Source organism: Meles meles, chromosome 1 (assembly GCF_922984935.1).
Source record: "Meles meles chromosome 1, mMelMel3.1 paternal haplotype, whole genome shotgun sequence".
NCBI classification, from domain to species: domain Eukaryota; kingdom Metazoa; phylum Chordata; class Mammalia; order Carnivora; family Mustelidae; genus Meles; species Meles meles.
Window position 1 is genome coordinate 210,870,536 of NC_060066.1, and position 70,486 is coordinate 210,941,021.

The 70,486-nt window shown below is 48.8% G+C and overlaps 2 protein-coding genes across 3 annotated transcripts in view; one reads left to right on the forward strand and one right to left on the reverse strand.

Moving 5' to 3' along the window:
- Positions 1-8,836: 8,836 nt before the first annotated feature.
- CA6 (carbonic anhydrase 6) lies at positions 8,837-45,004 on the reverse strand. Its single transcript, XM_046020861.1, has 10 exons — positions 44,993-45,004; positions 33,309-33,338; positions 28,362-28,500; positions 26,051-26,230; positions 20,627-20,775; positions 19,861-19,953; positions 16,220-16,289; positions 12,557-12,714; positions 11,346-11,469; positions 8,837-9,271 (listed from the first exon to the last, which is right to left on the reverse strand). Exons 3-10 carry the CDS (start codon positions 28,438-28,440, stop codon positions 9,165-9,167), a joined length of 960 nt encoding a protein of 319 aa, XP_045876817.1. The 5' UTR covers positions 28,441-28,500; positions 33,309-33,338; positions 44,993-45,004; the 3' UTR covers positions 8,837-9,164.
- Positions 45,005-67,522: 22,518 nt separating this feature from the next.
- ENO1 (enolase 1) overlaps positions 67,523-70,486 on the forward strand; it is a 14,395-nt gene continuing 11,431 nt past the window's right edge. Inside the window, exons 1-2 of one of the 2 annotated variants that reach the window (XM_046016157.1) lie at positions 67,526-67,654; positions 68,100-68,141. The gene's annotated coding sequence lies outside the window, so the exon portion shown is untranslated. Of the gene's footprint in view, positions 67,655-68,099; positions 68,142-70,486 lie in introns of both variants that reach the window. The other variant, XM_046016165.1, reaches the window with a different exon arrangement.

Genomic DNA, 70,486 nt, shown 5'->3' on the forward strand with positions numbered 1-70,486 from the left:
GTCTCTTAGCGGTTGTGCATTTGGTGGGGGGGGGGGTTGGTGTGATCTTGGAAATCAAGAGTCCTGAAGTCTAGTCCCCGCTTGGCCACAGACACCATGTCCTGGAAGCAAGCCCTTGAATTTCCTGGGATTTCTCCCCAGGTCCCTTGCACAGAACAGCATTCCCTCCGTCAGCCACCCCATGGAGGCAGCACAGCCCTGGAGAGCAGAGTGCTGGATGGCGCTTAGCCTATGCCTTCCCGGCGCTTCCAGCAGGCGTTCAATAAATGCTTGTTGACGGGGTTGCATTCCTGGCCAGGTGCCCAGGGACTCCGCGCTGTAACAGCCCCAGCCCCTCCCTGGGCGGTCTCGGCAGCATTGTGGTTCCGAGGTTGGGGTTCAGACTGAGTCACTGCACATGCCCCTGTCTCGTGCCTCGTGTGAGAGTGACCAATAGTTCTTTGTACTTTGCTTGGTTAACACAGCAATCTTCATGCCTAAGCCCAGGTGCTGAAGGACGTGACTCTGCAGATTAGGATGCCTAGGTCAAGGTTCTCAGAAGGAGGGGCGTGAGCCGAGATCTCAGGGTTCTAAGTACTTGAGTAACAATCTGCCCGATGTTGTGAACTTGAATGAAGAAAACAGGCAGCATAGTGTAATGATTCCGTAACAGGTTTTTTTGTTATTCAGGCCGTGCTGGTCTCAGCTTCACCAAGAGTGACCAAGCTGTTCTCCAAGGCCAGGCTTGGTCGCCATTCCTTTGCCTGAAGCCCGCAGTCCCAGAACTTGGGATCTCAGTGATGGTCTCATCACTGCCCTCATTTTACAGATAAGGACCCTCAGCCCAGAAAGGGCAGTGGAATCAACTTTGTCCCTGTGGGATCTGGACACCCCTGAGCGTCCCTGAGGCTAACATGGCTCGTGGGCATCAGGAAGGGCTGGAGGAGAGGCCTCCAGGCTGGCTGATGGCACGGCTAGCTGGGTTCAGACTCCAGTGGGCTGTCCCCCCAGGTGTGGGGCCAGGTGTCTCCCAGGCAGGCCCTCACTGCCTACTTGGTGGCTAGTCCACTAGAAAACCAGATCGCATGTCAATTAATTGCCCAGCCAGTTCTGTGCGAACTTGGGGAGGGGGTGCGTATTCGTGGAACTCTCAGAGCTCACTCGGGGTTGGGTCTTGTTTTAGCCTCCCCCCAGCTCTGCCCGTTCAAAAGACCGTGGATTTCAATACTGAAACGGACTTTGGATTCCTGGCCGGGATCCCTGTTCACCATTCTTGCTGTTGTCATCAAGCCTCTGCTTGAATACCTTCATTGACGAGCAGTTCACCACCTCCAAACACAGTGCAGTCCATTCCAGCATGGGCTCTGGAGCCAGACAGCATGGCTTTGAATCCTGGCTCGGCCACTCAGGAAAGTTACTTCTCTGCCTCATTTTCCAATCTGAAAAATTGGGACAATAGTAGTATTTGTATCTACCTCGTAACATTGTTGAGAAGACTCAACCTGCCATCTCAGGCACCTTCGGTCCCAGAGTCTGCCCCCAGGCCATGTCCTGGTGCAAAGGGAGCCCCACGAATGAATAACGCCTTCGCCACAGTTCCCATCATCCAGGCGGGAGCCAGAGCGAAAGCATTTTCTTGGACGATGCAGTGTCTGTACCTACAGAGACGGTAACCCAGCCCTGTCTTGGGGTGACTGGGGAAGGAAGGATCTGAGTGCTTTCTGAGAGGGATGGGTCAGCACCATGGGCCAATGTGGGAAACAGGCATGAACAGGGATCAGGGCTCCTGTCAATTTACCCGACTTGGCAATTAGCCTGTTTGCTTCCTGTGAGGGGACAGAATGTGACCAACCCAGGACCCACTTGTGCGCCTGTTGTCCCTCATCCTGTTCTCAGTATAGAAAGGCTCCAAACACCTATGACTCCTAGACACATCCTTGTAATCATCCTTTTTACCCCCCAGTAATAATTTTTTAAAAAACCCAACTTATAAATTTGCCATATTCCTCTCGTCCACCTCCTTCTTTGCTGAAATATTTAAGGGTAAATTACAGACATCATAGCATTTCATCCTGAAATATATTATGGATCTATAAAAAATAAAGCCTTGTTGGGGCACGTGGTGGCTCAGTCAGTTGAACATAGGACTCTTGATTTCGGCTCAGGTTATGATCTCAGGATCGTAGGATCAAGTCCCACGTCGGGCTCTGCACTGAGCACAAGAGTCTGCTTGAGATTCTCTCTCCCTCTGCCTATACCCCTCCCCCTCCAAATAAACAAATAAATTTTAAAAAAAAATAAAGCCTCGTTTGTATACAATACCTCTATTTCACACATCAAACTTCAAAAGAACTTCTTTTTTTTTTTAAGATTTTATTTATTTATTTGATAGACAGAGATTGTAACTAGTCAGAGAGGCAGGCAGGGAGAGAGAGGAGGAATCAGGCTCCCCGCTGAGCAGAGAGCCCGATGTGGGGCTCGATCCCAGGACCCTGAGATCATGACCTGAGCGGAAGGCAGAGGCTTTAACCCACTGAGCCACCCAGCCGCCCTTCAAAAGAACTTCTTATTGTCACCTAATACTCCCGGTCATGAGTGAATATCTTCACATTTATGCCCCAAATATTTTTGTGTTTTTTTTTCCTGTCAGGCACCTGAAGTTGTTGGCAAACTTTTGGTTTACTTTTTTCTTCCCTTTTGTTTTTATTTTTGTATTCTTTTAACATGCACATCATGTGCATTAGAACCCAAAAGCCAGCGGAGGGCCAATTTGTGTTGAATGCCCACATTCAATGCTTCCCCCAACATCTGAGACCTGGACCGTCAGGTTTCCTTGCCATTTCCTGTTATCAGGTGGGCTTCTTTCCCGTCCTCCCTCATGCTGAACATCTTCTGTCCAAGGTCCCACTTTGGATAGGAGTCGCCATTCCAGGTCTCCCCCTTGGCTGCCAAGCTGAGAGGAAGGAATCCCGGAGCTGCTGGGACCCACCCTGGGGAGAAGGCTTACGTGAGAACAAGACCAGCAGAGGGCAGAGCAGAGCTGAGGGACGAGGAGCTCTGGCTGATGATGTGGTGTGAGCACAGGGATCAGCAGCACTTGAAGCCAGATCTCACCCGAGTCTTCCAGTTGGTAAACCAGTAGACTTCTTTTGTTGCTAAAACCTGTTTAATCTGGATTTATTATCTCTGAAAACAAAGAGTCTCATATAAAATAGTTCCCTGAAGAGCAAAGCAAGTCAGAGCAATACTTCACTGCCAGCGAGAGATTGGACCTACTCTATGAGCCTGCCCTATAGTGTTTGCGTTTTCAAAGAGAAGCTTGTTGACTATAGAGGATTTTTTTAAAAAGGTTTTATTTTTTTTTTTTTTTGAGAGAATGACTGCGTGAGAGAGCATGAGCTGGCGGAGGGGGAGACACAGAGGGAGAAGTAGACTCCCCGCTTAGTAGGGAGTCCAACGTGAGGCTTGATCCTGGGACTCCCAGCTGGGACCCGAGATGAAGGCACATGCTTAACCACCGACTAAGCCACCCATCCGACCCTAAAAGATTTTTTGTTAAACTCACAATCCTGAGATCAAGATCTGAGCTGAAATCCAGGGCCAGGCACCCCAATCATAAAGGATTTTTAATTTCTGATGGTGAACTTCTAACAAGAGCCCTACAAGGTCCGTCCAGATGGGAAATGGAGTAGATCAATTGCTGGCCTAGGTTCTAGATCTTTCCTTGCTGTTTCATACCCAAGACATCTGGAGAAAGTTGCCTAACGTGCCTGCACCTCTGTTCCTTGTTCTTAAATGTGCATCATACAGGTGCCATGACCATCTCAGGGGTGGGGAGAGCATGTCCCGAAGGATGAGGGGAGCTCACCAGCTAGACTGGGTTGGGCGCACAGAGTGAGCAGAACATATGGTGCCCTTGTTCTTGTGCCTCCGAGGCCCCTTCCATGAATATGGGTCCTTTTATTCTTGACAAGGGCTAGTGGCCCCATCTGGTGTGCTTTCTTTCCTGGCCCAGGGCTCTGTTTGTCCATCTCTGTCTGCTTCTAGGATGGGTGTGCTTCAGGGCTGCCTGGCAGGCTCAGTTAGTAGAGTAGGGCATGCGGCTCTTGACCTCAGGGCTGTGGATTTGAGCCCCAGGTTGGATGTAGAGATCACTTGACAATAAAATCTTAAAAAAAAGAAAAAGGTAGAAGGATGTGCATCAGCGGGCTCTTCGCATGTCTGCACCGAACCAGAGGCTGACATTTGAGTGGCCCGCTGTGGACTGGTGGGGATCCCCCTCCCCTCAGCTTCTGCCCACAGGCGTGTCTGTTATGCTGTCAGGCGGGGGCGGGGCCACTCTGGAGTAGGGGCCAATGAGGCATCGACACGAATTCAGAAGATGCTCAGGTCCCAACACCCAGAAACTCAGCCCAGGGGTTCTCCTTTAGTGAGGCTTCTGGGCTGCACCCAATGCATCCCCTTCTTCTTGCTGACTTGTGTCCTAGGCCAGTCCCAGGGGTCCGAAGGGTCAGTGAGAAAGTGACTGGAGCACAGGACTTGGAGTTGAGTTCACACTTGTTCACTAAGAGGCTGTGTGTCCGAGCACAGTCTCTGGTCCCAGTGTCCAAATAAGGCCCACCAGCTCCCCTGGTTTCTTCTGAGGTGCAAACAAAATAAAAGGAGTGTTGTGTCCTCGTCGGGGAGTGTGTGCTTGTGAGGAGCAGAAATGCAATAAAATCGGCTCCATGGAGGCCTTGTGGGGAATTTCTGTGGGAGCCAAGGGCAGGAGTCCAGCCGTCCCCAGCAGCTCATTGTCCACAACCCTCAGCCACACTGACCCTCCCTCTCTCTGCACAGCAGCTGTCCCTGGGAAGACCTGGTGTCTGCAACCCCACAGTCCACTTCAGGGAGGCCCGGGGCTACCCATGCTGGCTCCTTCTGAATGGCTTGGGCCCTCAGATGTCAGCGGGTCTCGACAGGGGCATCTGAATGGCCGGCCTGTCCCTTGCGGCTGGGGGGAGGCTGGCCCCTGGTGACAAGAGGGTGGATCGGAGGGGTTGGGCCTCTAAGAGGTGTGAAGGTGCTTTGCTCTTCAGAAAGCAGGTGGCGGGGGCAAGAGGGACCACAGCCCAGGGCAACCCCACGCCCGCCTTCCTGGGTGAGAAAGAACAGTTCAGGGACACGCACTGTGGTGGTTGTGGCCGATAGGCCTGGAACTTACCCCAAGACCTTTATGGGTTCCGAGTACCTCAGTTTACCAATGTGAAAAATGGGAGGGAAGATCTCCAAGGGGCCCTGCCATCCTTGCAGTAGCCACTGGGGGGGCAGCACCTCCTCTGCAAACACCCCTACTGGCTCAGCCCTCAGGTCCATCTTCTTCAAAACCTTGGCTTTCGTCAGTTTTCACAAAATGGCACCAACACAGAAGGCCTTGTGGAAAGTTCTGGCACTGGTGAGAGAAACACCCGCTGAGAGCACCCTGGAACAGTTAACAGACCGTGTCTGAGGGATACTGTGTTGCTCACAGCCAGTCTCGAGCACCTTGAATGCCCAGAACCCTGTACTGGGACATTGGGATCCAGGGCCACCAAGGTGGTCTTCCTGCTTCTGCTCCCAGACAGACCCTGTCTCGCCCCAAGGGGGAGGCCGCCGTGACTTTCTTCCACCGAACACGTGAGGCTGGTTTGGAGGCTGTTGGAGGGGCAAATTCTCTGTTGTCCCTGGGATAGGAGGTGTCCTTTGGAGCCTGGGCCGCAGCCAGGAAAACACTTAGGGGGAACAAAATTGACCCCAGCAACTTATTTATAAGGACACTCTGAGGGAAATAACATCTGCCTGAAATTAATATCGCCTGAAGCCTTTTAAGTTTTTTTCTTGGGTGTTTTTGTTTGTTTTCCTTTTTCAGCTAAATTCAGCCAGATTCCTAGTCGGTGTTGCTTGTAATGGGAACAGCTGGAATCCCAAATGAACAGTGAGCAGTAACACAACTAGACAATAATATTTATCGTTCTCAGAGAAGTCGTAACAATGTCAGTGGATGATTGAAAACGTTCGTTTTCAACCCTTCGATACATTCAGATCAGAATATAAGTGACTATGGAAAAGTGGAAGAATTGGTTGTGCCAGAAGGTTCCAGAATTTTCCTTCTTTCTTTTGTTGTGCCGCATTTTTTTCTCATCACAGAGGCGACGCTTGTCCATGAGGTGGGAAAATGTCATGCTCCGACCCACCCAGAAAGACTCTATTATTGTAATCCTTGGTGTGGAAACTTCCGGATCTCTTTGTACGTGCGCGTGCGCACACACATACACGCACGAATATCCTGCCAGCCTGGTCTTCAGATGAATTCTTTAGGGTTAGACACTTACAAAATTCCCAACTTCTTGCTACGTCAAAGTTGAGCCAGCCTGATGAGCTGAAATGTACTGAAGTGTTCAAAAACTTTAATAGAAAATAATAATAATAATAATAATAAATTATTTAATAAAAACTTTGATAGAAGAATTTTTACCTGCGAGTGTTGCAGAGTGGACAAACCCCTTCCAGGGTCACTTCCTGGTGCCTTTATCTCTCCGTCTCATTTCTGCTGCTTCCAAGGGGTCTCCATCAGGCCCAAGCTTCCACTCCCCCAGGAGCCCCTGGAAGGCTCTGGACAGTGAGGAGGCCAAAGGTCCCAGCTGGGCTGGTGGCAGGTTGGCCAGACCGGGTGGCTGTGGGTCCCTCCCCAGAAAATCACTTCCTGCCACCCCGCCTGCCCGGGCCTCCCCGCCTTTTCCAGCTCCCACCTTTCCCGCTGCTGCGCCTGTCCCTCCAACATGCTCGCTTGGTGGTACAAGGAGTCCCTGCCTCCGGCCACCCACTGCAACTCCCAGGAGCATGGCACCTTAAGGTTAAAGCCTCTGCCTTCGGCTCAGGTCATGATCTCAGGGTCCTGGGATCGAGTCCCGTGTCGGGCTCTCTGCTTAGCAGGGAGCCTGCTTCTCCGTCTCTCTCTGCCTGCCTCTCTGCCTACTTGTGATCTCTCTCTGTCAAATAAATAAAATCTTTTAAAAAACTAAAATAAATAAAATAAAATTAATAAAAAATAAAATTAATAAAATAACTTAGAAAAAATTCTTCTCTGTGTATGCTACCAATTCAATGTATAACTATTCGATCATTTTACTATGTTTTCATATCTTAAGTTAAGTTTTCCAGGTTTAAAAAGATCTTTAAAATTTAGTTTTGTTTTATAATGATTAAAACGGAAGGTTCCAAACTTAAAACTACCGAACAGGATGTCCTCAGAGAAGCCCAACTTCCAGCCCATCCCCCACTCTTCTCCTGCCTCCCCTTTCAGATAACCTTTAATTAATTTTCGGTTCCTTCTCTCCTCGTTTTGGAGCACAAACAGGCACGTGGAAGCCTGTTTACCCCTTTCCTCCCTTGTTTAACGTAAACCCCTGGGCTGTGCTGCTCACTGTCTCCACTCCCGTCCATCGCCGACCCTCGATTCCCGTGGAAAAGACAACTCTCACCACAGCGGAATTCATTTCCTCGCAGCTCATCCTGCAATAGGTGCCCATCATCACCCCCAGGAGAAGATCCAAAATACCTTGGTGGTACAGAGGCGTTGGCCTGTCTAATCTCCCGGCCACGACCCCTGTCCCTGCTGGCTGGAGGTGCCCCAAACCTGCCCGCCGGGCTCCCCAGGTGAAGTCCTTCAACACAGGCTGAGCACCAGCCGCTCTGTGGAGGCCGCAAACTGTGGTTCTCCCGGGAGACGGTGATGGCTTAGGTCAATGTCTGTCCTGCTCACGGGGCTTGAGTGCCCACGGTAGAAACCACATCCCTCCTGCCTCATCTCTGCGCCCCCGGCCTCAGCCCCATGCCTGGCACGCGGCAGCTGCTTTAGGAAGCTTGGATAAATGAAAGGGAAGATTTCTTTCTTTTTTAAAAGATTTTATTTACTTATTTATTTATTTGAGAGACGGAATGCACACAAGCAGGGCGGAGGGAAGAGGAAGAAGCAGGCTCCCTACTGAGCAGGAGCCCGATGTGGGACTTGATCCCAGGGACCCTGAGATCATGACCCGAGCTGAAAGCAGACGCTTAATGACTGAGCCACCCAGGTGTCCCGCAAGGGAAGACTTCTGTAGCTAAAACAGCTTGGATACCAAAGACCTGGCTTCAGATCCTGGCTCAACCGTCTTCTACCCTGGAAACGGCAGGCACATCACCCGGCTGTCCCCCATCTTGGCTTCCGTTTCAATAAAGTGGGGGAAATGCAGCTTCGCTGAGGACGGCCCCAAGCGGTGAATGAAGTCAGAGGTGACGGATGACCGCGTGGGGGAACAAAGCAAGTAAAGAGCAGACAAAGGAACTAGGAAGAACATGGGGGCGGGGCTGGGCCGGAGATGGGGGAACCGAAGAGGAGTGGCGAGAAAGGGCCTCTGTCAGAAACGTGCATCCGTGTACTCAAACCACAACAATCATCGCAGTGAGCGATTGTGACAGTAAGCCGCACAACGGGACCTTGACAAGGCCAAGTGACAAGGCCCAGCCACCATCTGACCCACGAGGATGAGATGTGAAGGGAGGTCCTCTCTCCTCTCCTCCCTCTCCTCCCCATCTCTCCTGCAAGCCAGCGCTCCTACTCGTCTGGCCTTCCTTGGCTCACCCAGCCAGGCCAGGGCTCCAGACCTCGCCACCAACAAGTTCCCAAGGTAAGACTCTCTTTCCTTCTTCCTAAACTTGGTCCTGGAGCCCTTCCCACCTCGATCTCTGTCCCATCACCGGTGTCCCTGGGAGGGAGGGCAAAGAAGGCATATTTGAAGTGGTACAAAGGAACAAAAAAGAGAAATTTTCATATGACCAATTCCCAAAGACATTTTATTTCACCTAAATCCCACAGGGCAGTCCGGGCTGCTTTGTAATTTACACAGATCAACATGCATGATTCGATAGGAAGATACTTAGGACTCCATTTCATTCCAATCAATTCCCATTGGTGTGGTCTAACAAACGCCTTCTCATACCCTTAAACCACCTCATTTCCGCTCAGGGACGGTGGTTTCCGTCTTACTCAGAAACGGAACAGGAGCCTCGGGGGGTTGCAATCCCGGCACCGGATTTCTTGGAGGAGCCGGGGGGAGCCGGGCAGGGCGTGGGCTCAGAGGAGGGCCCTCTTGTCCTGCACACCTTCCGCTTCAAGTTCGCCATCTCTAGTATTTGTCTTTCTTGTTCCTCTTTTCAATAAGTTTTCTCAAGTGTTCGAGCTTATTGTCGAGCTTGTTCATGTAAAGCTGGAACTCGGGACCTAGATTATACGCTATGAAAAGAAGAGTTCATGCGGCAAGGTCAGAAGTTCGGTGGTCCTTGTGGGACAGCCAGACACCATTCCCCACACCTGTACTAGAGGGGGGATTTTAGGTTCCTTAGAATGCCCTCCATGTCCTGTCCCGCCAGCTTCAAGCACCTTCCCGCTGTCTGAATTTAGGCATGGAAGCTGCCTTAATCCAAGGGCTGACAAGTCAGCGGTGGTTCTGCCCCTGGACCTTGGTTTCTCATGCGATGCTCAGTAGCCCTTACCTTAAGGGGACATGCATGTTTTCTAATAAATGAATTGCAAGACATCTATATTTGGCCATTATCTTGCTTTTGTAATCTTGCTTCTTTGCCAGGTCATTCCTTATTGCTGGGGTGACCATATTAACCCATCGGGGGTGGGATTCACTGGAACTAGGAGGCATCAGGCCTGGCCGGAAACCAGTGCTGCTCCCTAGAAGTCTGGGTCTGAGGGCAGGGGGAGCAAAATGGTGCCCAGTTCTCTTAGCAGCAGAGGGAGGCTATCGTTCCGGTTCCCTGGCTGCAAGTGGGGGAAGAGGCCTTCTTATCATCTCCTGGGAGCTGAAGTAATAACCCTAATCGGCGAGTCTCAGAAGGGTGGGCACAGAGGACACCCAGGCGAACTGCAGCGTGCGGCATCTGGGTGGGAGAAGCGGATATCTAGACCTTCTGTGTTCCCTCCTGAGGGTGAATTGGAGCGACACTCCCCCCTCGTGGAAAGAGCATTTGGGGTGTGGCATAGAGGAAACTCTGCGCTCTGTACCTGTCTATTGCAAGAGCCATGGGACATTTCATCAGGGAAAATGGGGACATGGCAGGATTAGAACAAGGAGGCAGATCAGAGGGTCTGTGTCCCTTCAGCCAGGCTGCTAGCATTTGGACCTGGTTAAGAGGATGTCGTCCTTTGGGAAAGGAATTGGTACTGTTAATATGGTATAGAGTGTAATACGGGGAAGTGATCATTATGACAGGTGTCCTTTTTCCTCTGTTGGTATTGTTGGAGGAGCAAACAAATGCGAGAGAAAACAATCAATGAACCAGGAAGGAAGGATGGGGAGAGAATCACAAATGGGCCTTTGTTGATGGGGAGGGGGGGAGCGTGTCTGGAGATTTAAAGGTTTTGAAAGATATGTATAATCAGTTGGGGTCATACTGAGTGGGCAATATTGATTGGAGTCAATTCTATCGTATTCGAGGATGTAAAGGTCTCAGGAATGGTTAGCGGAAACAGACTGTAAAGACAATGAATTCAGGGAATGTGTATAGCTCACCATAATTTTACAGAGAAATGGGCAAAATAAAGATGGGGAAATTGCAGAATATTTGCATTCTTGCAATCACATTAATAAGGTGAGCCAAGGGGCGCCTGGGTGGCTCAGTGGGTTAAAGCCTCTGCCTTCGGCTCAGGTCATGATCCCAGAGTCCTGGGATCGAGCCCCACATCGGGCTCTCTGCTCCGCAGGGAGCCTGCTTCCTCCTCTCTCTCTGCCTGCCTCTCTGCCTACTTGTGATCTCTGCCTGTCAAATAAATAAATAAAATCTTTTAAAATAAAAAAATAAGGTGAGCCAAGAAGCCTGACCCAGTGGGTTAGAGGGTCCCAGGGAGGCTGGACTGGTCATGCCTACTTCCAGCACCCTGGTGTCTGGGGCATGATCCCCAAGAAAATGTAGTAAACAATACGTGCTCTAGTTAACCCCACCTTGAGGGGATGTGTGGGAGTTGGGGATGGGCTTGCCTGCACTCTTATGGAGCGTCAGGATGTTAAGCATCTTGCTCTCCTACGGGGCGTCTCTGGCCAAGACCAAGCAGGTGATAAATCATGTAACTGTCCATCCTCGTGGTCTCTTCTGTTCTATTCACTGGCATCACTGCCTGGACTGGGAAGATGAGCCGCCTCCTTTGCCCACACATCCCCTGTACAGACTGGCCCATCCGAGCCTCCTGCCCTTTAGATGACTGTCGCTCCCCTACTATTGCCAGAAGAGATGCATGCACCCGGAGAAGGAAGAAAACAGGACTCAAAGAATCGCAAAGGATATATAAGAGTTGATCTTACGTAGGTGGGGGAAATTCAGGAGGTTGGTTTCCACCACTCTGTTGTTCAGGGGCTGGGTCCTCCGGTAGTCATTGTGGAGGGTGTTGTTGTGGTGATCCACTATGGAATTCTCTAGCTTCCAAATCTGCAGGCCACAGGAAGTGAATTATGGAGGGGATGAGGTACTGGGTGGTTTAAAGGAGAGTAGTTTATTGGGTTTATTTCTATAACCCCTATTAAGTGAGTATGAGAAGATATCAAGTTCTGCTACATGGCAACAGAGCATCCACCCAACCATCCATCCACCAACCCATCCATCCACTCACCCATCCAACCATCCATCCACTCATCCATCCATGTATCTACCCATCCACCCACCCACCCATCCACCCACACACCCATCCACTCATCCATCCATCCATCCATCCATCCACTCATCCATCCACTCATCCATCCATCCATTCACCCAGCCACCCATCCATCCATCCATTCATTCTTCCAACCATCTCTTTTCATTGTTTTCTGTGTGGTCACCAGTAGAAAGGAGAAAAAGAAGCAAACAGATTTGTGGGTGGGCATCTTTGAACAGGGTTCTTTCCACCTTTTCCTGCATTGGGGAAATGAACATTTGAAGGAAAAGATCTACTTGTTCCCGAGGAAGAACATGACCCAGAAGGAAATGCCAGCTTTTCCTCTGCAACCTCAGGTACGTTTGTCCTTTCCCTAAGGTAACAAATATTTCCTGTGCACCCATGCTATGCTGGGGAACCAAAGGTGGCTGACAGAGCTCTTCTCCTCAAAGGATTGCAGGCCTGCTAGCGTATTAAAGAGCTAACGATGTCAGTATGTCCTTGCATAAAGCCATTTATGAAGTTAGAATGTAAGCTCCCCGAGGACAGGGGTTCTGTCCATCAAGGGCCTAGAACGCTACCTGGAGGGAGCATCTGCTCAGCAAATGTTTGCCGTCGCAATGCAGCCCTTCTTCTCTGACCCAGGTCAGGTCCCAGTCCTTTGGCTGCATCCAAGGTCCCAGGGTTCCCTGGATTCCCTGATGCCTCAACTTGCCCTCTCTGTCCGAGCACTAGTAAGGTCACCCAGGCCAGGAGGGGTGAGGCACAGCAGCCCCGGGGCAAGAAAATACCCGGGTGCTGGCATTAAGGTGAGATGTAGGGAAGCGCTCTCGTCAGCCAGGCAGTCAGAAGGAGATCTGGGGAGGCAGTGCGGGGCCTTACCTGTGCTCTGGAGAGCGGCACGTGATGGACCAGCACAAACCAGTGGACGTTCTCAGTGCAGGGAGGAGTGGTGAGCGACCCCTTGTAGCTGTAGTAGTGCTGGGTGTCCTCGGGGAGCATGTCCAGAATGTCAAGGTCACTCAGAACAGTGCTTTGTCCTAACAGAGGGGACAAAGGATAAAGGAATGTTAGGGGCCACTGGTGCCCCATGGGGGGACAGCTCAGGCTCAGACCGCCCCACGTTTGAGTCTCCTGAGTCACCAGAACACAGAGGTTGATCGTTCGAAGCATTTCCCCAGTCTGCTCCTTCCTAGAAGGGGGTAAGAGCAAAGACTTTGGGGAGAGACCCACTCAGATACCTCATCCTGGCTGTCGCCTCAAAGGAGACAAGGGAATGTTCAATAGGATTCCTATGAGGATAAGGGGGAGGGGTGTGCTTATAAAGTCTGGTCATTGAACTTGAGCTTAGAAAGTCCTCGTGAGCCTGTCATCATGCCTGTTGGGCAGAAGATATACTTTATGATAAATGAGAGAAGAGAATTATGACTGCTAGGGGCTTCTGGATAAGAAATCTCAAAAAAGAACAAAATGCCTTGGTTTGGGCTCACTTAGAAATGGGTGGATAGAGAGACACCTGGGTGGCTCAGTCGGTTAAGGATCTGCCTTTGTCTCAGGTCATGATCCCGGGGTCCTGGGATGGAGCCCGCGTCAGGCTCCCTGCTCAGCAGGGAGTCTGCTTCTCCTTCTGCCCTTCCCCCTTCTTGTGCTCTCTCTTTCTCAAATGAAAAAATCTAAAAGAAGGAAAGAAAGACAGAAAGAAAAGGAAGAAAGGAGGGAAGGAAGGAAGAAATGGCTGGATGGAGATGAGAAAGGCAGACTCAGAACCAAGTCGGGGTTCAGGCACCTGGTCCTGAGCATTTCTCGCCATGCCTCCGAGGAACCAGGCTCAGCCCCTGGGGGTGGGGGCTCGCGTGGGGAAGCGGGGCCGTGGGGAGAGGTGTTTCCACAGCGTGTCCGGAGACTCCCAGCTCCAGTACCCATCACTGCATCTCAAGAACCCTCTTCCGCTCACGTCATGACTCTGAGCTCCTGAGCTCAGCACGACGCCAACGAAGAAACACAGAGTTGAGGTGAATTTTTTCGCTTTCCCAAAAATGCACTTTGCATTCTTTTTTTTTTTTCACTTTGCATTCTTTTAATGGCAAGGAGGTTACAGTTTTTACGTAGACATAAACAGACTCGCTAAACCAAGGCGTCAGAGTCTGGTAGTGGATAATCCCATGAATAGGCTAAAAAAAATTCTAAATTTTAGTGTTATTGGAAGAGCTTCCAGATACAACCTTCTAAAGGGCTCTCGCACATAGGTTTAGTTTCATCCCTGTAATAGTTAAGTGAGTCAAGAATTCCAGGACCACGGTGCAGCCACTAGGGAAAGCGATGTGAGGGCAGCTTTAAGAATTAAACCTAGAATTACCATATGATCCAGCAATCCTGCTTCTCAGCTTACACACAAGAGGACTGAAAGCAGGAAGGTGAAAACAGTAAGACCCGCTGACAGTTTGGATGTGAGGGGTAATGGAAAGCAGAAAATCGAGAATGATTCTGGGAGGGGCTCCTGGCTGGCTCACTTTGTGGAACACGAAACTCTTGATCTCAGGGTCACGAGTTCAAACCCCACGCTGGGGGTGGAGGCTACTTTAAAAGAATTTTTTTAAGTTAAAAAAAAAAACAGCAATTCTGGGGTATGGGGCTTCAACAGTGGGATGGCTTATGATGCTCTTTGCTGAGATGAGGAAGTCGGTTTAGGGACGAGCCTGGGGGATGGGTGGTAGGGAAGCTTCAGGCCATATTAAATTTTAGATCCGCAGGGCAGTATCAAGCAAGCTGTTGGATAGAGGAATCCAGAGTTGAGAGGGAGGCCAGTGCGGCGAGCAGTATTGATCAGAAGCATCATTTATTGAATTGGAAAAGGAAATGGGTTGATCAGTTCGTAGAAACAGGTCTAAGGTCCATGCATTCAAGGAAATGTCTCAGACCACAGGCCTGTGGTTTCTCTTGCTGGCCTTGCTAAGAGTCCACAAAATAGCCTGCTGGTTCATGTTCTGCTTTGCCTCCCCTGCCCCATGATCCTGTCACTGCATGGAGGACCTCAGGTTTTAGGAGTCCACAGCCCAGAGAGGGCAATGGAGGCCATGGGACGGAATGAGGCCCCTGGAGAAGGCAGAGCCCGCGCCCCCCACCATGAGAGCAGAAGCAGAAAGAGAACGGAACTGGGGGTGAGCCCGAGTGTGGGCAGAACGAGAGCTGGATGGGATGGATCGTTGTTTCCAGGCCAATCGAGAGAAAAGAGATGTGGCCAGGAGATCTAACAGAGGTGACCTTAAAGGGACGGTGGCTGCCAGGGTCAGACGAGGGTGAGTGAGAAAACGGAACGGGACCACGAGGCAACACATTCCAGGACGTGTCGAATGGGATGGAAGAGGGGAGGTTGACGAGGGCCGGGCTGGGTCGAAAGAGACTCGCGGGGTCTTAGAGCACAGATCCGTGTGCCCAGTGGGGCGGCGGGTGGACAGTAAGAAATGGGGGCTTCGGGCAGCAGAGAGGCGAGCAGGGGGAGGGACCCCAAGAGGGAGGGCCAGTGCGCATGTGGGGAGGGCAGGGACTCTCACCCACTGCGACAGAGGAGGGGACGCGGAGCTAGGCCGGGGCAGATGGGTTCAGACGAGTGAGGGTCTGACCGCCTTCTAGATAAAGCGGGAACAAGGCATCGATCCGCTCAAGGGGGGAGCTGGGGTGGGGGCAGAGGGGCCTCGAGGGAGGGGAGAAAAGTGAGGTAAGCGTTCTGCAGCGGGGAGAAGCAAAGGCCCAGATGAGTGTTTGAGGATTCCAGGCCATGTTAATACATGCTCGTATTTGTAGCTATGAATAAAGTAACAGCAGTTGGGGGTGCCTGGGTGATGTGGTTGATTAAGTGCCTGCCTTCAGCTCAGGTCATGTTCCCAGGGTCCCGGATCGAGCCCCAAGTCATCAGGCTCCACGCTCAGAGGGGGGTCTGCTTCTCCCCCCCCACCCCCACTCATGCACTGGGGAGAACAGAAGGCCCACGGGTCGGAGGTCAAGGGACCCCCTGGATGGGCGGGACCTGAAGTCAGGGAGCTGCAGGCTGGGAGTGGTGGCCAAAGTCAGAAGCACAAGCCCAGGGTGTCAAAGCTGATGTGGTGTGGCTCAGGTCACAGGCCGAGGGGTCGGTGGCCACTCGGACATAAATCCTGCCTTCTGGAGGCAGAGGAAAGGGAGACCAGCCCTGTCCAGGCACAATGATGGGAGGGTTTTCCTCAGCCTGAAGCTAAGGAGGACATCTCTCTCTCCCTCTCTCTCTCTGTCTCTCTAGTGCCCAGAGTCACCACTACTCGCTGGAGCCAGAGGAGAAGCGAAGATATCCCCTGTCCGTGGTCCCCTGGCTTCCAACCGTGGGAATCAACGGATGGGGTTTGTGAACAGGTTTCTCAAGGGTGTTTGCAGCCTGAGCCGACAGCAGGAGCCGCTGGCAAGAGAGCCCTGGCCCCCCCGGCAGGGCCTGTGTGCGCCCTTCTCTGCCGATGTCCCCCTCTAGGCCCCCCGTTCCCACCACATGCTCCTGCCGCCGCCGTGGGCTTTCCTCACCTGGATGCCGGATGTTGTTCAGGTGGGCAATGAAGTTGCTGTAGTAAGTGTTTTCACCGTGATCGTTGACCTGGAGGAGAAGCAGAGCCGTGCATCAAGTGGAAAAGGGGACCTCCGTCTGGTAGTCCAGCGCTTTGGTGTCCCTGCTGACTGGGCAGAGCCCGGGGGCAGGGAGGAGGCAGCCGGTCAGAGCCCCAGCTGTGTGGGGAGAGACCATCTGGTCATTCTTAGCCACGGACTGCCTGGGCTCACTGGTCTCTTCCAGGGACACAGGACGGAAGCATTGGGACAGCTTCCAGGGAAAGAGCCTTCTCAGGGGTGACCAGTGAGGCCCTCAGGGCATGGCCCAAAGTCACTGTCACCATACCCCCCAGGGACTCTGTTTAGGTGGGGTTCGCCTCAGGCCAGCTCCCTGTGATGAGGGGGGCTTGGTCCCATGTGCCTGGTTCCTCATCCTTGGAACTCCTGCCTGAGCCGGGGACAGACTTCTGTCCAAGCCAAAACTGCTCCAATTCTGCCCCCTGCCAGGTCACCACTGTTTTGTGTGAGCGTTGACTCTTCAGAAGCCAGAAAAATTGCTTTTGGTGAAAAAGGTGAATTTCAATGGTTCTTTTCAGCCAGTGGCGTTGGTCTAATTCTTCTTCCGCTGTGTATGAATTCCGATTTCTTGGATCTATGACTGCCACTCGCTATTTGTCTTGCTAGGTCCCTCGTGGATTTTTGTTCCTCTGTTCCACCTTTTGTGGGAAACAAATAACTTTCATGCACCACTTAACCACTTCTAAGCATTACTGGTTGCTCTAGTGATTACAGCTATTCCCCCTTATCTGAAGGGGTTGCATTCCAGGAGCCCCAGTGGATGCCTAAAACCATGGGCAGCACCAAACCCTGTAAATACTACATGTTTTCCTATACACGCCTTTGGTAAAGTTCAGTGTATGAATTAGACGCAGTAAGAGACCAACAACAATAGGGGCGCCTGGGTGGCTCAATGGATTAAAGCCTCTGCCTTCGGCTCAGGTCATGATCCCAGGGTCCTGGGATTGAGCCCTGCATCAGGCTTTCTGCTCAGCGGGGAGCCTGCTTCCCCCTCTCTCTCTGCCTGCCTCTCTGCCTACTTGTGATCTCTGTCTGTCAAATATATAAAGTCTTTTTAAAAAAAATCAGTTTAAGAGACCAACAACAATAAATTAATAATCACATAGAACAATGATAACAACATACTGAATTAAAAGTTACGTGAACGTGGTCTCTCCCATAATCTCTTATACTTCACTCATTCTTCTTGGGATGATGCATTTGATCAAATGCCTGCGTGATAAGGTCAAGGGGGTGAATGACGCAGGCGCTGTGACCTAGCATTAGGCTCCTGGAGTAAATATCACTAGAAGGAACATCTCTTTCTGGGCTGCACGTGACCACGGGTAACTAAGACCTGGGAAAGTGAAACCAGGGATAAGGGGGGACTACTGTTCAATACACAACTTATCATAGCCTACCTCAGGTTAGTACTAACTTAATTCCTGTAAAATATGGTGACTTTGTTCCAAGCTAGCTCTATTTCTTTCTATTTTCCTCACTTTTGTCATTGACATTACATCTACCTACATCGTAAACCCAACAAGAAGTGGTGTAATGATTGCTTTCAACAATCTTATGGGTTTTTTAAAAGAAACCTTTTAAAGACAAGACAAGAACATTTGTAGACGGTCTTTTATAGTCACCATTTCCAGTATTCTTCATTTCTTTCTGCGGATTTGAGTTACTGTTTGATGTCATTGCCTCTCAGCCAGAAGGGTTTTTGGTAATATTTCTTGTAAGACAGATCTGTTAGCAATTATCTCAGTTTTTCTGTATCTGGGAATGCCTTTGTTTCGCCTCATTGTTGAAGGGTGTTAGTTGGATTAGGATTCCTGATTGACATTCCATGGCCTTCTGATGACTTGTTTCTAATGAGAAGTTGGCTGTTAGTTGTACGTCAGTATCCTATTTATAAAAAGTCCTTTTTGTCTTATTGATTTCAACAGTTTGACTCTGATCAGACAAGGGCTTTGTTCAGTTTCCCAGTTTGTAAGTTATTTTTTTCCATCAAATTTGGGGGAATATGGGACCATTGTTTCTTCCATTTTTTTTTTCTATCACTTTCTTTCTCCTCTCCCAGATTCCCACTATCTATATGCTGGGCTGTGTGATCTTGTTCCCATGAATCTCTAAGGCTTTGTTCATTTTTCTTCAGTCTTTTTCCTTTGTTCCTCAGATTGAATAAATTCTTCCATTTCTCTCCAAATGTACTGACTCCTTCTGCTGTCTCATCTCTGCTTTGAGACCATGTCGTGAATTTTTCATTTTATTTATTATGTTTTTCAACACTAAACTTTCCACTTGTGCATTTTTGTCATTTCTGTTTCCCTTTTTTGAGTCATTGTCATTATACTTTCCTTTAATTCTTTGAACACAATTTCTTTCAAGTCCTTGAACAAGTTTATGATAGTTGTTGGGAAAGTCCTATCCGCTAAGTCCCTGAGTCCACTCAGAGTCATTACCTGTTGGCTGCAGTTTTTTCTCTTAAATATGGGTCATATTTTCCTATTTCTTTGCATGTCCAACTTTTTTTTTCGAAAACTGGACATTTAAGTAATATAGGATGTAAATATGAATTCTGATTTTTAAAAAACTCTTTGTTTGTGTATCTATTTAGGAATTTCTTCGGCTTCCTATGCAAGATGGGTCTCCCCAGCCACACACAGCAGCTGATGTCTCTGCTCTGTTCTTAAATCTTATTCCTAGGGCCCTCCAGGAACCACCTCTATGGTCAGCATAGCTTTGTGGTCAGTCAGTGATTTTAGCAGAAGTTGTTGTTCATGCCCCTCAAGCCCATCGCGTTTGCACCCTCTGCTGCTGGGTCCGGGTGAGCCGAGAAGCACATCCAGAGGTCAGCCAGTTAGCGGGTCAGCTGCAACTTTCACTTTCTACTGCTTTTACTGATAGATCCTGGGGCATGGGCTTTCGGCTCACACTCCAAATCAAGTGTGTCATCCACCCCCAGGCAGTGAGACTGCTGGGTCTCCTGTCCAGCCTGCCCCAGGAAAATGACCTTGCTGACCAAGCTAGACATCGGGGATAGGAAGAGCCCCACTGTTCTAACTCAAAATTCTACCCACTTTTCACAAACAAATGCCTTGATTTGTAGTTTGACTTTGGTCCAGTTCCAGATCAGAGATACGGTTGGTTTTGGCCATTTTATCCAACTTAGCACTTGTTGGGGGAGACTGAATTCATGACCATTTCTTGCCACCTAGCCGCAGGTCCCGCCCTCCAGACCTTCTGAGAAAAGCGGAAAGGCAGGTGTTGATTTCCCTGGCAGGTGGCCAGCTTCCCCTTCCCCTCCAGCCCGTTTATGTTTGGCCAACCATGCTGTGATCCCAGCTCCTTTAAATCAGTTGTCCCACTCACCCAAGGTCCCCGAGATTGGGGACACAGAGGGAACACAGTGCCCGTGAGCAAGGGCTTCACTGAGTCGGAGTGGTTTTAAGAACGGTGTGCTCAGTGACAGACGAGGAGAGATGGGAAGGGAGACCCTTTGTCTACACCTGATGCTTTGGACGCCAGTCTCTGAGGTCTCGTGTGTCACTTCAGCCTACCTCAACGAGGGCTGCCAGCACGGCCAAGCCGTCTGGCTCACTCTGCGCTCTGTCGTAGCTCTCGTATTTAGAATTGTAGTGAACAATGTGAATCTGTGGGAACAAGAAAGGGGAAGTCACGGGCGGTCTCTACAGACTTCATGAGCTTCGGGTGTTCAGGGAAGAACGAAGAGAAAGATGTTCTCTACCCAGAGCCTCAGCCTGTCCCTCCTAAACAACTCTGACCTCCTTCCCTCTGGGTCTGAGATCTATCAAGACCAGAAAGTTCTCCAATGGAAAGAGCATAAGTGGGACTCTGGGGGGCAATTCAAGGGCATTTCCCTGACCCCACCCTCCAGGCAGATGAGAGGGCAGTGTCCGGAGGGCTCGTCTGGGGTCACTGGGTTCTCCTGTGGTCTCCCAGGAGTGGGCATGAGTTACCTTGCTCTGGAGGACACTGTAAACCAGGGTCATCTTAAGGACAGATCTATGCAAAAGGGAGAACCCTGAAAATCGAACACACAGACATTCAGCTGAAACCAAGAGGGCTTGCCCCATTCTGTGGGCGGTAAACTCCTGCCTTGCGCTGCGCTTTCTGTGAGAGCAGGGACCCTGCTTGAACCCCTGACACGTAGTAGAGATCACTAAATTGTTGTGAACGAATGAAAAAAAAATCAACCTAGAGTGACTGGACGGTCACCATGCAGTCTCTTTGGCTGTTTTCATAAGGAAAGTGACTGTGGGGTTGGAAAGAGGAAGGAGGACCTGGCTGGGGTCCCCAGCGTACCTCCGCCACAGATCGGATGCCGTCGATGGTGTGCTCGGAGCCGCTGATCTCTGAGGACGCTCCACCCCAGTGGAAATGCATCTGCTTGGCTATGTACTGGGTGCCGTCTGCGGCCGTCATGTGCATGGTCGGGGGCAGGCTGATCTGCACTGGGAGAGAAGATGAGGGAGGGCTGCCGCAGGTGCACACAGGCACGGAGGGGTCGGGTGTACCAGCGAGGCGGCTCCCCCGCTCCCCTGCGCACTCATGGGAAGACGAGACCACGCTGGCTTAGGGTGCCCTGAGCAGGGTCGCCCACGGGGAGGAGGTGACCGGCACACAGGGCAGGATGGGAGAGCCCGGCTGGGCAGGCGCCCACGTCAGGGCCCACACCCTCCTACCCAGACTCGGGGGTCAGGGACAGGACCACCAGGGGAGGCAGTGGCAAGGCCCGCTTGTCAGCCCTAGGGAAGGAGGATGCCCTAGAAAATATGGCCAGTGGGTGTGGAAACCAGAATGCCGCTCTCTGCTTCTGACCAGTTTTGTGATTTGCCCACAGCATAGAAATAGGAAGGGGGGTTGGGGGACCTCTTGGGACTAGTGTGATGACTTTTATTCCCAGAGCACTGTTTGCGAGGCCAAGTTGAGGTGTTAAATATCGTCATCCTGGGTAGCCTTTTAGGAATAGCTCAACTGAGCTCCTTGCTCAGTGGGGAGCTTCTTCTCCCTCTGCCCCTCCCCTGGCTTGTGCGCGCTCTCTCTCTCTCTCAAACAAATGAATAAATAAATGAATGAACAAATAAATAAATGAAGGAGCAGCTGACTCCATTCCATAAAACCCCTGTAAGCTTCGGTGCTCTTATGGACAAGGAGGCCAACCCGGGGAGGGGGAAAGCCTTGTTCAGAGGCACAAGATCATACGGTGGGTGGGGGAGGGCAGACCTGGCCAAGAATGGGTCGTGGCAGGGACAGGATGTCACCATTACAGGCTTCCACTTCTCTTTGGAAGACAAGAGACCACATTGTGCAGCAAGTCAGGAAACACACGGACCCCTGGCCTGGGGTTTAACTTGTTCTGATCAGTGGATGCGTTCAAGTGTTAAGTTCTTGCCGACAGGAAACGGGCCACTCTTTCCACTTCCTCCTCCTGCCCGGTGCCCTACAGATTGGCCCCAGGGAGGTCCCTCTGGTCACTAGCTGCTGTTGTTTGCTTCACCGGCTCCGGCCTCAGAGACCTGACAACATTCTGGAATGAGCCAGGGAAAAGGGAGGCTCCAGAGGGCGAGGGAAGAGAGTGACGAAGGAAAAGATCTCTGAGGATACACATAATTAAGTCTGGGGCAAGGACAAGCAACATCTAATCTGTTAGCCGGGTCTCTCTATTGAAAGTCATCGAAGAGGGGCGCCTGGGTGTCTCAGTCATTAGGCGTCTGCCTTTGGCTGGAGTCATGATTGCAGGGCCCTGGGGTCGAGCCCGCATCAGGCTCCCTGCTCAGTGATGAGTCGTTTCTCCCTCTGCTCCTCCACCTGCTGTGCTCTCTCCCCCTCTCTCTCTTTCTCAAATAAATAAGTAAAATCTTAAAAAAAAATAAATAAAAATTCTATCTTGTAAAAGACACTATGAGGAGACTTAGAAGATAAGCTTCAGCCTAGGAAAAGATATTTGCAAAAGACACATCTGATGAAGGACTCCTAGCCAAAATATATAAAGAGCCTTTAACACTCAACAATAAGAAAACAACGAACCTGATTAAAAAATGGGCCGGAAACCTTAGCAAACACCTCACCAAAGACACACAGGTGGCAAATAAGCAGGGAGACTCCACGTTGCAGGTCGTTGGGGAAATACAAATGAACAACGTGAATACACCGTGCACTTATCAGAACGGCCCAAATCCAGAACACTGACGGCAGCAAATACTGGGAGGATGTGGAGGGCGGGAACTCACTCAGGGCTGGTGGGGGTGCGACATGGTGCGGTCACTGTGGAAGACAAAGCTACACACAGCCATACCACCACGTTCCTTGGTCCTTACGCAATGGTAAAACCAAACTCTGCACATGGATGTCTATGACAGCTTTCTTCGTAATTGCGGAGTGATGAACTTGAAAGTAGCCAAGATGCCCATTCAGTAGGTGAATGGATAAACTGTGGTCTATCCAGACACTGGAATATTATTCAATGCTAAAAAGAAATGAGCTATTGGGTGCCTGGGCGGCTCAGTGGGTTAAGCATCTGCCTTCAGCTCAGGTTATGATCCCAGGGTCCTGGGATCGAGACCTGCATCAGGCTCTCTGCTCAGCAGGGAGCCTGCTTCCCCCTCTCTCTCTGCCTGTCTCTCTGCCTACTTGTGATCTCTCTCTCTCTCTGTTAAATAAGTAAATAAAAAAATCTTAAAGAAAAAAAGAAATCAGCTATCAAGCCATGAAGAGACATGGAGGAACCTTAAATGCGTTACTAAGTGAAAGAAGCCAATCTGAGAAGGCCGTCTACTGTGTGATTCCAACTCTGTGACATTCTGGAAAAGTCAAAACTACGGAGACAATCGAAGGGTCTGTGGCTGCTGGGGTAGAGGGGGAGATGAACAGGCAGAGCACAGGGGATAATTAGGGCGGTGAAAACACTGTGTATGATTCTGCAACAATGAATACTGTCGTTCTACGTTGGCTCAAACCCATAGAATGTGTAAGACAAGAAGGACCCCTAAGGCAAACTCTGGACCAAATTATGCTATGTCGAGGTAGAGTCATCCTTGATTAAAAAAAAATAAAAGTATTTTTGTGGGGGACCTGTGTAGCTCAGTTGGTTAAGCAACTGACTCTTGATTTCGGCTCTGGTCATGATCTTGGGGTCATGGGATGGAGCCCCGTGTGAGGGCTCTGTGCTCAGCTCTGAGTCTGCTTGAGATTCTTTCTCCCTCTCCCTCTGCCCCTCCCTCTGCTTACTCTCTAAATAAATAAATAAATAAATAAATAAATAAAATCTTTTTAAAAAATACCATTCTGGTTAGTAATATGGATAATGGGGGGACATGTCTATGGGGGCAGAGGGTATATAAGAAGTCTCTGCATTTTCCTCTTAATTTTGCTATGCACCTAAGACTGCTCAAAAAAAAAATGAAGTCAATTAAAAATACACATATATAAATACATATATATGTACATATATATGTATATGTGTGTGTGTGTATATATATATATACATATATATATTAGGTTCCAAGATCTAAAAGGGATAAATGTTTAATCAAAGTCAAAAGTAATAAAATCAAAAGTGATCAATGTTTAATTATATCACGTCAACTTTCTTATTAAACGTCCAGATTTGAAAATGTTACCAGATTTGAAAATTGGCTGAGTGCAATGTTGTTGTTGCCTTTTTCCTTCAGGAGAATTCTTGAAGCTTGGAGCTTGCTGGCAAGGTGAAGCCAGTTGTAAAGAATTCTAAAAATCTTTCAAAATACTTGACATCAAAAAATGTAAGTAATGGGAGCTGCTTACAGGCTTTTCCACAGGTTTGACATGATGTAGGGCAGAGTGGGGACCCTACAGGCTTCCAGCCTCCAGAAAGCCCAGTACAGCCCATAGGAGGAAGGTCCAGGGACTTCTCCAAACTGGAAGGAGGGAGCCGCTGGGACCCCCCCCCCCCCCCGGGAAGCTAGGACCTTCCTAACACATCCCCTCTCCTGGGTCCTCAGCACAAAGTCCTACCCGGCAGGCGTGCAACGGAAACGGTACATGTTACCAGTGGGGGTTTTCAATCATTCGATACTTCTGGCTGCCTGTCCCGGTGGGGTCAACCCAGCTTCCCCCCTACCTCCCGTTGCTACCCATAGCCCCTCTTCATCGAGGGCAAAGACTGGAAGAAGGGCAATTTTAGCTATTGACAATGTATTTAATTATTACTGTTTTAACAAAGAAAAGGAGTCCTTAAGAAAAAGCCTGAGGTCAAATTCTTAGACTTCAAATACTGAAAACTGCGGGTCTAATTATCCTCTCTTGGAAGAACCACTAGACTTAAGTTTCCCCTAATCTGGCCCAGCCATCACTGTAATTATTAATGTTCATGTTGGTGTGAACCAAAATAAATGTTTATTGAACGAAAAAGAAAACGGGGGAAGGGGTTTCCAACCTGCCAACTTGCTGGAGGCTTCAGAGAGAAACTTCAGAAATGGGAGCTTGACATTAAAGATAAAATCCGGCTTTCATGAATTATTCGTGGAGTTCAGGGATCCAGGCCACGTGTGCGGGAGGGCTTTTAGAGCTCTTCCCTCTCCTGGGTCTACCAGCCCCGTCAAGGACAACTGCTTTTATCTTCTCAATTGCGCCAATAGGAGATCTCAATCCTGTGACCCCATACACCTATGTGGGTGGACAGTAAGTCGGCCTAGCCCAGGAGGAAGTGGGGAGGGGGGTGTCCGAGGAGGACAGAGTCCCAGGAGGAAGTGGGGAGGGGGGTGTCCGAGGAGGACAGGGTCCCAGGAGGAAGTGGGGAGGGGGGTGTCCGAGGAGGACAGGGTCGAGTAATCAGACATCCAGGGACAGGGAGGGGCCTGGGTCCTGCTCAGCCGCCAGAGACCGGGTGACCGTAAGTCCTTCGGCCTCCCAATGTTCTCACCTCCAGCCTAAACAATGACCTCTGCCAGGGGCGGGGGGTATCATGAGGCTCAGAGGAGAGGCGCCCGCTTGGAAAATCAAAAGTATGTTCAGTAAACACAAAGCAAGAGTTTTCCAGTTGTCCAGTCCAGGCTTCTGAACTGGGGGCGGGGGGTCTACAAGACCCAAGTCAGCTTTTCCTGTCTGACCTCTACCTCCTCCCTAGAAGAGCACCCACTCAAGACCCCAAAAGTCTCTTTTTAAAACCTTTGAAGGACGCCTGGGTGGCTCAGTTGATTAAGCGTCTGCCTTTGGCTCAGGTCACGATCCCAGAGTCTTAGGATCCTCAGGGAGCCTGCTTCTCCCTCTCCCACTCCCCCTGCTTGTGTTCTCGCTCTCTCTGATAAATAAAGAAATCTATCTTCTAGAAAAATAAATAAAACCTTTGAGAAATCCTGGGCCCTCCTGTTAGGCATTTTGAGCCAATCAGACTCAATGCAGAAAATATGGAAAAATCAGAGGAGGGCACAGATCCCTGAGGGCACAGATCCCTGAGGGCAGGCGGGTCTGCGGCCTCAGCGGCACAGACTCCGTGGGCTGGATCTCCCGGGGCGGGGTCGGAGTGAGCTGGGGGAGAGATCAGCCTGCAGAAGGAAGGATCCAGCCAGAGTTGAAGCCAAAGACTGAGCACCATCCATCACACCACCCCGTGCACAGCTTGGCGTGGGGACCACCACCCTCCTGTGGCCTGCGGCACCCAGCCTGCGCTCTGCATCTCCCGCGGGCCGCTCTGGCATCTGGCACTGGGGCTGAGAGCCGGGGGACAGCGTCCTGCCACCTGCTCCTTACCTGTGTGGCCGTTGTTGATCATGAGGAACTCGCCCGCCTGGACCCCGTAGCCTTTCAGGTTCAGAGCCTTCAGGGAGGGGTTGTACTGAACTTTTCTCCTCTGCAGGTTGATGGGGGACTGTCTCCTCCCGCCGCAGGTGGGGTACTCCCTTGACCAATGCCGTTCATCCAGTGTCCCCTCTGTGACAGGAGAGAGCCAAGGGGGTCAGAGTTGGAGGGGCTCAGCTCAGCGCAGGGCCTGCCCAGCGGGAGGCCAGAGGTCTACCTTCCAGAAAGCAGAGCCTGACCCCTAGAAGTCAGATCTGCCCTGTGGAACCTGGTGTCTCCGGCGCTTGACCCGGATTCCAAACGCCCTCTGTTGTCACTGGCACCAAGGACAGTTGGTGTTCGGAAAACAATAAAGGTCTTTAAGATATAGCTTTTTAATATATTTTTATGTTTATATTTTATAGATATGTTTATATTAAATATATTGTATATATTATATAAAATCTATAAAATCTATATTTAATATATATAGCATATGTTATATGATTCATATTTTATACAATATATATTTTATGCAATATATATTTTTATATTTTTTAGTATTTATATTTATGTAGCTTGGTTTTCCCCTGGAATGGGGATAAATGCATTAGAAGGCTGCTCGGGGCTTGGTGTTACTGAATTACTCTCAGGGGTCCTGTCCCCATTTCCTTCTAATGGCACAGTTTTCCTCCCCCTCCCCCAACAATCATGCACTGCCCTCCCCCCCGCAGGACCTCCCCCACCTGTTTACTTGCTCCAGCCCCTTGCACTGGGTCTCAGTAGGGTAGAGACCCCCAGGTTGCCTACGCCTATGGATTCAGGACGAGAAGGTAAAGCATCAAGTTCAAAGATGACCAAAGTGATTCGTTGAAAAAAATCAAAGTAAGGAAACGTCGCATTTTTAAAGTGGGTGATAATTCTAGGGAGGAAAGGAAGAAAGCTAGTCGCTATAATGGGCCCACACCTTTGCAGTCGGGAATCCAAGCTCTCCCCCCGGTTAGGGGGTAGCTGTACGGCAAGTGCCTGGCTTGCTTTAAGGAAGGTGTTTGTGCTGGGGCCCCTCACAGCTGCTTGGTTTTGCAATCAACAGAAAAGTCAATTTTTCATTCATCTGCTCTTCTTGATTTAATCCTACAAACCAGCATTTAAACGATTCTTTCCCAGAGGTGGGATGCCAGGATCAAGGCCAGTGGCCCCAAGCACAGCCCCTGCATGGATCAAGAGGCTTTAGCCCGTGTCCCTAGCGGTAGCTGTGTTGCAGGTTTCTCCACGTTTCCTAAAAGGCCTTTGAAGTAGCCTCCGCAAGTGTTGCTGGGCCCCTGACGGCTTTCAGGAAGGCCTGCGGTCTCACAGGCCGGGCTGAGCCTGGGAAGGACAAGACCTGCCTGTTGGAATTCTCTCTCTGGCTTACCCTTCTGAACCACCCTTAATACCAACGAGCCGCACGAAGCAGAACCCCAGGGCCTCCACGGCTCTGGCCACATGTGGCCTCCTCTGCTCCAGAGCGGAGCCATAGGCCACAGCTGATCTCCCTGCCCTCTGACGCCCGACTCTCTGAGCCACCCATGATGTCCCTAATTCTGCTGCCCTTGATGCAACAGGACATGCATCCACCATGAATATATGCTTCCCTTGGGGTCCAAAGCTGGGGGGGTTGTGCCATGGGGAAAGTAAGCCGGTCAGCAGCCCTGAGAGTCCTCCAGAGCCCGATCCCTGGGTACAGTGTAGGGAAAGGGGGGCAGGGGCGGGAGCTCTCTTCACCACCCCGTGGGAGGGGGTGACTCGGGTCCAGATGTGCAGATCCGGACCTTAGCAAGGTCATGGCTACTGGGAGGCGGCAGCCCCGGGGACCGTGCAAAGGTGCTGGGTTCTCGGCAAGTCAGGATGTTCTGGGTAAACTTCAGACCATGAACTCTCCAAGAAGAAAGCTCCACAAACCCGCACACCCTCTGTGAGACGGCAGGGAGCCTGTTCTAGCAACTTCCTCCTCCACGGCCGAGCTGGAGAGAGCAGAGGGCTTCGAAGTCAGAGGCGGCAGCGAGCTCTCCAACCAGGAGCATGGCCAGGAAAGGTTCTAAGGCAAAAACACCTGCCGGGGAATCTTGCCCCCCCTCCCCCACCAGGACCTGGTTGTCCAGGAAACGAGAGCAAACTCCCCTTGTCCCAATCAGGGGTCTGAGTTCCGTTCCCTCTCCGCTCTCCGTAGGCGGGCAGGGCAGCTCCCGTAGGGGTGAGGGAGACGAGGAAAGGCACAAACCCGGCAAGGGGGCGGGGCGCTTACCTGAGTAGGTCCACTCAGACCCGCGCTGGGCCTGGGCCCCCAGGAGGAGCAGGGCCAGCAGGCCTACCAGAGCCGCCATGGTGCCACGGGTCTGGAATCGCGCTGGTCCTGGGGCGCTCTTCTTTTAAAAGCTCAGAAACTGTAAATAACAATTTACCCGGTCTCGCTGACTGACCCACCCTCCGCTGCGCCCACTAAAACAATAACACCTTCCCACAATGGTCCTTGTGACTCTGGTGACGGGCCAGGTGACGCGCGCTCGCCCAGGCCCGCCGGTGACATCGCCACGTGTCCTGAGCCCACGCTTGGGGTTGTTCCATGTCCTAACTTAAGAAAACTCCCTTGAAGGACCACACAGTGCACCCTTTGTGGATGAGTGGCCACAGGACGAGGGAAAGGCCCAAGGCACAGAGAGGCAGGATGGGAAGGATTTCCCGGGACAATGACATTTCCTGTGCCCTTGATCCTGGCAAGCGGGGACTCTGGGAATGGGTGAGGACCGTCCCGGGGGGGCCTGGAAGCCCTAGTCAGATTCGGCTTGGCATCTCCTGCCCATCTCAGCAGTGCCCAGGGGCTGCCCCTGCAGACCTGGGCTGCCTCGGCCAGCTGTCCTGGGAAATGGCCTGCCTGCGCCCCACCCCCCGGGCTTGGGCATGGGCCAGAGAGTTCCACCTGGAGGCCCTTGCTCTTGGCCTCACTCTTGAATGGCCTGTGGACCCTGGAGCCCCAGCTCGGGACCCACATCCCAGGGCGTCCCTCGGGGCCATGGAGCCCGTGTGGGCACCCTGTTTCTCCAGGGGAAGCCTTTGTTCTGACAGCTGCCATGGGCCCGGTCACACCCAGACGGGTTGGATGGGCGGCGTGCCTAATCCTTCCATGTCTCCTTGGGTAAACAGTCCTTGAAACCCGCTGAGGGAGAAACTTTTGAGTTTATACCTGCTGACAGGTCAGCATTTCCCATGCTCTTCCGAGAGGGCAAAGGCACAGGGCAGGCAGCATCCCCCAGGGCTTGTGGGTCTCTGCCCGGACACAGAGGACACCCTGTTCTGGAGAGCAGCGCTACCCTGTCCCCCACCCCGAGCTCATCACACGCCCCCTCCCTGGAGCCCGGAGGATGCTGGACCCACCCCGCGCCAGTGCGAAAGGATTCTGGCCAAGAGCGAGGGTTCTTCCGATCCCCGCTCTGCCACTGACGAGCTGTGTGGGACCCCAAGCAAGTTACTCACCCCCTCTATGCCTCAGTTTCCCCACCTTGAATAAGCGTTCAGGAGAGGACCTCCCTCCTTGTGTGCGGCCCCTGGCAGCGCCCCCTACCCAGATCCCTCGCTTCAGGAAGAAAGGAAGCCAGCCTGTTAGTGAGGGGCTGGAGGGGAACATGAAGAGCTCATTCCCCTGCTGGAACTCTCCTACACGCTTTCAGAGATGAGAAGCTTCCTCCCTGGTCTTTGCAAAGGGAGTCACGTCCTGCCTGCAGGGCTCCAGCCCTGGGTGAGACCCCACTTCTCCCGAGGACAGCAAGGACGCCAGGGACCTTCCCCGAGGCCAGGGACCCCTGCCATCCAGCAGGCAGGGAAACACGAACCAGGCGTCTAAGCGTTTTTCTTGGGAATCTGAGGTGGGACTCGGGGAAAGAGGGAGCGCAGAGGGAGCCTGAAAGTCACCGCTGGCTGGTGGCTGGTGGTGCAGAGCCCGAGCAGGGGAGGCAGGAGGGAAAAGGAGGCTGAGTGAGGGGTAGGGGCAGCCCACAGAGAGAGGGAGGGAGTGGGGGCCCGGGGCAGTGTGAGGAGACAGGACCCGTCCTCACAGTAAGGAGGGCTCTGGGAGCAGGTGTCCACGTCGCTGCCGGGGAATTGGAGGGTGTCGGTTACTCCCCATGACTCCATTTCCCACGGGTTCCCCTGTCCTGCACTCAGAGCTCTGGGGACGCCCAGGGAGCCCCGGCCCTTTTGTTACCCCACGGAGGCCTCCAGTAAGCACATGTGAGTCTGTCCTTTTAGCAACCTCACCAAGCAGCCATCCTTCTCCGGATCCTTGGCTCAGGCATAACCGGGGCAGGCTGGGAATCTGTGCCGCTGGCTAGCGTGGACAACAGGCGATTAGAGTGAGTAATTGGGTTAATCGAGTGATCGGACCAGCCGGGACCCACCTGCCAATGAGGGCATCTTACTAGAGAAAGAGGGTCCCTCCCTCTTCTCGGTGGCAGACTCCAATGACACCGTCAACACAGTCAAGCAGGGTCCCTGTCATTGCCTACGCTCTAACTCACTGTCTTCTTCTTTTATTTTTTTTAAGACATTTTTTCTCTTTAGATTTTATTTATTTATTTGGCAGACAGAGATCACAAGTAGGCAGAGAGGCAGGCAGAGAGAGGGGGAAGCAGGCTCCCTGCCGAGCAGAGATCCTGATGTGGGGCTCGATCCCAGGACCCTGGGATCATGACCTGAGCAAAAGGCAGAGGCTTTAACCCACTGAGCCACCCAGGCGCCCCTAACTCACTGTCTTCTTCAACCACAGAATTTTCCATTCACTTTGAACACGAGTTTCCTCCTTGTATTTGCGAAGCATGCTGCTTGTTTTGGTTCGGGTTTTTGTTTCATTTTAACTTGTTTTTTTAGGGTGTCACATTCGGCTCTGCACTCGCTTCTGCCGTCATGAGACCACATCTCCGGCTCATCAAGGCTGTGTCTAATTCTAAACTCCTGTTTTTCTAGCCCTATGGCATGAGGGACTGGCTGAGATGAGCTGACAAGTGTGCCATTTTCAAAGTAATACCATGTCAAAAATGAGAAGGGAGCTTTGTTCTTCCTCAGGGCCACCACAGCGCCGTGACGGAGGCCCATGGAGGCAAAGGAAAGAAAGAGGCAAGGATGTGGGATCAGCCCAGGTAAACAGGGAAGCACCAGCAGCCCAGGTGAGCTGGGAGGGGTGGTCAACCCAGGTGAGCAGGGAGGAGAGGCCAACCCAGGTGAGCTGGGAGGGGTGGTCAGCCCAGATGAGCAGGTAGGAGAGGTCAAGTCAGCCCAGGTGAGCCAATGCTCAGGTTTGCATAAGACTAGCCTAGAAGAATGGGTCTGTCTACCCAAGAATATGCACATTCTGGTTATAGTAATACAGACGGGCCACCATTTCGTTTCATTCAGGAGAGCTAGCTCAGGAATCCTAAAGAATGAGTCCTGCTCAACAAGTGAACTTTCTAGCTGGTTAAAGGCTCCGTTCTACATAAGTACCAACACACAGGCTCTTTTGGATTAAAATTTCTCAAATGTATCACACTCATGCCTGTTTTCTTTCTTTCTTTAATATTTTATTTATTTATTTGACAGAGAGAGAGGTCACAAGTAGGCAGAGAGGCAGGCAGAGAGAGAGGGAGAAACAGGCTCCCCACCAAGCAGAGAGTCCGATGCGGGGCTCGATCCCAGGACCCTGAGATCATGACCTGAGCCGAAGGCAGAGGCTTAACCCACTGAGCCCCCAGGTGCCCCTCATGCCTGTTTTCTCAAACAGATTAAGCTAAACATAATTAGACTTTTCCTAATGACTGAGGTTCACGGAGGGGAAAATCAATTATCATGCACCGTCATCTATTAAATGTCCCCTGGGCCTATAACTATATAAGACTGTTCTCCCCACGAAACAACCCCTGTTACATTTTTTGATTTCTTAGATGTTGAGGGGGGGGAATTGGCTAGCTTAGTTATTAAAGCAATATACGCTGATGTTCCTGAGAGGTATTCTAATTATTAACATTGAGAAGGCCAGGGCGTGACCAATCAGGACAGAAGTGAGACTTGGTGCCTTGGCAGGTCTGGAAGCCCCGTGCTTTGCCAGTAGTTAACCCTCTCGCTGGAGGACTGTATGGAGATTGCCAGGCCGGAGCCACGCTGGGCAGCGCGAGTGTCTGGAGGTACCCGTGTGTCTCTGTTTGATTTTTGCAGGTAGCATTGGTCACACAGGCTGCCAATTGTTTCCTCTTAGGGTCATCGGTTTGCCTGCGCTCATCTCCTGCCTTTTTGTGTACTGGTTTTTACCCGTTTGGCCAGAAATCAGTTGACTACCCATCTTAGAAGTACGCGCACAAGAAGAATGAGTAGAGCTGGACTGAGAGCCCGCAGGTTGTACTAAAGCCAAAATATGCAAACCCCGAAGCATCTGTTTTATTTTTACATATATTTTATCTTTTTTAGATTTTTTAAAAATTTATTTATTTGACAGAGAGAGAGAGAGATCACAAGTAGGCAGAGAGGCAGGCAGAGAGAGGGGGGAAGCAGGCTTCCTGCTGAGCAGAGAGCCCGATGCAGACCTGGATCCCAAGACCCTGAGATCATGACCAGAGCCAAAGGTAGAGGATTTAACCCACTGAGCCACCCAGGTGCCCCTTATTTTATTTTTTGAAGTAAGCTCTACACCCAGCATGGGGCTTGAACTCACAACCTAGATCAAGAGTCGTATGCTCTTACCAAAGGAGCCAGCTAGGCAACCCTGAAGCATCTTTTTTGACTTATGCAGAAAGTTTTTATTTCCTTTCTGACTTGCAGCTATGTCCCTATATGTGAAGTATTAATGTAACTAAATTGTCATATTAGATAATCTGCTTGCAGACTATTCAGACATATCCACCTGCATCAGTGGGATGCCCATGTTTCCTCCCACCAACCTCTCTGGGAAGATACCCAGTCTTATAGGATATCTTCCGACTCATCTGTTTCCCCAGAATTCAGCATTTAGGGTGTCTACCAGCAGGTAGATCCCTCCATCATATCTACCCTTCTTCCAGGAACAACCCCCCCCCCAACACACACACAAAAATACCACCGAGACCAAAACCCTGGTGGAAATTCTCTTCTCCATTATTAGTTTAGGTATTAACAAAACCGGAACCAATTCCTAACAACATTTACAGCCCGGCCTGCCGTTAACACTCGGAGCGCCTTATCTGTGTAAACTCACCATAAGGCCTGGTGTTGGAACCGGTCCTCTCTTTTGCACCTGCTGGCTGGACCATCTGCTGCTTCTTCTTCATCTGCAGCCCAGAGTCTTGCTTATATCCCTTTCACGCACTCCATCACCCCCACCCCGCCTTCTGGAGGACAGTCCATGCCTCTCAGCTCCACCCTGAAACCAGTCAGTAAACAATTCCAGATCTATACTGAGTCCTGACTCTCCCCTTACACTCAAGTGAATGGTTATGAAAGTAGACTGTATCAGTTTCCTGTTGCTGCTATAACAAACCTCAGCAAACTCAGGGCTGAAACAACATAGTGTATTCTCTTCCAGATTCAGGGGTCAGAAACCCAAAAATCAGTTTCACTGGGCTCAAGTCAGGCTGTTGGCAGGGCTGGTTCCTTCTGGAGGCTTTGAGGAGGAAAATCCATTCCCTCACCCTTTCAAGCTTCTGCAGCCACTGGCCTCCCTCCCAGAATCCCTCCCACCTCGTTTCAACCACCACATCTCCCACTCCTTGCGTCTTCTTGCTTCCCTCTTACGAGGATGCTTGAGACTGGATGTAGGACCCACTCCAAAAATCCAGGATAATCTCCCCCATCTCAAGGTCCTTAATCATATCCGCAAGTCTCTTGTGACATTCACAGGTTCCAGGGACTAGGACATGGACATTTGGGGCCAGGGGAAATATTCAGCCTAACACAAGGAATGAGGTAGGGGCTCACCAAGCTAAATGAAACTTTGAGCCACTGAAAACTGGGTTAAGATTTAATGTCACAAAACACACTGGGGATGGTGGGGGCTGTGAGGGAACAAGTTGGAGAAGGGCTGATCTGTGGGGAGAAGACCTATGGCTGGGCAATATTCTGAGTTCTTAACAGTCACCACAGCATGACCCGGGTCAGCTGGTTGGACCAGCAGAGCAGCCCAGTAACCTGAAAACGTGTCAGTAGCACTTTAGGAAAGGGTGTCGAAGACCCAGTGTGGTCAGTCTTCCAGGAGCAGGTGGGACCAGCACCCCTCCTTGATATGCATCAAGGGGGACAGAGGAGTCACCTTTTGGCCCAAGTTATAGTCTGACATGGAGGGACAGTCTCTGCATCAGAAATATAAAACCCTTTGCCTTGTGTCCACACATACCTCTGTGATATTGATCCAAGACTGAAAAGGAGAAGGTAACAGATATACCAAAATTTAAAATCTTTAAGGTTTTTCCTCTTCAGCAAAGGAAGCCTAACTCACTTTTTTACCAACACTTTCAACAAGAAAATTAGAAATGCTGGACAAATCATTTTTTTAAACATTTTTTTAAAGATTTTTTCCATTTGTTTATTTGACAGAGAGAGATCACAAGCAGGTAGAGAGAGGGGGGAAAGCAGGCTCCCCACTGAGCAGAGAGACTGATGCGGGGCTCGATCCCAGGACCCTGGGACCATGATCCGAGCCAAAGGCAGAGGCTCAACCAACTGAGCCACCCAGGAGCCCCAATTATTTTTTTTATATTTTATTTATTTATTTGAGAGAGAGAGGAAAGAAGAGAGAGAAAGAGAGAGAGCATGAGTTAGGGGGAGGGGCAGAGAGAGAAGCAGACTCCCCTCTGAGCAGGGACCCTGACATGGGACTCAGTCACAGCACCCTGGGATCATGACCTGAGCTGAAGGGAGATGTTTCACCAAGTGAGCCACCCAGGCACCCATTTTTTTTTTAAAGATTTTATTTTTAAGTAATTTCTGCACCCAGTGAGAGGCTGGAACTCACAACCCAGAGAGTAAGAGTCTTGCACTCCTCTGACTGAGCCAGCCAGGTGCCTCAAGGACAAATTAGTTTTTTGAAAAGTCTCTTGGAAAACATTAGAGGCACCAAGGCAGGGATATATAAACAGAATAATATGTCACCAGAGGTTGGGTTTGTCCCAGGAATGCAAGGTTAGTTTAACATCCGAAAATCAATGTAACAAAAAATAGGAGAAAAGGATATTAAAAGCATTTCCACATGTGAAGAGAAAATCAATCAATAAAATTCACCATGCAAAAGAAAAAATCAAAATCCACTTACGACTTAAAAAAAAAAAAAAAGCCACGGGGTGCCTGGATAGCTCAGTGGATTAAGCCTCTGCCTTCGGCTCAGGTCACGATCTCAGGGTCCTGGGATTGAGCCCCGCATCAGGCTCTCTGCTCAGCAGGGAGCCTGCTTCCCCCTCTTTCTCTGCCTGCCTCTCTGCCTACTTGTGACCTCTGTCTGTCAAATAAATAAATAAAATCTTTAAAAAAATAAAAAATAAAAAATAATTTTTTAAGCCTCTTCAGAAATTAGGGAAAAGGGGGAATTTTCTCAATTTGACAGAGAATATCTACAAAAAATTATACAATAAACATGATAATGGTGAAATACTGGAAGTTTCCCTCTGACATCAGGAAAGAGACTAGGACACTTGCTACCCCAATTTAAAATTTAAAATTTACCTGGAGGTCCAGGCAGTGCAATAAAGGAGGGAAAGTGTTCCGGATTAGAAATTTTAAGTTGACTCCATATCCAACATGGGGCTCAAACTCACAACCCTGAGATCAAGAGTAGCACTCTGCCCAGTGAGCCAGCCAGACGCCCCAGTGGTGGTGTATCTATACAGAAGAATGAATTAGCTACTTTCACAGACAACTACACAGGATTTTCACGATATGTTAAATGAACAAAGGCAATCACAGAAGAATAAAAAATGATTCTATTTGAATCTTTCTTTTTTTTAATATTTTATTTATTTGACAGAGAGAAATCACAACTAGGCAGAGAGGCAGGCAGAGAGAGAGGAGGAAGCAGGTTCCCCGCTGAGCAGAGAGCCCGATGTGGGGCTCGACCCCAGGACCCTGGGATCATGGCCTGAGCCGAAGGCAGAGGCTTTAACCCACTGAGCCACCCAGGCACCCCAAAAATGATTCTATTTGTATAAAGTTCCAAAGCAAGCAAAACTAGTCTCCAGTGGTGGAGGTGATGGGAAGGGAACACAAGGGGCCTCCTGGAGAGCCAGTGAGGATTCTGACCTGGGCGTTGATCTGAGATGATTGAGTGAAACGCTCATGTATGATTTATGCACTCAGCGATGCGCAAAACATCAATTAAATGGTTAATAATGAAGGAAAACTGTCTGACAATTCCTCAAAAAGCTAATATAGAATTACCATATTAGGGGTGCCTGGGTGGCTCAGTGGGTTGGGTGGCTGCCTTCACCTCAGGTCATGATCCCAGGGTCCTAGGATCAAGTCCCACATCGGGCTCCCTGCTTGGTGGAGAGCCTGATTTCCCTCTCCCTCTGCCTGCCACTCTGCCTACTTGTGCTCTCTGTCAAATAAATAAACAAAATCTTTAAAAAAAAAAGAATTAGCATACCATCCAACAATTCCACTTTTTTAAGAAGTTTTTATTTGTTTATTTATTTAAGTAATCTCTACACCCATCATGGGGCTCGAACTCACCACCCAGAGACCAAGCGTCTCATGCTCTTCTGACTGAGCCAGGAGTCTCTCCACTTCTTGATCCACACCCAAAAGAATTGAAAGTTGGGACTCAGACACTTGTACACCCATGTTCATAGCAGCATTGTTCATCATAACCAAAAAGTGCAAACAGCCCATACGTCCTTCGACAGATGAACGGATAAATTAAATGCGGCATATGTATACAACGCCGTATTATTCAGCCTTTGAAAAGAAGGCAAGCATTTTTATTTATTTCTTTTCCAGCTTTATTGAGATAAAATGGACAGCTAACATTGTGTAAGCTTAAGGTGAACAGTGTATTAACTTGAGACTGTGTATATCACAAACCACTACCACCACAGTGTGAGCTAAGAATGAAATTCTTTTTTTCCCCCAAAGATTTTATTTATTTATTTATTTATTTATTTATTTGACAGAGAGAGAGATCCCAAGTAGGCAGAGAGGCAGGCAGAGAGAGAGGGGGAAGCAGGCTCCCCGCTGAGCAGAGAGCCCGATGCAGGGCTCGATCCCAGGACCCTGAGATCATGACCTGAGCCGAAGGCAAAGGCTCAACCCACTGAACCACGCAGGCGCCCCTAGGACTGAAATTCTGATAGACACACACTACGACCAGGATGAACCGGAAAACATGCCAAGTGAGAGAAGCCAGCCACAAAAGGACACACACTGTACAATTCCACTTACCTGAGGCATCCGGAGTGGGCAGAGTCATAGACACAGAAAGGAGAATAGAAGTTTCCAGGTCCCCGGGGACAGGGCACTGCTCTTGAGTGGGTCCTATTTCTATTCGGGAAGATGAAAACTTCTGGAGGAAAAAACTTCTGGAGATGGGTGGTAGCACGGTCGCACGACATCATAAACGCACTTAATGACGCCAAATTGTGCACTTAAAAATGGTTCCAGTGTTCAGTTCTGCACCTTCCGCTGAGGTCATGATCTCAGGGGTTGTGAGATCGAGTCCCGAGTCAGGCTCCCTGCTCAGCGGGGAGTCTGCTTCCCCTTCTCCCTCCGCTCCTCCCCCTGTTCGTGCTCTCTCTCCCAAATAAATAAATAAAATCTCTAAAAAAAATAAATAAAATTTAAAAATGAAAGTGGCCGAGATGGTAAGTTTTATGCCATGACTACTTTACCACAATTAAATGTTTTAAATTTTGGGGGGTTAGAATGGTAAATTTTACGCTATAGGGAGTAGTAAAATATAGTAAAATTTACATATATAATATATATCATATGTATATTTATAACCACACTTTAACAAGTTAATGATGAACAATTCTTTGTCCATTGGTGTGAAAACATAAACCAAAGACACAACCCTCTTCAAGAATATAATGTAATGTCTCTTAGAAAGAGACAAGCAGAATTATCCTATCATTTTTGAGGAAATTAAATCAACAGTTTAAACACCTCTTCACAAATCAAAAGCAGGCCCATGAGGTATTACAAGAGTGTTTTCTCAAACACTGAAGACGCAAATAATTCTAAACTCACACAAAACATAGCCTAGTGCAGGGATAGGTGAACCACAGTTCGTTGGCTGAACTTGGCCGTGTCTGTCCTTCCCGTCGTCTGTGGCCACTCTGGCCCAGAGACTAGAGAATCTGCAAAGCCTAATATGTTTACTCTCTGGCCCTTTACAGAAAACATTTGCCAATCAGAGGGAACTGGCTCCAACTCACTTATAAAGCTAGTATATCCCTGGCACCGAAATCTAACAAGGACAGCCTAACAAGGAAAAACTATGATATCCCTCATGGATTTAGATACAAAAACCTTAAACAAAACAGGAAGGAAGGAAGGAACTAACGAGTGAACAAACAAACTTCCTAAGACTTTCTGAATTTTCAGTCTGCATTCCCTGGGCCTGTTTGGTGCCTTCTGTGGCGTCATTTTGTTATTGATCAGTCTCTTTTAGTTCATTTACTCAACCGAGGAAGGCTCCATTGCTAACCGTCCCTTTTCCTTCACCCACATCCCAGCCCCTCTTGTGGCTAAGAGGAACCACTTCACTCACTTTTAGCCAATGAGACATCAAGGGAAATCTGCAGGGGAGACTTCTGGGAAAGCTCTTGCTTGCTCGCTCTCTCTCTCTCTCCCTTTTTTAAATAACGGCTTCTTCCCCCGCCCCGTTTTTTAAAAGATTTATTTATTTGACAGAGAGAGCAGGAAAGCGCAAACAGGGGGAGCAGCGGCAGAGGGAGAGGGAGAAGCAGGCTCCCTGCTGAGTAGAGAGCTCAAAGTAAGGCTGGATCCCAGGACCCTGGGATCATGACCTGAGCCAAAGGCTGATGCTTAATGGACTGAGCCACCCAGGCCCCCCAAAGCTCTTGCCTTCTTATAAAAACAGGCAAGAAGAGAGAGAACTTGCCAACATTGTTTTTTCCTCTTTCTTTGACAGTAAAATTCAAGTTTGATGCGTGGAACTGTGGCAGCTATCTTGCGACCATGAAGGCAAAAACCCAACATGTTAATGATTACAGAGCAGAATGAGAGGAAGAATGTGGGTCCTTAATGACTTCACAGAGCAGCTGAGGCACTACCAACAACTGCCTCTAGACTTCTTGTCATCCAAGGAAATAACCCCTTTCGTCTGGGTCTCTGGTAGTTGGGAGTTCTGCCACCAACACATGAAAGAAAGCATTCCTAAGAGAGACCTCCACAAATATACAACATTTCTGTCGCTTTCCTAAGCTATGCTTTCACAGAGCTTACATTCTGGTTGGAGGAAACAAATATTTTTTTTAAATAAATAAATATCAATAGAAAATCGATCAATGAAAATAGGCTCAGTCTTGATCTTGATCTCAGACTCTTGATCTCAGGGTCATGTGTTCAAGTGCCATGTTGAGCTCCATGCTGGGCATGGAGTCTACTTTAAAAAATTTTTTATTTTATTAATAAATAAAATTTAAAATAAAATAAATAAATACTATATGTATATAAAATAAATACTTTAAAATAAAATAAAAATTTTTATTTCAGGGGCACATGGGTGGCTCAGTCGTTAAGCATCTGCCTTTGGCTCAGGTCGTGATCCCAGAGTCCTGGGATCGAGCCCCGCGTCGGGTTTCCTGCTCTATGGGAAGCCTGCTTCTTCCTCTCCCACTCTCCCTGTTTGTGGTTTCTCTCTCGCTGTGTCTCTCTGTCAAAAAAATAAATAAAATCTTAAAAAATTTTTTTATTTCAAATAGTGATAAGTGTATTAAGAAGATAAAGCAGCATAATGGCGTAGAGGATAAGGGAAGGAGGAAGACATCAGACAAGGTGGTCGGGGAAGGCCTCTCTAAGGTGATGTTTGAGCTGAGGCCTGACTGAGAAGAAGCAGCCAGGTAAAGGGGCACGTTCCTGACAGAGCAACCCACAAAAACCCAAAGGTGGGAAGAAACACAGTAAGTGTGAGGGTCCCCCCGCACACCCAGTCCATTAACAGACCCTGTCAAGTCTATCTTCAAAATATTTCTGACCATCTTTCTCACCCTGCACGTTGTTACCAGCCCGGACTAAGCCACTAGGTCCCTTGCTTGGACACCTGCAGTGGCCTCCCCCTGGTCTCTTACTTCTACTGAGGTCCTCCCTTATAGTCTGTTCTCCAAGTGGCCATAGAGAACCTTCTAAAACATGAACCAGCTCATTGCGATCCTTGCTTAAAGCCATCTAATGGCTTTGGTCTCACTCAGGAAAACAGCATCTCCTACCACTGTGCCCCCCTTTCCTGCTCTTCTCCTCTCAATGTGCTCTCACCACAGGGCCTTTGCACCTGTTGTTTCTCTCTGCCTGGAAGGCTCTTTCCCCAGATATTCATATGACTCCTCCCGCTTCCCACTCAGATTACTGGTGGAGGGACATCCCTTAAGAGACGGTCACTCCAGCCACTCACCCTAAAACACCCATCTGTCATTCCTAGTCCTTTTTATTTCTCCTTGTGCCATTGTTCTCAAGAATAATCAAATTTTCTTTTTACGTTCTGAATCAGGTCTTTATCCCATACAGAAGTTGTTAGCATTAAGGATGGGAGAGTTTGAGTGCATTCTTAAAGTGCAAGCATTCCCTTCCCTCACTTCTGGGTTTGCTCAGGGGCTGGGCTGCTACTATTTTGCATTACCTACTATTGAATACCTCCTAGAATAAAAATGTGGTAGCACCTGGGTGGCTCAGTCAGTTAAGTGTCCAACTCATGGTTTCCACTCAGGTCATGAGCTCGTGGGTCATGGGATTGAGCCCTGCGTCGGGCTCCACCGCAGCAGGAAGTCTGCTTGGGATTCTCTCTCTCCCTCTGCCCCTCTCCTCACCAGCACACACTTTCTCTCTCTCCCTCAAATAAATATTTTTTTTAAAAAGGAAAGAAAGAAAGGAAGGAAGGAAGGAAGGATGGGTGGGTGTATTTTTTAGATGTCTTACCTACTTTTCTAGATATAGTCTTTTCCTTCAGTCCCCTAGTTCCAATTTCTCTAAGCCCCAGATTGCAACATTTCCATCTTCATGAATTGGCTTTTAACAAACCATTCAAATTCTTAGAACTTGCAGACAGATCTACCCGGTGGTGTGTGTGTGTGTGTGTGTGCGTGTGTGTGTAAAGAACCTCCTGTCCTTGGAAGTATGCGATTTAAACTATCAAGAGCCCAAATTTACTTTCTACTTAATTCATTGACCTTCCTTCCTAATTAAAGAAGAAAAAGTTAGCCGTGTTATTGACATAGACAATTTCTGCAGCGGAGAGGAAGAATTAGAGCTGCTGGTTGGCACACTCAGGGCTCCCTGACTGCCCCAGCTTAGAGAGGGGCCGAGAGCACTTCCATCACTGAGGAAACGCTGATGTCGAAACCGGGTCCATCTGAACATTCCGTGGTCATAGGTTCTGGAGTGGGATCTGCACCAGGATGGCTTACACAGAAGTTACTCTCCAGAGGAATGAAGACTCTTCAGTGGAAAATAAGATCGTGACAGCAAGCATCTACCTGTCCTTTTTTACTTTGCTAAATGAGTTGAGTTCTGTACCGTCTGAGGCCAAAGGGTACGCCCAGCGCCTCTCAGTGTCATGCCTGCACAATCAAGGCTTTTCAAGAGCCCATCGCTTGCCCCGTGGCCTCTGCTCAGACACACGGAGGACCACCACCATATTGAATGAAGCGGAGCTCCTCCAAAAAGCCTGCTTTTCTAGCTGAAGGAATACACTGTGCGCTCATGACATCCAGTGGCCAGAAAAACACTGTGCAGCATTTTCTTTTATTTATTTATTTATTCTAGTTTCATACGCCATCCACGGTGCAATTGCAGACAGCTTCTCTGTGCAGGAATAGAGGATCCACAATGAGAAGGATATGAGTTGGGTGTCTCCCCGCTGTAGTGTGAGCCAGAGTCCAGGCTGACCAGGGAAACCTACTGGATGGATGCTAATAAAAGGTCATTTGGCTATCCAGAAAATTCCGTTCCCCACACCATCCAATAGGCGGTTACAGAAAGAGTGAAAAAAATATATTTAATGTCTTAAATTTTAACTAAGATTTAATTTAATTTAATTTTAAAAAATTAATTTTTAAATTTAAATCTAATAAAATTTAATTTTAATTTAATTTTAATTTTTAAAAAATTTAATTTTTTTAAATGGAGGTGAAATTTACACAACATAAAGTTAACCTTTCTTGAAGAGGCAATTCAGCGGCAGTCGGTATATTCACAATGTTATGCAACCATCACCTCCGTCTAATTCCAAAACATTTTCATCAGCGCCAAGAAAATCCTGTACCCATTAAACAGCCACTCCCCCATTCCCTCGTTCCCTCACTCCCTGGCAAGCACCAGTTTGCTTTCTCTGTCTGTGGATTTACCCATTGCGGTTATTTCATATACATGGAACCAGCCCATATGTGTGACTTTTGCGTCTGGCTTCTTTCACTTAGTGTAATTTTGGGGGGGTTCATCTATTTATAGCATTGTATTGGCATTTCATTCCTTTTCGTGCCTGAGTAATATTCTACTACATAAATACATTATCACATTTGATATATTTAGCGAATTCATCTATTGGACATTTCAGCTCTTGCCACTGTTCGGCTACTGCTAATGCCGTTGCCGTGAACGTTTGTGTACGAGTATTTGTTTCAATACTGGTTTCGATTCTTTGAGGTATATGCCCAGGAGTGGAATCGCTAGGTCACTTGGTCATTCTCCTTAGTTCTTCGAAGAAAAAATTTTTAAAATGCTTGAAATCAATAGAAGAAATTGAAATGGATTTTTTGTAGATTCCTTGAAATTGACAGAGGAAGAATTTTATTTAGACCAGGACCTAACCCTAACCCTAACCCATTGATTTTTTAAGTTTCCATCACGCGTGTGTATCTAAAGACATTAGCCCAGCCTGAAAGTAGGCAGGGGAATGAAAGCAGATGGAGGAGATAAAAGAACCCATTCAGGGGAAAGTTAATTTGCCTCAGGATACTCTGCAGACATTTGTTTCACTTGGGATGACAGTTCAGCAAACGGAAATCCCTGCCCCAAATCTTTGGTATGAGCTCTGTCGTGCCCTTTTATTTGAAAATAGCCTGCAGACCTAAAAGGAGTTCGGACAACGAAAGTGAATTAATTAGGCTGAAAATAATTCTCAAAACAATAATTTCCCTGGTGTGTTTTTTTTGATTCAAATCTTCCGGGTCACTAATTTGTCATGTTTTCTTTCTTTCAAAGGCAAAAACAAAGAGGGAATGTATTCGTTGCCCTCTGCAGTGAAATAGTCTTGATCCAACAACAGTGGCTGAGGAGCTGCTTGGCATCAACGAATGTTCCCGTAAGTCCCTGTTGTAAACACGTCAACCGTGTTGGATGGAATGCTTTCTAAACCAGCGCTCGATTTCTTGTCTTCTCAAACAGAGGATTCTGAATGTGATTAGGAACGCATTGGTCGGACCCAGTCTGAGCGACAGCACCGTGGTCTTCTCCAGAGCAAAGGGCTTGGGAAGAGGCTCTAGGGCCTGCAAGTCACCCTAAAATCCTTCAGCGCCATTTGTACGTGTGACTGAGTTTCAAACTACTTCCCGGGGACAGCCAGCTTGCTCAATGGGGAATGCGAAAACTCGGAAACCGGAGGTAGTTAGAACTTATATTTGAAAGACTCATCGAAAGCCCACTTTGGCTCTCTTTATCTCCAATCAACACCAGATGGATTGCCAATTAGCATAATGGGCATTAAGAATAATTTTGCACTGGGGTGCCTGGGTGGCTCAGTGGGTTAAAGCCTCTACCTTCAGCTCAGGTCATGATCCCAGGGTCCTGGGATCAAGCCCCACATCGGGCTCTCTGCTCAGCAGGGAGCCTGCTTCCTCCTCTCTCTCTCTCTGCCTGCCTCTCTGTCTACTTGTGATCTCTATCTGTTAAATAAATAAATAAAATCTTTTTAAAATAATTAAAAAAATAAAATACTTATGAAATATTGTACGTTAGTTTCCTTGTACTGAGTCTCCAAAATGCTGTGTGTATTTTGCATATCACCAGCTACACAACAATGTACTAGAACCTCTGGGTGTATTTTATATCTCTAATCCTTAAAGCAGCCCCGAAATTCAGGATATATTTTTTTTAAGATTGTATCCATTTATTTGACAGAGATAGCGAGAGCAGGAACACATGCAGGGGGAGTGGGAGAGGGAGAAGAAAGCTTCCCACAGAGCAGAGAGCCTGTATGTGGGGCTTGATCCCAGGACTCTGGGATCATGACCTGAGCCAAAGTCAGATGCTTAACAACTGAGCCACCCGGGCGCCCCAGGGTTTGTTTTGTTTTGTTGTTTTTTAAGATTTTATGTATTCATTGACAGAGAGAGAGAGCATGAGCAGAGGGAGAGGGAGAGGGAGAAGCTCCCTGGGAGCAGGGAGCCTGATGCGGGCCTTGATCCCAGGGCCCGGGGAACTTGACCTGAGCCGAAGGCGGACGCTCACCAGACTGAGCCACCCAGGTGCCCAAAGTTCGGGTATTTTTGACCCATCTTACAGAGGAGCAAACTGAGGTGTGGAGACATGAAGTAACTTTTTCAGGTGACACGCAGGTGTCAGGGTCAGCCAGAGGTAAGAGGAAATACGGTCACACCCAGATCCCCTCCCTGTGGTAGGCACCAGTCCTCCACCTGCTGAAAAGGCCCAGCCCTCTGGGCTCCATTTCAGACCAGAGCTTTCTCACAGGACGGGCCTCACCTGCAGCCACACTGGGCTCACCTTCTCCCTGCACCAGGTCCTGCCCTCCTCACAGCTACGGGGCGTCTCTCCCCAGAAACTCCCCAGGCAAACCTCTGCAGTGTTTCAAAGGGACCCAGTCTAAGACCGCAGGACTCCACTCCGACTCCAAAACCCTTACTCAGCTATGTCATTCTCTCGAGGCGCCCGGCTGGCTCAGTCGGTAGAGCCTGGGACCCTTGATCTTGGTGGTGTGAGTTCGCACTTAAAAAATAAAATCTTTAAAAAGAATGTCTCTCTCATTACGGGCTGGCTGAAAAGACGGTGTGGTGCGAGGAGGGGAGGTAGTCATCTGCATTTTTAAAACACACAGACATAGAGAGAGACACGTAAATCAACAAGAACATCGGATTGATTTCCGAGTAGTCCCCCAACCAATAAAATGTGTCTTCAAAGTACCGGCTGAAAATGGCAGGACTCCGAAAGACCTTAGTCACTGTGGATTTTTTTTTTTTTTAAGATTTAATTTATTTATTTGACAGAGAGAGACACAGCGAGAGAGGGAACACAAACGGGGCCGGCTGGTGGGGGGCGGGGGGATAAGCAGGCCTCCCTCTGAGCAGGGAGCCCAACACAGGGCTCAATCCCAGGACCTTGGGACCATGACCTGAGCCAAAGGCAGACACCCAATGACTGAGCCACCCAGGTGCCCCAGGATCTTTGTGTCACTTTCAATCAGCCAGACTTCAAAAATTACAACAGCAAATTTCTCAAGTGGGCCAGCCCCAGCAAGCCAGAGGTCACTGGGGATTCAGTCCTGACGCAGTCACCTGGCCACTCAGTCCCCTGGGTTGGCATGGCCAGCCCCCCAGGGCATGGACTCCTTTGAGACCCAAGGGACCCTCCAGGACCAGCAAAGTCTGTACCCATCTTTAGAAACCCCTTCCCGGGAGACCCAGGTGGTTCATGAATCCAAACAGCCCAGTTGGCTAACTTGGAACGTTCTGCTCAGTACATCCTGTAGCCACTATGCATTCGATTCCTGGGGTCCCTCTGGTTAAATTACGTAGGACTTTTTCTAAATAATTAAAGGGACTTTTAGACACAGGCCCTGGCCTGTCCTTAACAGCCCCCCAGGAAGACAAAGCAAAAAGAGGGGGAAGAGAATGATAGATCGCTTTAATTTATCTCTGGAGCTCAGGGGCAGCTCTGCATAGCAAGAAAACTCATCCTCAAACAAACCCTTCCCCGCCGAAAAGGAAATGGCCTAGGGCCGCAGTGGGCCTCGGAGGATGGCGGTGGAGGGGAGCTACCAAGATTTCCACGCAGCTTGTCCCTCATAATCCAGGGTGGGGACAAGGAAGTGAAGATAAAAACCCAGCTGGACCCAGCGGCTGCTGCTTTGCCCCACCTCCCCTCTCCGGGCCACTCCCCTTCTCCGGTGGCCCCAAGGGCACAAGGCTGTCACCCCCTCTTGCCTCAGGCCACTCTCATTGTAGGTGATCTGAGTCCCTGCCAGAAGCAAACATGTGTGGGCTCCAAAAATTGTACCCCGCACGCGGTAATGCCTGTTGTAAACAAAACAAAACGGAATGAAAAGAAACGAAATAAATAAAATAAAGGACTAAATAAAATATCCCAGCAGTGCGTAGAGGAGTCAAGGTCAAATCCATTCCCTTCTTCCCCTCAGTGCCTCCCCAGGAGTCGCCACTGTTAGACGTCGGGTGTGTGTCCTTCTAGACATTCTCCAGATGCACGCACACACGCGCGCACACACACACACACACACAGTGGGGTTCCTGTGACACGTGTGGTTTGATTCTTTTCCTCTCACCAAGCGGTGACACCTTCCCGCATCACGCATCCCCTGTAGATCATTCTGTTCATGGTGGAGGCCTGTTCCACGGAAGGGATGCCCCATAACGGGGCACAGAGGAGGACAGCACACATCCCTCTCTTCTGCTTCCCCTTGGGACGTTGGCAGGTCCTCTCCCCGGCCCAGCCAGCTTCCCCACTCGAAATACAAGCTCTCCTTTCCTTTCCCACTGTGGCCCCAGCCGTGGGTAAGCTCAGGGCTCAGAAGGACACATTGGCCCGCTGGAAGGGCAAGTCTGCGGGCGCTGGAAAGAGGAAAGGCTTATTTTCTAATTCTACCACTTATTCTACATTCATTAGCTGGGATTCTTGTATAAATAGCTCTTTCCCTCAGCACCTGAGGCTACTTGGTTACTATGAAATATAGAGATGGGTTGTTGGTGGTAGTGGTTGATGGTTTTTAGCTTTTCCTTCTTGGGTATTATTGACTTGTGGATTCTCATATATTTATTACGCTAGAATTAACTACAGTCATCTCCAACCATTCCTCCCGTATCCATTAGAATTCATCAGAATCACCAGGAATCAACTGCAGAAGAAAGGGCTCTTTTGTGGCTTTGACCTTGGGTAACTGTAGGAGCGGGTTACATAGGAGCGGGTAACTGTAGGAGCGGCTTCCTGTGCAGCTGCGGTTCCGTGCAGGCAGGCAGCTGAACAGGAAAAGATGGACGTGAAGTGGGGAGAGAGGAAGGGTAACTGGAACCCACAAGGACGAGCCAGACCCATGTTGGTCTATCACTGCCTCAAAGCCTCCGACTTCAATGGTGTGGGTGACCTGTGAGAGAAGTCAGCGCCTTCCCCCCAGAGCTACACACAAACCTGGCTGGAAGAGGTCTGGCAGAAGCTAAAACTGCCTTTTCTCGCCTGGGGCTCCACTCCAAAGCTGTCCCAGGGCCTGACGTGACACAGACCTACCATCCGCAGAAATACACCTACAGCTCCGCTTTTTTTTTTTTTTTTTTTTTAGAGAGAGAGAAAGAGACAGTGTGTGCTTAAGATACACACTGGATTCCAAAGACTTAGCCCAAGGAAAGGAATGAGAATATCTGATGAATAAGTTTAATACTGATCACATATTGAAATGACACTTTGGATCTACTGAGTTAAATAAAATAGAGTACTAAAATTAATTTCACCTGCTTTTTTTTAACGTTGTCTAATGTGTCACTAAAAAACTTTTAATGGTGTATGTGGCTCATGTTATATTTCTTTTGGACAGCAAAGGATATAGACAATCGTGTCATCTTCAAACGATAACAGTTTGGTTTCTTCCCAGTTCTGCATTTCATTTATTTTTCTTGTCCTACTGCATTAGCTAAGACCTCTTATTTAATACTTAATAGAATCAGTAATGGTGAGGATCGTTATGTTTCTGACTCAAAAGGATGGTTTCTCAGATTGAGGAATTTCCTAGCTCGTGTTATGGCTAAATTGTGTCCCTCCCCCCAATTAATATATTCAGGTCCTAACCCTCAGCAATCTCCAAATGTGACCAATTTGAGGACAGGGTTTTTAGAGAGATAATATTCAGTTAAAATGAGGTCACTAGTAGGGGGGCCTGGCTGGCTCAGTCAGTAGAGCATGTGACCCTTGATCTCAGGGTCATGAGTTTGAGCCCCATGTTGGGAGTGGAGATTACCTTAATACAAATTTTTAGGGGAGCCTGGGGCACTCAGTCAGTTAAGTGTCTGCCTTTGGCTCAGGTCATGATCTCAGAGTCCTAGCCTCCCTGCAAAGCTTCTCCCTCTGCCTGCCACTACCCCTGCTTGTCCTCTCTCTTTCTCTCTCTCTCTCTGTCTAAATAAATAAAATCTTTAAAAATTTTTTTTAAATGAGGTTATTGGGGTGGGCCTTAATCCACTATGGCTAGTGTCCTTATAAAAAGAGGAAAGTTAGCCACATAGAGGGAAGATGCTGGGAAAAGGAATGGGAGAAGATGGTTGTCTACAAGCCTGGGAGAGCAGCCTGAAGCAAATTCTCCCTCACAGCCTCAGAAGGATCCTGCCCTGCCCACACCTTGACCTCAGACTTCCAGACTCCAGAATTGGGAAGATACATTTTTCTCCTGTGTAAGTCACCTAGTCTTGGAACTGTGTGATCACAGCCCTAGCAAACTAATACAAATTAAGGAATTTCCCTTCTACGCCTACCTTGGTAAGCATTCTTACCATAAATGATGGCTGACTTTTCTCCCTTTTCCATGTATATTGAGATCAGCATATGGACTTTTTCCTTCAACCTATGTATCAATAATCGGTAGCTTTTTTGACCGAACTGGCCAAGCGCCCCCATCTGGTCATTTTTGGAAGTTTCTTCTGTTGCTCAATTTTTAACTCCCTTTCTCTTTTTGTCATACTTAGGTATTTAGTTATCTGTATCTGATCGCTACACAGTCTGAAATATTTCGCTGGTCTAAGTCTGTTGCTCATAGTCCCTGCTGACTCTCACTCATGATGGCTCATTTCCTTATATGTTTGCAAACGTGTCTCATGAGTTTGTCTTTAGCTGAACCTGGTGTAATCCGGAGGGCCAAGCTGGGGGTGCTCTCCTCTAGACAGGAGTGACATGCAGCCCAGTCAGCCACACAACGGAAAAGCAGTGAATGAGATATACTCAAACACCACATGGTCTGACACCGTGGAAACTGTTAAGTGCCCCAGGAGAGAAGAAGGGGGATAGATCTGAAACGGGTGTTAGTGAGCGAAACAGGTTGTTATGTTATGAAGTCATGTGATATCCTTTTCCTTTACAAAAACTTATTCTTGGGGCGCCTGGGTGGCTTAGATGGTTAAGCATCTGCTTTCAGCCCAGGTCATGATCTCAGGGTCCTGGGATTGAGCCCTGCATCAGGCTCCTTACTCAGCAGACAGCCTGCTTCTCCCTCTCCCTCTGCTGCTCCCCCTACTTGTGCGCTCGCTCTCTCTCTCTCTCTCTCTCTCTGTGTCAAAGTAAATAAACAAAATCAGAAAGAAAGAGAGAGAGAAAGAAAGGAGGAACGAAGGAAGGGGAGAGGAAAGAAAGGAAGAAAGGCAGGCAAAGGGAATGTTGAACACAGCTCAGGACCCTGAGGTTCTGGGAGGGGGCGAGGAGTGGGTGGAATTAGGGTGCCGGGGGCCCAGGGGACATCACTGAGAACTGCCCTGTGCTTTTTCTCCTGCCACGTGGTCCTCCCAACGCTCAATAGTAACTGACCTTTAAAATATCATTTTGTGGGGCACCTGAGTGGCTCAGTGGGTTAAAGCCTCTGCCTTCAGCTCAGGCCATGATCCCAGGGTCCTGGGATCGAGCCCGGAATCGGGCTCTCTGCTCAGCGGGGAGCCTGCTTCCTCCTCTCTCTCTCTCTCTCTGCCTGCCTCTGTGTCTACTTGTGATCTCTATCTGTTAAATAAAATATTTAAAAATTAATTAATTATCATTTTGTTTCTCATCAAAATTTACTCAAAACAATGAAAAATAAGAGACATGTGCCTGAGTCTCTGCAAATATCTTTCCCGCTCCTGCCTCTCTCCAGCCCGTTTTTGCCTCCTCACTTAGGACAGGATCAGACTGTCTGATGTGGAACCCCAAGTCTCTTGCATTACCCCAATAGAGTGTTTTTATTTTTAATCATTTTTAATCATAGAATTTCATTTTAGGTACTTCTTCTTTTTTTTTAAGATTTTATTTATTTATTTGAGAGAGAGCAAGTCGTCTGGGTGGTTCAGTTGGTGAAGCGTCTGCCTTTGGCTCAGGTCATGACCCCAGGATCCAGGGATCCAGCCCCACGTTGGGCTCCCTGCTCAGTGGGGAGCCTGCTTCTCCCTCTCCCTCTGCCTGCTGCTCCCCCTGCTTGCACACTCAGTTTCCATGTCAGATGAATAAATAAAATCTTTAAAAAATAGAGAGAGAGAGAAAGAGAGAGAGCACATATGAGCGGGGGTAGGGGCACAGGCAGAGGGAGAAACGGGCTCTCCGCTGAGCAGGGAACTGGACAGGGGCCTCGATCCCAGACCCTGAGATCGTGATCTGAGCTGAAGATGACACTTCGCCGGCTGAGCCACCACGTCCCCGTCCCCGCCCCCGCCCGTCGGTCCTCTTCACGTACTTGGTGTTGACCTTGTCATACCCAAAGTGACCGTGTTTACAAATTGAGTTGAGAAATCCCTAAACCCTTTCTGAGGAAGTCTACTCTGTTGCCAGTTCAGGTCACTCTATCACGGGCAGGGGGTCAGCGGTCACCTGGGAGTGGGGACAGCAAGAAGCTCCCCAGAGGCCCCTCGCTAGCCCCACACTTAGCCACTCCCTGCGGTGCCTCTGTTGGGGAAGGAATCCGAGTGGAAACAAGTAGCCCAAACTCCCAACGAAAAGGAATCCTTGTTACCCCTTAGTATTGGATTGTTAATATTTAAAAGCTGTGCATCATGCCACGTACACAGGCTGCTTGTGTGTTGACTTGACTGTTAAAATAATACTAGAACCTTCCAGATAGTTTGAGGCAGGCACACCTGGAGAACTGCCCTCAATTCTGCCCCCTCAATATCATTTTTCCAGACCTAGGCTGTATGTTGCCCAAAACACTAATTCGTTTTTCAGATTATAGGTTAGAAATACTTAATGATATGAAAAGATGTCTCCGAGGATGTTTTTAAGTGGGGGAAAAAAACAAGCTACTTAACACTACGTTTAAAGTTAGTCCACTTGCTGGGGAGGAGGGCCCTGTTTTCAATATAAAAACAAAGGAAAAGCGAGTGTGATCCAAGAGTTTCACTTCTAGTTTAAACACAAGAGAAATGATAATATGTGTCCGCACAAAAACATGTGTATAAATGGTCACAGAAGTGTTACTCATGGGGCGCCTGGGTGGCTCAGTTGTTAAGCGTCTGCCTTCCACTCAGGTCATGGACCCAGAGTCCTGGGATTAAGCCCCACACGGGGCTCCCTGCTCGGCGGGGAGTCTGCTTCTCCCTCTCCCACTCCCCCTGCTTGTGTTCCCTCTCTCCACTATGTCTCTCTCTGTCAAATGAATAAATAAAATCTTAAAAAAAAAAGAAATATTATTCATAATAGCCAAAATGTGGAAACAAAACAACCCAATGTCCACCGACTACTGAATGTGGTCGAGTGGTACTGAATGGTACTGAATGGCCCATCTGGGGCCCCCGGCCGGCTCAGTCGGCTAAGTGGCCAATTCTTGATCTCAGCCCAGGTCTTGATCCCAGGGTCACGAGTGCATACCCCACGTCGGGCACCACACTGGGCGTGGAGCCGCTTAAAAAACAAAAAGTCTGGTGTATCCCAGGTGCCTGGCTGGCTCACTCAGTAGAGCATGAGACACTTGATCTCGGAGGTGTGAGTTCGAGCCCCACCTTGGGCGTAATTACTTAAAATGAATAAATAAAATGCTTTTAAAAATGTGGTATATCCCTAGGATAAAATATTATTCAGCAAAAACAAAAAGTATTGATACTACAGCAATCTTTTTTTTTTTTTAAAGATTTTATTTATTTATTTGACAGACAGAGATCACAAGTAGGCAGAGAGGCAGGCAGGGAGAGAGGAGGAAGCAGGCTCCCCGCGGAGCAGAGAGCCCGACGTGGGGCTCGATCCCAGGACCCTGAGATCATGACCTGAGCTGAAGGCAGAGGCTTTAACCCACTGAGCCACCCAGGCGCCCCATTACTACAGGAATCTTTAGAAAGATTGTGGTAAGTGGAAGAAGCCAAACACCAAATATCACATATCATGTAATGCTATTTGTATGAAATATCCAGGATAGGCAAACTTTGTCAGAGACAGAAAATAGAGTAGTGGGTGCTTAGGGCTGGGGAGAGCGGGAACAACCTGCGAATGGGTGGGGGTTTCTTTTTGGGCGGCTAAACTGCCCTAGAATGAGGTTGTGATGGAGGTGCAACGCTGTGAACGTTAACATACTGAAACATTTTTGAATTGTGTACTTTATTCTTTTTTAAGATTTTTTTATTTCTTTTTTTTTTTTTTTTTAATTTGACAGACAGAAATCACAAGTAGGCAGAGAGGCAGGCAGAGAGAGAGTGGAGGAAGCAGGCTCCCTGCTGAGCAGAGAGCCCGATGCGGGGCTCGATCCCAGGACCCTGGAATCATGACCTGAGCCGAAGGCAGAGGCTTTAACCCACTGAGCCACCCAGGCGCCCCTAAGATTTTTTATTTCTTTATGTAACAGACAGAGATCACAAGTAGGCAGAGAGGCCAGCAGAGAGAGAGGAAGGGAAGCAGGCTCCCCGCTGAGCAGAGAGCCTGATGTGGGGCTCGATTCCAGGACCCTGAGATCAAGACCTGAGCCGAAGGCAGAGGCTTAACCCACTGAGCCACCCAGGCGCCCCTGAATTGTGTACTTTAAATGAGTGGATTCTATATTATGTGAATTCTATCCCAGTAAAGCTGTCAAAGAGAGAAAAAACAAACTCCAAGTTGTTAGTAGGCTCGTTTGGGAGTGGATTTATGTATGGGTTTTACTTGCTTCTTTTCATTTGTCTGTACATTCTAAACTTGACTACTTTTGTAAAACGAGAAGGATTATTTTTAAAAGATTATGTTTTCCAGGGACAATGTATATTAATATTTCAGCTTTGTTCATTCATTCTGACCTTGGTTCACAAGCTCCATCTGTTTTCAGAAAACAAGGGAATTTTTTTTTTCACTTAATACCAGTCAACAAACGTTTATTTAGGTCATAATGGGCCTTACTATACACTCTATTTGCCACAAAATCTCATTTTTCCTAAAGCTCACTGGGGACATGGGTCTCCGCCTCCATCTGAAGCTAACTTCAGAGATTCGAGCTTAAAGATCTTTAAGAGCTTAAAGAGCTTCAAGATGCCTTGATAGTATTTTTTTAAGCTTGAAATTTACATGACATTATTCTAGCTAATTCTAAAAACGCATGCAGGTTTAATAACGCCAGCTAATGAAAAAAAATAACGCCAACTAATGGTGATCTTGTGATTTGGTGGCCCTTATTTTTGGGGGCTTTTGTTTTTGTTTTTGCTTTTGTTTGGTTAAGACGGTAAATTTTATGTCACGTGTTTTGACCACAGTTAAGAATAAAGTATAATAATTAAAGCTGATAATAGAGGTACAAAAGTTGGTAAAAATCATCTTCAATTCAAAAAAAGTGTTTCTTGGGCGCCTGGGTGGCTCAGCGGGTTGAGCCTCTGCCTTGGGCTCAGGTCACGATCTCAGGGTCCTGGGATTGAGTCCCGCATCGGGCTCTCTGCTCAGCAGGGAGCCTGCTTCCCCCTCTCTCTCTGCCTGCCTCTGTGCCTACTTGTGATCTCTCTCTGTTACATAAAGAAATAAAATCTTTAGAAAAACAAAAAAGTGTTTCTCTTACACAAAGAGAATATAAATTCGTCAATAAATAGATGATGAAATTAATTCTATTTTTATGACAACTCATCGAGACAGGATAACACAACCATTGACCTCTAACCAACCAAAAAAATGAGCAAGGTAAGTCATGAACAAAGCATGGGTAACATACAGACAAATACATACATAACTTGACTGATAATAGACATATGGCTGATTCACACTTGAATCAAACCCCATTTTGTCTTAAAATGCACTGAGTTGGGGTTCCCAAGTGGCTCAGTCAATTAAGCATCTGCCTTTGGGTTGGGTCACAATCTCAGGGAGCCTGCATCTCCCTCTTCTACTCTCCCTGCTTGTGCTCTCTCTCTGTGTCAAATAAATAAATAAATACAATCTTCAAAAAAAAAAAAAAATGCCCTGAGTTGAAAACTGTCATCAAAAAACAGAGTACATAGGTGAAAAACAAAAACACAATTAGCTAATGTTGTGGAACCTACCATTAAAAGAGAAGCACATTGTTATGGAATGGCAAAACAAGAATAAGAGAAACTTTAACCCCAGAAACTCCGAGTAAAACATAGACGCACCAAGTATGAAAAGGAATCCTGCAGAGCCGCAATTTAAAATTACGACTGTGCCCATGAAAAGCAAGCGCTTTGAACCACTGTCAGTGTTTTATGGCAGCAAGACTAGGCAGCAAATTCATTATAATCAATCATAAAAGCTTTAATGAAAGTTTTATGAGTAAGCATTTAAATGATATTAGAGAAATTTATTATATTATTAATACATTGCTCCTACTCTTACACAGAACGCAAAGGCTATAACCCATCCCTTAGAGGCAAAAAAAAAAAAAAAAAAGGAAAGATAGAAGAGAAGGTAAACAACAAACAAAAAAGCCTCTTCATTTCTGATTAAAGAACCACCATGAGGGGCGCCTGGGTGGCTCAGTGGGTTAAAGCCTCTGCCTTCGGCTCAGGTCATGATCCCAGTGTCCTGGGATCGAGCCCCGCATCAGACTCTCTGCTCTGCGGACAGCCTGCTTCCTCCTCTCTCTCTTTGCCTGCCTCTCTGCCTACTTGTGATCTCTGTCAGTCAAATAAATAAATAAAATCTTTAAAAAAAATAAAATAAAATAAAGAACCACCATGAAAGTCATAAAATATGCTGAGAATCCCTGAAACATAAAATAAACATTTGAGATTAAGTTATACCACGATTCAGAGACATTTTAAAGAGAGTGGATGATTATTGCAATAGTTACTTCTTGCCGGAATCTATATTTATGAACCAAACATTTTAATAAATATGGAGAGCTTATTAGGTATCCGACTCACTTATAAAATATGTGTACATTCTAGCACTTTCTATCAGAACTTACAGATCTAAAATCACAGATGAATTTCACATAAAATGTTCTCCTGTGTTCACATATGTTCTCACATATAGGACATAATCCCAGGAAGCTTCATATTAAACAAGGTGAAATTACGGAATGATAATTATTTAAAAATAAGGTGATGGGGCGCCTGGGTGGCTCAGCTGGTTAAGCGTCTGCCTTCGGCTCAGGCCATGACCCCAGGGTCCTGGAATCGAGCCCGGCATCGAGCTCCCTGCTCAGTGGAGATCCTGCTTCTCCCTCTCCCTCTGCTGCTCCCCCTGCTTGTGCTCTCTCTCTCTCACTCTCTGTCAAATAAACAAAAAAAAATCCTAAAAAAAAAAGACAAACAAATGAAAGAATTCTCTGATGCAGATCCAAGCAGTGACCTCGCTTACCACTGAGGAACCAGAGCGCACAGAGTTGAAATGGCTCAACGTTCGTTCACTCAAAGAGAAAGGAACTTTTGAAGCAAAATCGAGGCTCGGGCTCCCACTTTAGGGAAGTGTTTTGTACTCTGACGAAATCACGGCCTCTGAATGTTGCTGTTATGTCTGAAGCCTCCATTAGATTGGAGAAAATAAAGCCGAAAATATGTCTGTCTCAGGTGTTCCTGAGACTTCTGAACCAAATCCAATATTGTCACATGCCTCACAGACTTAAGACATGAAGCCAAACCAGAACTTGAAGGGCTTAATGCAGGGATCCTCGCAATGGGCACAGATCCTTCCAGACCACACCCCCACACCCCCGCAAAGGAGGGAGCAGGAAAGCAGGCCCTGGCCTTGACCGTGATGGAAGACTCCGGGAGCCAAGAATCTTCCAAGGACTGGCGGGCAGGATGGTGTCGGACAGGTGTCCTTTCTGGGATGACAGCCACTGTCTCTTCTGCTTCACGTCCCCGGGCTCCTGCCTTTGCTCCAAGAAGGTGCCCGGGTCTGGCTTAGGAACAGAAAGACCGCAGGGATCTGACTTCCCATCATGCGAAGAAGAAGCTGCCAAGAGACGTTCCTCAAAGGAAGGAAATGAGCCCTGAGTGCGGTTTGGGGATCCTGAAAGGAAGTTATCCTCAGGATGCCTGTGTGGCTCAGTCAGTTAAGCGTCTGCCTTCTGCTCAGGAGGTCATGATCTCAGGTCCTGGGATCAAGTCCCGAGTAGGGCTTCTTGCTCAGCGGGGAGCCTGCTTCTCCCTCTGCCTGCTGCTCCCCCTGCCTGTGTGCTCTCTCTTTCTCTCTCTCTCTCTGACAAATAAATAAGTAAAATACCAAAAAAGACGGAGGAGGAGGAGGAGGAGAAGAGGAGGAGGAGGAGGTCATCCCTGGAGAATTCCTGAGGAGTGGAGAATTCACACCCCTCTTGAGGGAATTCTGCGGCCCCGTCGTGGAGCGGTCAGCAGGCTCCCAGAACCTGCTGGTTCTTTCTCTTCCTCCTCTTGCTCCGCATTTCTTTCTCAGAAGACAGGATGTGGAGAAATCACATCTGCTTCTGGAGAAGAGACTGAGCTAGTTTACATTTTGGAGCTCCTCCCCATTCACACAAGGGAACCCCCAGCCCATGAAAGGCCATGCTGCCGGGGGGTCCCCTGGTTTGGGTGAGGCCCCAGAAGAGCGAGGCTCCAATTTCTTTGCCCCTCTCCCCCACTCTCTCTGCTCAAGAGGACTGGAGAGCTGAGGAGTAGACAGGAAAAGAGGCTCAATTTAGCCAAAGTCCCTAACACGCCAATTAGAGCAAGTTAATTTAGCTTTTCACCTCACAGACTAGCAAAAATTAAAATATGGGTGTTACGGAATGTTGGGAGAGATGCGGAGATAAGCATTCTCTTCTGCTGACAGGGTAGCAATGGATGGTATTGGTGTGGTCACTTCAGCGATATTTATGAAAACGGTATATATTCATGCCATTTGTTCAAATTCTAGAAATGCCCATTCTTGTTCAGTTCGAATTGTAGAAATCTGTCCTACAGAAATACTTGCACAGGGGCGCCTGGGTGGCTCCGTCAGTTAAGCCTCTCACTTTTGATTTCAGCACAGGTCATGAGCCCAGGGCTGTGAGATAGAGTCCAGGGTCAGGCTCCATGCCGGGTGTGGAGCCTGTTTAAGATTCTCTCTCTCCTTCTCCTTTCCCCTGCTCTCTCTCCCTGTCTCAAAAAAAAAAAAAAAAAGTGGGGCGCCTAGGTGGCTCAGTGGGTTAAGCCTCTGTCTTCAGCTCAGGTCATGATCCCAGGGTCCTGGGATCCAGCCCCGCATCGGGCTCTCTGCTCAGTAGGGAGCCTGCTTCCTCCTCTCTCTGCCTGCCTCTCTGCCTACTTGTGATCTCTGTCTGTCAAATTAATAAATAAAATCTTAAAAAAAAAAAGAGTGAAAATTTGGAAATGACCTAAATGTCCACCAGCAAGACACTAATTAGATCACAAGTGATATTTAAACTCTGATGGTCAGTGTTATCTCAAGAAGAGCAAGGATAGATGAACTGAGAGATATACACATGATATAATGGGTTGGAGAGGAAAGCAAACTGTACAAGTATATACAGCTACTATTATTCTATTTTAGTCTTTTTTAAAAGTATTTATCCATCTTTATATGTTTCCTGGACCATACACAGGAAAAAAATCTGGAGGGTCACACACCAGACTATTAACAGTGCAAGTGAAATAGGGATGGGAAATGGGTATGATTCCGTTTTGCTTGAATTATTTAATAATTAGTATCGAGTAGAATTTTAAAAGGAAGTAGTGAAAAACTCAACTGCTTCTTTTTCTGCCCTATTTTAAGAACTAGGAGGGTCTCTAAAGATACAAACTGCCAGAATTTTATATTAATAAATTGATCTGTACGTCTCACATAGCACCCTGACCATAGGTGTCCCACCTGGACTCCCTTTCCGCCTGAGACCTGCTTTAAGGATCTTCATAGCATTTGCCTCCAACTGACTCTCTTTGTCTTACTTGCTTATGGCTTTTTTCCTGCATCACGGGATAAGCGCCCTGAGAGCAAGAACTTTACCTCGCTCTCTGTTCCATCCAGCCCTGAAACAGTGTCTACCCATACAGTAGGCTCCCTATAAATATTTGTTGAATGAACCTTAACCAGCAGAGGAATAGCTAGGTAACTTCAGGATACATAATCTGAATCAGATTTCAGTACAAATCAGAAACCAGAGGTGTCGCTGCTCCAGGTCTGACATTGTCAGAGAGGCAAAACTGTTTCTCTACTCTGTTGTGCTTAGTCATGGGGTCCTGCAAATTAAACTGACAGAAGACAGATCAGCAAGACAAAAGACAAAAATTTTGAATTTCGCAACATATATAATTGTTGAATCATGATGTTATAGACCTGAAACTTAAAAAAAAAAAAAAAGATTTTCATTTTTGTATGTAGGGGAGGTCACAGAAAAATATGACTCAAGGAGATAGAGCTTGACAGGGGAACGAAGGGGTTAGGGACCCTTCGGAAGACAGATGGGAATTTGGGGACAATGTCTATCAGTAAGAGTCCATCTTCCCTGGTTGCTCCTAGGAAGGGGATTTATGACAATTTGAGTTCTTTTGGGGGTTCTACTTTTAGATGGATGAAGGGGACAGAACAACAACAAAAAATCCCATTCTCAAATGCCTCCAGCTCCGAATAATTCTCATGCCATAGTCCACATCGCGGACGCCTTCAACATTTAGTTTTGCTTTGTAGCTGTGTGTGCTCTGCCCACCCAGCCCGTCCAGCTGCCTCCAAGGCAGGAACTGCGTCTGACTCACCTTGGAATCCATCCCTAGCGCTGAGCTGGTGGCCTCAAGGCATTTAATAACCGTTGCTGCATGCAGAACTTTTCAAAACCGCTCACAAAGGAGGCCAAAGAAGAAGGTGGGGCTCTCTCCCCTTCCAAGTCGAAGAACACACAAAACTGTGTGTATCAACACATAAATATACATTTTTTTATTGGGCAAGAACCTTGAACTCCCAAAGGGTATGCAACCCTCTATAAAAGGTAAAGGAAAAAAAAAAAAAAAGGGCACCCGGGTGGCTCAGTTGGTTGAGAGACTGCCTTTGGCTCAGGTCATGATCCTGGAGTGTCCCGCATCGGACTTCCTGCTCGGTGAGGAGCCTGCTTCTCCTTCTGACCCTTCCCCCTCTCATGCTCTCTCTTTCTTAAATAAATGAAATCTTTAAAAAGTAAATAAAAATTAAAAGGTTAAAAAAATACTGGGCACCTGGGTGGTTCAGTGGGTTAAAACCTCTGCCTTCCGCTCAGGTCATGATCTCGGGGTCCCTGGATCAAGTCCTGCATCAGGCTCTCTGCTCAGCAGGGAGTCTGCTTCCCTCTCTCTCTGTCTGCCTGCCTCTCTGCCTACTTGTGATCTCTGTCAAATAAACAAATAAAATCTTAAAAAAAAAAAGTTAAAAAAAATACCAATATGGGTGGTAGAAATTGATGCCTTCCCCTCCCCTCTCCCCCCACTTTCTGATTCTCTTCTCCTGGCATATTTAGCATAGATTCTGGCCCAAGGCATTGCTCCTGGCGGGGGGTAATGCTGCCTGCCAAGACGGGGGCCTCTTCCCTGCTTCCCGCCATAAGATGCTGAGCGATGCTCCAGACTTTGTAAACGTAAAATGCCGGACTTTTTATTTCAGGGGAAATGGCCTGGTAAATGGGACAGATAGGCTATAATTGACTCTCTGGGTGAATGAGAATACATTAAACTCCAAGCATAAGAAGCAAGACATAGGCTCCTGCCTGGGGAGCCGGTATCTGCGGGTCTGGCAGCAGAGAGTAGAAGCTTCTGTCCAGAGCGAGCCCAAGGATGCCATGAGGACGGGACCCAGAGAGGGATGTTGGCACGGCCGGCAGGGGCCCTTTCCCTGCCAGGAGTCTGTGCACAAGCACCTCATTGGTGAGGCCTGGGATGGCGTCCAAATGGGACACTTTAATTGGAAAGTGACAGAAGCATCTCTGTCCCTCCCGGACCCGAAAATCCATTCGTTATGAAGGGAAGCCGTGGTGGGTGTTTGTTCTGAGCCTTGGAGGTTTTGTTTGTTCTCTTCTTTTTTGTTTTAATCCCCAATGTTCACAAATCATCTTAAAGACCTTCTAAAAATCTCAAAAGGGTTGACAGTAAATTGATTTTAATTTGCCTTGAATATGTAGGCACATATGCCTTTCGGGACCAAGGGAGCAAGGGCAGCCCCCAGACTCTCCCAGCACACTAGCCCCCAGGGCTGGAACCACGTGTCGTCTAGAAAAGCTGCCTCCCATTTTTCTACATCCTTCTGTAGCAGACTCCCAGCCTCCTCGAGACTCTCTTTCAGCTCTCAAGTCCCCTGAAGTCTGCTCTGCTCCTGGGGGTAGGAGGGGGGGTGGTCCTGCCTTCCCCCCATACTGCCTTCCTAGCAGGGTCCTCTGTAGGTTGGACAAGAATCTTCCATCAACTTGCTTTAGCATTAACCACTGTATCACCCCAGGCCAGGAATTAGGGGGAGGCAAGCAGGCGCTCGTCTGGGGCACACAATTCAAGGGGGGGCTCAAACCTCAATGTAGAGAAATCATATCTTTTTTTAAAAAAAAAAAAGATTTTATTTATTTAACACAGAGAGAGAGAGAGATCTCAAGCAGGCGGGGGGGGGGGGGAAGCAGGCTCCCCCCCAAGCAGAGAGCCTGATGTGGGGCTCGATCCCAGGACCCAGGATCACGACCCGAGCCAAAGGCAGAGGCTCAACCCACTGAACCACCCAGGCGCCCCGAGAAATCATATCTTAAAACATCAAAATTGACACCGAGATCCATGACAAGCAAAATATCACGATTTTATTTTTTTTAAGACCTTTTTTTTTTTTCAAGGAATGTCTACACCCAATGTGGGGCTCAAACTTACAATCGATCCCAAGCTCCACTGACTGAGCCAGCTAGTCTCTCAAAATCACAATTTTAAGTAAGAAGACTTGCAATATTGGAGCCCAACACAGGAAGAAAAATGTACGCCCCCAAATACACATGTTTATGTATTTTTTCATAGTTGACTTTTCCCCCCAAGACATTAAAGTGGTTGAGGAATTAAGAATTGAAAAGTAAGAGGCGCCTGGATGGCTCAGTCGGTTAAGCATCTGACCTCAGCTCAATTCATGATCCCAGGGTCCTGGGATGGAGTTCTGTGTCGGGCTCCCTGCCAAGAGGGGAGTCTGCTTCTCCCTCTCCCTCTGCCCCTCCCCCTGCCTGTGCTCACTCTCTTTCTCTCTCAAATAAATAAAATCTTTACAAAAATTGAAAAGTAAGTGTATTGAAATTCACATTATTTTAAGTGTAAATATTTTCCTTACACACCCCCAAAAAAGAGTTCGTTATAATCTTACTTTCCCAGCTTTAGTGGAGGCAAACTCATCAGTAAGCCTTTACAAAATCTTCTGTAATATATTCGGTATTATGGTGCCCAATCTTACAGCACAGTTGGTCCCCACGCGGACCACTGCCCACCTGCGGTCAGAGGCTGCACCACCCAAGGGTGCTGCCTCTCAGGGGGCACCGTTTCCTTCATAGCCATCTTTCTTCTTTGGACACTTTGGTATTTTTATTATAACTATATTGATTCCTAAGATGGAAGAAAAATGTCTCAAGGAACAAGTGCCTCCTGGGCCAAGGCAGCCCTTGCTGCCAAGCTTTTCCCTTCCCTGTGGCTGTTTGCCCATTCTCTTGACCGCTTGGTACGTATCTTTCTAGTCTTGATTTAATATGTATGGATTTTATTGCACACAGCTTTTTTCAAGGAATCTCAGATCCTTTTTGGAAGTAGATGAAGTAGAATCAATAATTGGGTGCTTTCCCAACATCCAGTCCATCTGCAAAAAGCATCAGGTGTGTTTGCAAATCTATCTGGAACCAGTCACTTCTCATTCATCTTTTGCTACCACCCTTGGGACCTGGGCAGCCACCACGCACCATGGTCTGTCCCCTGGACAGGCAAGAGTCCCCTCTCCAAGCATCCCCATTTCTGGCCCACCCTCTGTGGCTGACTGTTTCTTTGAGGTCCCCATGAAATGGCCTTTTGGGAGCCATGCTTGTGGGTAGCCCCACCCACAATGATGCGGGGCCTGAGCATGTGACCTGCTTCAGCCAATGGGACAGCAGCAAGAGGTGTCTCCATCACCTCTTGTCCTTTTGGATGACTGCTTCGTGGGCTACAGCTGCCATGTGGGAAGCTGGAACAGATGTGGGTAGGGGGCAAACTTTCTCTATAAAGGGTTAGGTTAGGCTTCGTGGGCTTTTCGGTCTCTGTCACAACTACTCAACTTGGCCATTGCAGCTTGAAAGCTGCCACTGACGATATGTAAACAAAGGGCCACAGCCCTTTGTGACCAATAAAACTTTATTTACAAAAACAGATCCAGTTCATGAACCAGTTTGTCAACCATGGTGCTAGCTACTGCATGATGAGAGGCTACAGGGAGAGACCCCGCAAGATGGGAGGCTGTAATTTGTTGAACGGTATCCCCCAAAACGTCACGTCCACCTGAAACCTATGAACATGACCTATTTGGAAATAGGGTATTTACACAGTCAAATTAAGATGAGGCCATGGTAGATTAGGGTGGGACTTAAACCAACAGACACCAGACTCCTTCTCACCACCTCATGGAGTCTGTTTCCTCCTGGACTTTCCAGCCCCATGGCTTCTGCTTAGGGCCTGTTCTGTGCCTTTCTACCATCAGATCATTCTCTTTGTATATCCGGAGTTCAAACCTGGCCGCCCAGTCAGCCCCAGGCCATTAGGACGTGCTCCTACCAGGCAGAGCTCTTTGGCCAGGCCAGCTCATCGGCCATTTCTGGTACTGATCTTCAATCCAGTTGGTGGGTCCAGTAGTAAGGGCATGCCCGGTCTGAGACATCCTTCCACAGGCGCTTTGGGCGTGGCAGGCAGTCAGAAACTCCTCAGGAGGGGGTAGTTTATCACCCCTACATCTCGGCCTGGCCTGGCTGGGGCAAACCCTGAATCAGCCATTTACCCGCACAGCTGTCTGGCCCAGACTCTGACAACCTGGGACTTTTTAGCGTCATGTCCTTGCCACCCTATCAAGAAGCGAGCCTTCAGTTTGGGATCAGCCCCTTAGAAGACGAGGTCAGCCAGTTATAAATCGACCCAGTCTGTACCGCCCTTCGCACCACGAGGATATCCTGACAGCCTCTGACAGCTCTGAGCTGAAAGCCATTCTGTCCTCGGCACTTCCCCACCCGCAGGAAGCATTCACACAAAGAATCAGAGGAGCCAGGGAATCCCAGAGTAGGAGGCCCAGCAGCTTCGCTTTTCAAGGGAACTGTAAAGGGTTTGTGGAAAATCAGACTTTCTGCCCTTTTGTTTAGGAAATGCCAGTGAATGCCACCATGAGAATGGGGTTGGGGACATTTTATATTCGGAACTCAAACTGTAATACGGTGTAGCAGCTGCTTTGATTCTGCAAGCTGCTTTCTCCTTCCAGCTCCAAACTCGTTCTGGAGAGAATCACAGTTTCCAGCAGATAAGGAAGCCTTCATGAGTCTTGTTTCTTAGTGTGAAGCTGTTACAGTTGAATTCGGGGAGGGAGTTGTAGTCCCGGGTAGATACTAGTTACGGGAAGGCTCCCTGGACTAAGTTCAGTGTTGTGGCAGCTCGTTAAAATCCAAGGACAAGGTGAACTTCCTCTTGGAGGAGCAGGATGCCAAGAGCTGGTCCCCAGGAGCCTCTGTTCACTCGTGGCTGGCTTGGGCACATCAGCCCACCTCTCTGCGCTTTGAGAATGGAGAGAACCGCACGGAACCTGTTCGAGGTCTTGTTGACAGGGAAATGGGCTACACCTGGCAGGTGATTAGGCCTCGGTAACACCCATCTGTGAAAAGTGTAGGAAGAATTTCTCATTGTCTTGCAGTCCTCGTGACCGGCCCTTGGAAACTGCATTCTGGGTGAATCACAAGGGGCCACTACCTTCTGAAGAAGAACTCAGCTCCTGCTTTCCCATCGGGAGTGCTTACACTGTGTCCTCAGACCTCCCTTTCCTTTGCGGGGACTCATAGTTCTGAGTGGGCCATCTAGGGGCTCTGCACCCCTCGCCTCTAGAAAAGCCACCGGCCTGCCTGACAGCCAGGAGCCCTCTGCGCTGGCCACACCAACAGGGTTTTTGGCCTCCAAGGCCACAGCTGCCTGGGCCTCCCTTCCAGGGACAACCTTAAGAACTGGGAGTAAAAGAGGGTGGGAACAGACAGGGATAAAAAGAATAGTGCCCCAGGAACCTGTCACGGACGCTCAGCGCTATCCTCGACCCGCCTGTCTTCCCTCCGGCTTTGAGAGACGATTTCCACACGGATAAGAATTACCTTGAGCTGTTACAGTTCCTGGCAGCCTGAGGTTGGAATGATCACACCGATTTCAGAGATAAAGGAGCTGGGGCCCGGAGGTTCTGTCTGGCTCTTTCACACCAAGCCTTCACGCCCCATGTGCTCTCCTTTGAGAGCTCCTCCAAGGGGAGCTCTGCTCGAGGGGCCTGCTCCTTGCTTCCCAAACTTCCCTGGGTTTTTAAAATCTTTATCCCCCCTCGTCCTTATTCCTCCCCTCTGCGTACCCCTAGATAAGTTCCCTCCTAGCAGAGACTGTTTAAAAACCACACTGTGCTCCGTCTTCCTAAATCCAAGTCTTGCCCAATCCTTCCTTCCTCCTGCTGACTTTGTGAAGTCAACTCTGAAGAAGGCAGAGGAGGCATGCCCTAGGACATGCCCTCAAAGCTCAAAAGCCGCCATAAAGGTAGAAGCTCAAAGCCTCCAAGCCACCGTAAAGGTAGAGGGACCTGCGGTTTTCTTTGTGAAGAACCAGAAAAGGGTGATAAGTTGAGAATCCATCAAATTTCTAGCAAAAAATTGCAAGGAAAGAGTGGAATTTCCCTTTTTTTTATTTTTTAAGATTTTATTTATTTATTTGACAGAGAGACACAGCGAGAGAGGGAACACAAGCAGGGGGAGTGGGAGAAGGAGAAGCAGGTTTCCTGCTGAGCAGGGAACAAGACGCGGGGCTCCATCCCAGGACCCTGAGACCATGACCTGAGCGGAAGGCAGACGTTTAATCTACTGAGCCACCCAGGCACCCCTAAATTATTATTATTTACACCAGATAACTTTATGTGGTTTTTGGTATATGCGAAATACTTTGTAATAAACACAAAAAGCGAAATACTTTGCAAAAAATACACGAAATATTTTGCAATAAACACAAAAAGCCTCACAGTCTGTTACAAGGAAAGGCCATTCATTCACTGATGGCCACCACTCTCCTCTGATCTCTTACCGCCCGTATGCCCCTCGTCCAACACTGAAGTTCCCTGTCTGGCTAGAGACTCGCCTTCTCAAAGAGCTATGTCCCTTTTTCAGCCGGCCAGCAGTTTCCAACCAGAGTGCATATATGGGCCACAGATAGAATCAGTAACCCAGGTAGGTCATAGGCTGCTGTGGTTCACCTTCCCTCAATCCTGGTGTCAGCAAATGTCTTCCAGGAACTACATGTGCACGGTTTTCTGAAACAGCCCTGGACACTCGTACCTCTCCCTGCCCGCCAGGAAGGTGAGGGCTTTGGATATGCCACTGCAAAAATTGCTTCCCAAGCATCCTGTTGGTGATAAAGAACTAAATCCTTGTAACGAGGTAAACTCCCCTGCACTGGGCAGCAGACAAGGCGAGCTCCATGGCCTGCTAACAACGCCTCAGGAGCTGTGAAGACAGGGAGGGCATTTGGCAGGCTGTGGATTTGGGGAAAGATTTGAGGGCATCTCTACGAATCATTAACATCTGAGCTACAACTTGAGGTTGAAGTGCTGGTTCAGGTCACTATGCTGTGGCCTCCAAGAATGTTGCAACAACAGCTGAGACCAGGTTCTGCATTTGATTTCCTGCTAGATTCACCGGGTCTGGCCAGGGAGCCGCATCTTTCTTCTTTATCTCTCTAACCATGTTAATGGAAAAGAGATTGTTTCGGAGCCCTTTGAGGGCCACACCCTAGGATTGCTCTGAACAGGAGCTCTAAGTGTCTGATTTCCTCAGAGTTACAAAGCTTAGAAGCTGATTTAGCTGCTGAGTCATGGGGCTGGGATGTTGGTTTTTAAGCAGTCTGCAACATCCGTGTGTGGCTGGCAGTATCAGAAACTCTGCAAAATTCACATAATTCTTTAGGAAACATTTTACAACTTCCTTGTTGCTTTAATCCGAAAGTTCTTGCTTCATAGCCAATAGGAAACAAAATTCTGTGGACTCAATTGGCCCTCACCTTTACCCAGTGCCTTGGAAACCTAACTCAGTAGCTCAGGGCATAAAAATGTTAGGAGTGAAGCAAGAAAAGCGGCTTTGCAGCTGACCGGGAGAAATAATAATTAAATTCCAATGCACATTTTAATCTCTCTCTGTAAGGCGATGCAGAAAATACGGAGATACATGATATTACTTTAGCCCTCAGATTTACAGACCAAGGTGAATGCTGGCAAATACAAAAGTAGCGATGATAACAGAAAGCCCTTCCTTGGAAGGGGGATTGAGCTGCAGAACTCATTTTAAAGGGGTAGCAGCTCTTCCTTGATCAGCAAGGTGAAATCTCCGCACCCAACCTTTCCTGTTTTCATTTGCCAGACCACCGTGGAATACCCAGGTCTGTGTGAAATTCCAGTCCCAAACACCACGTGCAACGTTAGAAGCTAGAGGCCGAATTAGCACTGGGGATGCATGTGAAAAAGTGCCTGGCACGTAGGAAGCGCTCAAAAAGCATCAGTTCTAATTGAAGGAAAGTGAACTTCCTTTTCGGCCACCGGGGGCCGATACCTATTGTCTGGCCTATGCACAAGGACAAAAAGACCGGGTCACCCTGGCGGGCGGGCGGGAGGAGCGGCCAGGAGCAGAGCGCGCAGGCGCGGAGGAGCGCACGTGGCCCCCGACACGCGGCCCCACGGTGCCGCTGCAGCCCCGGCCCGTGAGCGGGATCGAGGCGCGCAGCCGCCAACGTTTCGAGGCCGACGGGGTCTTCCGCGCCGCACTGAGGGGCGGGGCAGGCCGGGAGGGGCGGGCCGCGAAGGTCGTCGGCAAGGTCGTGGGCCGGACGTGAGGCACCGGAGCGACGCCGCGTGCGTGCGGGACTCGGAGTACGTGACGGAGCCCCGAACCCTCATGCCGGCCGCACCACCCCGCCCCTCCCCGGGGCCCCGGCGCCACGGACCCGGCTCGGCCCGGAGTCCCGGCCGGGGGCGGGAACGGAGGGCGTCGGGGCAGGGACCCGCCCCCACCCCCACAGAGCCGCGGGGTAGTCGGGACTCCCCACCCCCGCTCCTCTCCGCGTCCCCGGGTCGCCGCTCCCCCCTCCCGGCCGCGGCGGTCGCCGCAGTCCCACCCCTTCCCGGGAGGCGAGGGCCCGAGTGACGGCGCGCCGGGCCAATGGCGAGGCAGCGCTCCGGAGGCGGGCGGGGGGCGGGAAGTGGGCGGGCTCTCGGGGATCTGGGCAGGAAGTCGGGACAGGTGGGCGGGAGACGAGCTTAGGGTCCCCGGAGCTGCTAGACCTTCCGTCTTAACGCTCGTCCTCGGTTTCTGCAGCGTCTTCTGCTTCTTTCCCGAGCAGCGCTATCCGGCGGCCAGGTAGGGACCCGGGGAAGGCATGCCGGGCCGCCGCCCAGGCCTGCGGGGACCTGCCCTTGAGGGGGGGACGGGGACGTGGAAGGGGCGGGTCGGCACGTGCGAGCCGTGCTCCGCCGGAGGGGCAGGAGCTGATTAGCCCGGGATTACGGACTTAGCGGGATCGCCGCGCTGCTGGGAGCTCGGGAGTGGGACGTGCGGGCCTTCCGTGCAGCGGGCGGGGAAGGTACAAGGTCTTAAGGAGATACGGGCCGCACCCCGGGTGCTCGCTAGAGCCAGGCCTGCCTTCCCTAAAATGGAGGAGGGCTAGGGACGGGAGAGAGGCCCAGAAGCCGCGATCCCCTCCCCCCACCAGCAGCCCCTGCGCCCCGCTGGTGGCCCTCGGCCTCGGGTCGGGCGGCTGGCTAGTGAATGGAACCGCAGAGGGTGCTTGTTCTTGAGACTGCGGCCGAGCCGCTTCCCTACTGGGAAAGCCGTCCCCGCGACCTCGCCTAGGTCAGGCCGGAGCTGCTCTGGTTCCCCGGCCTGGCCATCGGCAGTCGGCCCCCGAGCTCACATTAAAAGGACGTATTTTAAGAAAACTTCCTGTTCGTTGTTTGTCGTGCAATGTGGTCTTCCTTTGCGCGGTGTGGCTGGTGGGGGACACGGCGGGGGAGACACGTAGGCCCCGACTGCCCCGTCCACAGGTTGCCGCCCCTGGTCCGGGGTTCAGTCCAGGGAGATTAGCTGTGAACACTCCTGGTCAGGCCAGCCCTCCTTGCCGGCCTTGCTTGCTGAACCTTAATGACTTCAGGAATAGTTTTTTTTTGTCAGGTTTAAAGATAAGTTCAATTTTGTTTTAACACCCTGAAATAAATCACTTTGTCTTAATGTCAACTGAAATTTAAAAACGGCATCTGAGGATAGCATGAGGGCGTGATGTAATAAAGATGTGCTTGAAAGGGCATCTAGGGGTGCCTGCGTGGCTCAGGCCTTAAGCGTCTGATTGGGCTCAGGTCGTGATCTCAGGGTCCTGGGATTGAGCCCCACGTGGGGCTCCCTGCTGGGCCGGAAGCCTGCTTTCCCTCTCCCACTCCCCCTGCTTGTGTTCTCTCTCGCTGTGTGTGTGTGTGTGTGTGTGTGTGTGTGTGTCTCTGTCAAATAAAATCTTAAAATGAAAATAAAAGTATATCTAAAACTTAACAAAGCCAGTCATTGGTGGCCTGGGGATGAGGGGAGATTGACTGCAAAGGGCCTGAAGGGGACTCTTTGGGGTGGTGGCGATCATACACAGTGTATAATTTGTCAAAAAACTCAAGTTAACTAAAATCTTAAAACTAAAAAAATACATTTAAACAACTTTGCCTTTTTGTAAGATAGTAAATAAAAACTAGATACTTTTTTACTGGCTAATGAATAAAACTCCATTGTTACATAGACTGCAAAGCCTCAGAAGTGACTTCATTGTCTAATTTTGAAACTTATAAAAAAGAAAGATGCTATTTGCTACTTCAGAACATTCCAGACAAGATACTGGAGAGGAGCCCAGCTAGATAATGGCTCTGAGCACTAAACCAATTCCGCTGGGCCACTTTCAATCTTACATGAATTATTTCTTCCTTGGAAGCCACTGTGGGGGAGGGGTGGTGAGAAAGGGCTTTCTTTGAGAACTTGGTATTTGCCCTTCGTAGCTGCAAATCTCCCCCCCCCCCGTTTTTTTTTGAGGGGCTTTCAAAGAATGCCTTTTAGAGTATCTTAGCATTCAAGCATAGAATCTTTTGTAGTTTCAAATAATGACATTTCATAATTCTTTTTTTGAATGGGTGAAATGTCTATTTGAAATACTAATTAGATGTTATTTTTGGTGTGTGCTCTCTTGCTAAAGACCCAAGTACTGTGCAATGTGAAAGGCCCAGAAATTGGCAGTAGCAGAGACCACAGTGTACAAACCATGTCCCAGCTATGAATTCGCCATTCCACTTCAAACCAGATTTTCTTCCTTGGATCCTCTTGGGAGTTTCTGTCCTGGATGAGTTTGCTTGTGACCTTCATGTCCCCTTGGTCCTTTTCCATTCCCCTGCCAACCCTCGTTGGGAACTATTGACAATAACCCGCTTCAGACTGCCTCAATTCTAGCCATTCTGCATGCCAACAGCACATTAATCTTACCAGCTGTTTTTGGTTCTCCCTGGCACCCATGACCAGTCTTTCCTTACTTAGCGGGACAAGCGCTGGGCTAGTGGGATTCGAGGCCCTGCAGAGCTGGGCCCAGCAGGCTTTCCCGACTCTTGGCAGCATTCTTGCATCCCATGTGTATCTGGTGTAAATTCTTTCTAGTCCAGGAATCTTTAGAAGGGATTCTTTGAATG

Coding starts and splice junctions, on each gene's coding strand:
- CA6 (XM_046020861.1), bottom strand. CDS start 28,440: ATGGCGGCTCTGGTAGGCCTGCTGGCCCTGCTCCTCCTGGGGGCCCAG. Junction 19,954..20,626: donor GCATCCGATCTGTGGCGGAG/GTACGCTGGGGA, acceptor TTGTTCCCACAG/ATTCACATTGTTCACTACAA. Junction 12,715..16,219: donor GAACAACATCCGGCATCCAG/GTGAGGAAAGCC, acceptor CCCCTCTGTTAG/GACAAAGCACTGTTCTGAGT.